The sequence below is a fragment of the Metopolophium dirhodum genome, chromosome 1 (assembly GCF_019925205.1).
Source record: "Metopolophium dirhodum isolate CAU chromosome 1, ASM1992520v1, whole genome shotgun sequence".
Lineage (NCBI taxonomy): Eukaryota > Metazoa > Arthropoda > Insecta > Hemiptera > Aphididae > Metopolophium > Metopolophium dirhodum.
In genome coordinates, this window is record NC_083560.1 from 63,112,723 (window position 1) to 63,184,811 (window position 72,089).

At 30.6% G+C, this 72,089-nt stretch overlaps 1 protein-coding gene across 1 annotated transcript; it reads left to right on the forward strand.

Annotated features, from left to right (window-relative positions):
• The first annotated feature begins 12,623 nt into the window (after positions 1-12,623).
• Positions 12,624-54,648, forward strand: LOC132935548 (neither inactivation nor afterpotential protein C). The gene is made up of 28 exons (XM_061002143.1): positions 12,624-13,172; positions 16,765-16,934; positions 17,789-17,893; positions 18,357-18,466; positions 25,774-25,910; positions 26,133-26,280; positions 29,365-29,446; positions 29,700-29,798; positions 31,077-31,262; positions 31,935-32,123; positions 32,637-32,845; positions 35,514-35,848; positions 37,588-37,798; positions 38,086-38,227; positions 39,139-39,292; positions 39,799-40,115; positions 41,170-41,462; positions 43,079-43,228; positions 43,421-43,524; positions 48,065-48,121; positions 48,984-49,031; positions 49,301-49,431; positions 50,465-50,658; positions 51,331-51,434; positions 52,161-52,234; positions 52,307-52,437; positions 53,006-53,105; positions 53,882-54,648. Exons 1-28 carry the CDS (start codon positions 13,028-13,030, stop codon positions 54,152-54,154), a joined length of 4,398 nt encoding a protein of 1,465 aa, XP_060858126.1. The 5' UTR covers positions 12,624-13,027; the 3' UTR covers positions 54,155-54,648.
• Positions 54,649-72,089: the final 17,441 nt, after the last annotated feature.

Below are 72,089 nucleotides of genomic sequence, written 5' to 3' on the forward strand. Positions count from 1 at the left end.
AATAATAATAACAAATTACATAATAAGGCATTTACGAATATACTTTTTTTTAGTTTCATTAGTTTCCGACTTCCGAACACCCTGTCTACCAAGGAATACTTTCCGTAGCGATAGATAGTACAATATATATGGTAGATGCCTGGCAGGCTGAGCGCTTGCAGTGATTGACAGAAGATCCCTGTCACTTTGCCTCGATTGCCAGCCTAGCTGTCTCTTTTCCCTCCTTCGCTGTCATAAATTTTTCCATTATCAGGTAGAAAATCTGAAACGTTTGCTCGGCGCCTTACAGTACGTTAGTCTTCTCTGCTGGGAGACCTTCGAAAACCGATCTGCAGAGGATGTTCAGCATGTCTACTGGAGCCAGTGGACGTCCCAGTACTGAGGCCCACCCTTAGACCATCCTATTTTGGGAAATAAAACAGAGTACGCTCTGCAGTGGAGAATGCGATGCAAGTACCTACTGTTGAAAGCACTCATGTCTAGTTAGTGCCTGAGTCATGTGGAATGTGTGCCCCTTCCACCTGATGACATTTGGGATGAGCCCATCTCCTGTCCTATTCCTTATGGCGATCTTCCGTTCGATGGCCTTGATCTTCGAGTAGGGGAGAGGACGACCCTCCGACGGTGGGTCAGTGATCGTGGTCTTGACTCTTGAGCCTAGTCTTTTCCGAGGCCAGGAGGTCCGCAGTCGGTATGTCGGCTTGGAGAAGTGCAGCTTCGTCTGATACAGTCCTATGGGCACGGATAACGCGCAGAGCGGCAGCCCTCTGCAGTCTTATAAGGTTCATCCTTGTCCAGGCTACAGCTGAAACGACGTTGTGGCATACAACAGCTTTGTGAAGTAGAATAAGTTCCAGTCGTTTCCAAACTAGAGGGAACGTCAGGGCCCTCAAGCAATGGTTATACACAAGAAATTCACAAGTTTCCTGTGGCATTATCACCCTCTTGAGCACCTCGTTCGGCATCCTAGAGGGGCAGAAGGCCTTGCCCGACAGCAATCTCTTACCCGCCTTGACGAGCTCTTCATTTGTTAAGTCTGGAATGACCCGGGCGAAGACGAGTTCATTCGATTCAGTAATGAAGGATTAAAGCAAGGATAAATGCACGTCCTGTGATGGAGCATCGTCCCAGTCGGTTGGCAAGTACCAGTCTGACAAGGCCTCATCCCTTGGGTTGTTGGAACAGGACCCCCAACCCACATTCCAAGTTTTGAAGTCACCCGCCATCACCAGCTTGGTGTTGTCTCACGCCCTCATGAGGCCCGTAAGGGATGCCAGATACTCCTGGAGAGTCGATTCTGGTCTCCAATAGCAACTGAAAATAGCGAGGTCACGGAATTTAAGATTACAACAAATTTATAAAAGTGGTTTATTTCTCATGGAAATTATTGATGTTCGTGAAGTCGGCCCACCTAAGTACTGAATTTTAGTTATTTGCAAGTATTTGCAAGTCTGTTTTTAGTATTTTAAAGTCCAACCTTCACCGTAAAACCAAAAATGTAAAAGTTGAACCAACTTCACGTAACCCACCTATTTAGATCAAAAACTCCGAAATTGGTATCAAACGAAAGCTAATGATTAGCAAGTATTTGCATGCAACTACTACGATAATCAATAATTTATCGAACAATGATAGTCGAGGTATATTACTCCCAGTTTTGGCAATGAACAGTTTAGTTATGCGACTGTATAGGCTAGCTGTAGCGGTAGCACTTTATTAATACCGGTTTGGCGATTATGGTACTTGCCATTGATAAAACATTGTAATACTGTCACAATTACGTAATCGCATAATTGTATTAATATACTGATAGTGAAATTTATGGAATTATTTGTCACAATTCAATGCGTTCTACTGCGGGTATAGAGGCCAGCCACGATCAGCGTGTCATGTCCATAATATAAAACTATATAGCATACATATTGGAAGTTATATCTGTGCATGATATAATACATTAAACATACGATATGCATATCACATATGACGGGTTTATATTATAATATGTTATCCATAGTTTAAAATCATCTAAAAAACAAACATTTTTTTTGTTGTTTTAAAACTCGTTTTGGAGATGTCTAAAACACATTTGTTGGCTCGAAGACGCGTAATGATAATTTAACTACTATATAAAAGAATCCAAAAATAGTCATAACTGCAATGATTCGGAAGCTGCCAAGGTCAAAATAAAAATTTGCCCTCTCCGATATTACATATAGAAAGCATGCATTGTTTTCGGACTACAATATTATAGGTAGATACTTGAAGAATAGCTAATTTTAATCGTCCGGTAATTTATTTTATAACGACGATTGTACCACTGTTTATCCATACATTAGAGATATATTATATAATTAACTACTTAAGTAATATACATTTCAAATAATCTGGGAAACTCGACGTTTCTTGTATTTCTAAACATCGCTATTTGAAAAATATTAATAGGTAGGTAACCATTAAAATTGTTTTTATGCTTACAGGTTATTTTAATAAAAATCCCCTTGCGATATAGGTACGGTGAAATTTCCAATTTTCTGAGGCCAACGTGACCTTTAACTTATCAAATAAAATATCCGTCTACTTTTTCATAGGAAAATATAAACTTATTACTTAGTTAATATAGCATGATGATCTGTAATATTATTACTAAGCGCACCTACCCATATATTATCTATTTTCATTGAATCGGCAGTTCCTAGGTATTTACAATCAAAAGTTCCCGTATAGGTATTTAAAATAATAAGTGAATTACATCTATTGCAATATTCATGGTTCATAACTCATAAGTCATAAGCATAATCAAACTAATCGTAAATCATGAAAAATACAATTTTATTTTGTTATGTATTGTAATACCGTAATAATATAATAAGATAACACGGATGGCAAAAACAAAATATAATATTATGTCGTAGATTGGTAGCTGGTGTAAATGGGTTCCTTACTTCCTTAATCTATCTACCGACGTCTCCTGCAGCCGCCAATGTTATGAAATTTTTTTTACCAATATTGTGTTTAGAACCCGAATAGTTTACCAACAACACCGTATATTATTCGTTTAATACAATGTAATATTCAACATTATTAATAGGACATCCACGACAATCATGAAGCGACGGCCATACACGCGTAAGTGTGTATGTGTGTGCGTGTGTGTAGGTATGTGTGTCTGTATAATATAAGGTACCTACTATAAAATATATTATATATACGGTGACGGCCGCGCATAATATATTATAATAACGTACATTTGTTGGCAAATCGCACGAGGACTTACGATTATAATATACAATCAAGTGTTAATACATTTGCTCGTGTGTGTGTGTGTGTGTGTGTGTTTTTGTTTTGTTTTATTTATTTGTTTTTTTTTTTTGACCATGCACACATTATGTTGTATTGACATACCGTATATATATACCTACATAATATACGCATACACATTTAATTTAATTGATCCGACGTACGGGCACGTCAATTATTTAGTCCTCGGTCCGGTTTCGAACAATCACTGCTGCTGCTGCACACGATAGACGCGGATACGGCCGAGCGTCAACATAAGAGAATACGGACGTCACAGAAAACACATATTATACATTCATATATAATAAACATTGAACCGTACAGAGGTATTGCAGGCAGGTATATACTATAGGTATGTTAGGTATATACCTGTGCAGCAGTGGGCACACACGCGGTTACATATTATTATATATATTATATTATTATATCGGACGCAGCTCCTGTTCTAGAACACGCTTTTATATTATATTATTTTCTTTGTCACCGCGTGTGCTTCCGAGTCATTCGCCGTCCGCAGTTGTTTATCGAGTCGTAGCTTTGTTTTTTTTTTATATTTTGCTCGCAGGTTTGTCCGTTTGTTTGTTTGGTTATTTTTTTCGAAAAAGAAACGTTTCGTTTATTATGTGTATAATAATAATAATAATAATACTATGTTCGTATCTGATGATGATAATAATATGATGTCGCGCGATACCTATTACACCGCCCACGCGAGTGCAGCTGGTGCCTATAGCTATCTTTTTATCATATTTCTTATCAATAAATCCAATTGGTTTTCGAAGCGTTCGGTATATAAGCATGTTGAAGAGCATGACGATATGGTCATGAGAAATACAACAACAACGATGACGACAAACTATTAGTACACATCCACGTGTACGCCGTACGGTGTGTAATTTGTAAGTTATACCTATATTATGTCCGTGTACGCGTACAGCGGCGCAGTAACCACCTCGGCTAGCCATGATGAGCGGGATGATCATCCACTTGACAATAACTTTTGATCGGGCACATAGGATAATGAGAGTTAAGACGGAATTTGAGAGCGTCACCAACCATAGGTGTTCAATACAGGCGCGTATTCATCAGAATTATTTTAAGGTGGTAAGAGTGTGTTTTAATTTTTGCTGGTTCAGATATACCCATACAGAATAATATGTACCTAAAGTATGTTGTATGTATATATTGGTTACACGGAAAGTGCGAAGTAATGATCTACGTAATTGGTATTGGAAGTGATCGAAAGCATTCCTTGCGAGAACGTCGAATCATCTAGGCACGCGTATTAAGTAATGGTGGTCGACGGCGGCACGAATTAATATCATAATATTATTTTCGACCGCGGTATCTATAAAACAATGTTTTCTACAAAAATAATGCTGTGATCAACGATATACAAAATTCATAGTTTGTAATATTTATGGCCCAAATACGATTGGCATTTATATGTATAAAATATGAGAGTGTGTGAGCCCACCATTACACTCTGGGGAAGTAAAACTTTTTTCATAAGTATCGGAGCCTGTGAAATTATAAGTGAATTAGGGAGAAAATCAATACAATAAAAATAAACGTGCACGCCGTCACCGCCATGCATGACTTGCAAAATAAATAAATAAACAAACATGTCGTTTCATTTTTCGTTACGATCTTTTTTTCCGCCCACGCCTCAAGAAAGAAGTTTTTCTTCAATAAATATGCTGTAACCATCACACATATTTTGGCAGGCTTATTGTGTAACCATACAGAAGTTTAGATACATATTTTAAGATCAATCTTCATTACAATATAACAATTACTTATTATGACGTTGAAACTATCTATAGTTATACCTACAAGTTCCCTAACATAACACAATTCAACTAAACTTTTAGAAAGATAACTTCTTTACTTATTTCTACCATATACGTGTATCAAATGGAAAAATATTAATATTAAATTAATGCATAATATTTTAATATGGACGTTCAAAAAAAAAAAAAATCAACAACTTTACACCCGCAGACAGATGAAGCTTATATTTTAATTGGACAAAGCTGATTCTCTTTTGACCAACTGAACTTCAACTAGTCACAGTAAAGTAGGTCTCCCAGCCTTGAGGTATACCTCACACCGCGCCCGTGAGAGAAGAGAAGATAAATAAAATATAATAATATGCACTTTTATCTGCAGTGATCTGATCTTACAGCATTCTTATACGCGTCTTTGTCCGGCATCAAGAACAAGACCAACGACTATATATCATATGCATATATACATCCAACGACATACTTGTACATAATACGACGTTACTCTCTATACGAATATTCACAATAAAGCTAAATAAAACCATTCAATCTCTTGTCTGTCACTGTTGGGCGCGCGTGTAATTTTGTAAACAGCACGTCCGATAGGCCAATCAAATCGTTTGGATAACATGTCGATCCATCTGAATAGCTCAATCGATCTTTCCGTGAAATGAAAAATATGCAGCTCATAAAAACGACCAGAACGTTAGGCCTACTAGGTTTTCGAGTGCATAAAATTGATGCATTTTTTATTCTATATATTGTACCTGTGATACAGATATAATATGCATTTTTTTTACAGATCTACACAGCAAAAATACACTTAAAATATATGTAAATATAATGTGCGTGGACAACGCACGCGCGAAGTGTGTATAAAATAAACATAATATTGTGTAACAAGTGTAGTACATAATATAACTATATATATTTAAAATTAGAACATTGGCGTTGTCGATAATATAACGTTTAAACAATTAATAAAACATAATAATTTAAATAATAATAAATCGATAACTAACTAATAAATAATTATTATTATAACTATTCATTTATAATTGAATGCACCTACTCATGGACGCCTCAACCAAATCCTTGCAGGTTGATAACTTCTGAATAGGTAACTTACAAAATAAATATATTAAGTACTATTTTAAGGAATCAATATCAATAATAAATTAATTCAACAGAAAAAACTTAAAACCTTAAACGATTTTTTCAGAGAATACCTATCTAAAGGTACATTGTATATAAGTAAAAGTATAATTGATTTAGTTATATTTAAATTCAAAAACTGCATGCTATAATTTATTATTCTTTAACAAAATTACAAATTATTAATATATTAAAATACACGACGTTATATAAAGTGTCAATAGTAGTATATTCTAACGAGAAATTTCCTTAATTGCTTAAATTAAGTTTAAAAAAAAAAAACAACAACCGCATAACAAATATTGTATTATTATTATTTTTTTTAATTGAACTCAAACCCGGTGACTATGGCCATTAGCTGTTTATATCATTATTATTGTATTCATTATAATATTTATAATAGAATTTGGTTTTTTTTCTATTATACGTACGCCGCACCGTCGCCGTAGAGTTATTACTGGCAGTCAAATAACCTGACAATAGGTAATTCAAAATGTACAGTATAATTCATTTATTCCCGTATTTCTGTTTAATATTTGTGGTTTTACCCATACTGTAAGATGAAAATAATATTTGATTTTTATGTTTAACATCTGAGAACACCACCCCTACTACAACTGCGGGTCGCATCTTTGGGCAACAACCCTTCTTAGCTGGACAACCAGCGGCGATCGTTCACGATGTAAATTAAGTTAACTATGAATATGTAGATAACTTACTATACGACGGCAAATAATCACAGGACCATAATCGGAACTTGGAAACATACGATAGGGGTGCAGAAATTCAATATTTATAAAATATGAACGCAAATTGAAAGAACTGTCATGGATAAAACTAAATTTCGTTACAATATATATATGTATACACTCAAGAAGCATTTTCCAACAGTTTTTCATTCGCCTCGAAGCTAATGATCACCGCCAGCTAATCCTATTTTCTGTTAATAGAAAACAGGTAGCATCGTTTTGCACCCCAAATGATACCGACTACCAGGCGGGCAATTTCACCCACCGCTCTCCTTTCAATATTAAAACAAAATTATGAACACCGATGACCGACTTTTCGTTTAAACTGCAGAAACGATCGCTAAAACGAAACCCGGTGGGTCCTGATGGGAGAATAATATAATATGTTTCGGCGGTGTAGAGATTCGCTGCAGACGTCACGGGGAGGCCGCGCGTGATTGCGTATAGGTCGGAGCTGATTTACGATGTGGTCAAACGCGGTACAAAGTTATTGTACGAGAACAGTGGACGGTCGTAAACGGCGCCGGCGGGCCAGAGACGTGAAAATATTTGAAAATCAAGGGATGGACATTGGTTAGGTATATTATAAGACGAGCTACGCGTGGGTATACACATCCGAATTCTTCGAACGGCGTTCTATGCCAATAAACATTTTCGAAAAATAGAGCCGAGCCGTCGCTAGTATTTAAATACCTATACCACTTATTATTATCCGTACAATCGCTGTAATGACAACGCGCGCGTATTACCGTTTAACGAAACGTATCGGCGATTGTCCGTCCATCGAATAAAACTATTTCATTCAAATATGTTTCGATTGTAAGGAAAATCGTTCTTTGTGCGCGCCTACTATATAATGCATTATATATATATATATATATATATATATATCCCTATACATAATGTGTGTGTGTGTGTGTGTGTGTGTGTGTGTGTGTGTGTGTGTGTGTGTGTGTGTGTGTGTGTGTGTGTGGTGTGTGTGTGTATATTGTATATATATTACCTATATACATGTGCTCGGGTTTGCGAGGTATGTCAGGTATGTGCATTTATACACAAGTGTCTGAACACAGAAAATTCACAGACCTATCGTCATTATTGTGCACGTAATATTGATGATAGAATATTTTACTGTATAATACATTATTATAATATCATTATAAATGTATATAAAATATATTACATCCGGTATAATAGCCGTTTGGATTGCAATAATAGCCTATAATACGGTAGGTATTAGGTCTTATGACAAACGAAATAAACGTATTTTGTCCAGTGCCATACTAATAATAGGCACAATAATGTTGGTGTCAGATAATGGCCCAAAATCTATCGTGAAAATATTGTTAAGCCAACCAAAAATTTTCGTCGTTTTTAATACCAATAACATAATTATATTATAATATATTCTAACACACTTCCTTAAAATTAAATTTCTCCAAGATAATCATAGCTCATTCAATATTATCGTGTTACAATAATATAATTGACTGTTCCATTGGTACATTAGTTTCAAAAATGATAAACTAATGTTTAAATTTTAATCAATACGTTTTTAATTTGTTCATAAATGTCATTTTAATATAATAGGGTAATTCAGAAAATATACACACCCTTATTTTATACTTTAATAAAAGGGTTTATTCATATTCTGATTTATATAACTTTCAAAATACATAATATCATACTTATGGGTCATCATTTCAAAAACGTACTTTTTTTTACCGTTCAAGGAGTGTCACATAGCAAGACAAACTTTTTTGTTCTCCCTAATTATCAAGCAGACAACTCTTTGGAACATTTTTGATGTATCGAAGTCGAAATATGTACGAGTAGTTTTTGAGTTATTTAACTTCGTGTACTATAACTACTAAGGATTATAGTGCGTTTGGAAGATAAGGGGTCTATAATGGATTGAAAATTATCCTAATTAATATTAATTTATCTATATTTTATACCTACCTACTAGATTTAATATTTAATTTTTCTTATATTTTTGTAAAACTATTTTTAAGAACTATTTTCTATATAGTATATACCTAGGTACATAATATACTAATATCTCAGAAACTACTCGTTTTAATTTTGATTTAGGTCAACATTTTCAGAAAAAAAAATCATCCATTTAAAAATTAAAAAAAAAAACGTTAGTTCTCATTTGGAAAAAATAAGCTTATATCGTTAGAGAGGATACATAGGTAACAAATCTAAGTAATTGTAAATATGGTCCTTACGTAGGTATACACTATATATACTTGAAAATTACAAAAATCAAAATTTTAATAAATTCGGTATTAAAGATAAAAATAAGGGTGAGCTTGCTCGGTGAATAAACCTGCCATAACATAATATATTATATAATATTGGATAATACTATTTTATGCTTTGTGTGTCACGTACCTATTTTTTGACCGTACCCAATACCTCTTATTTTAACGTTAAAATATATAGCTTTACAGGCAATATATGTAATAATACGCCTGTTTTGAAAAAAGGGATTATTCAGAAATTGTCTTGTCCTTCAAAAATATCATGTATATATATATATGTTTGTGTGTGTGACATAATATAGTTTATACAGTGAATACGAAATACGTATAATATTATTATGTATACCGCATTATATTTCACAGAACGATTTATTATGTTCAGGTAACGGGAAAATGGTCAAGTATCATAAACCCATTGATCATAATAAAAAGATTCATAATGTCATCGTGTCATAAAATATGATCACACTGCTGTGAGCTGTTATATATTATTAGTTATAAAATGAGTCCATATACGTATACATATCTAACAGGATTAAAGTACGACACTCTCCCATGAAATAAATTATTGAAAATGCGTAGTGCCTAATATATTGTATATAGTGTCATAGTCCAGATACAATATACTATTGTATGTATGTTTTCGGGAAGAAATCTAAAGTAAACAAACAAAATATACATGAACAATAAATAGCTATTGTAGATATTATTCGTAAATAACGTGGGATCAAAAAAAAAAGCTTTTAGGGGGCTTCTGAAGAGGTATGCGTATAGAAATATTATATTTATAAACGGTTGATATTTAAAACTAAAACTGTAGTAACAGTATTTGCATTGTAAAAAGTGGACTTTTTTTTGTTATACGTAACATTCATTCATCCAATAAAGTCACAAATTGAATGTCGTAATATGATATTATACTCATATTGAATTGTCTCATTATCCATTAGGCATTTAATGATCCAATCCTTACACGAAGACTTTCAATTTTATTAGTTTATTATTAAATCAGTATTAGCTTTAATCCAAATTAAGGTTTCAGAAGTGATTTGTGGACTGTGGTATATTTCGGTTTATAATACCTAACCTACTAGTTACAAACGTTCTAAATCGAACCAGAAGCTCAGATACCAAAAATTAACTGTATTATAACTGCGTTGTTATTAAATATAGGTGCCGACGCAGAATAGGAATAATTTAATATTTAATTAATGTCGTTTCATTTATATTCAAAAATCATCACCAAACTCATGCAAAACAATGAACAAAAAATTATGAAAATTATCCATCAATTTATATTTGAATAAAAAACACTTATTGCAAAAATAGAGAGACATTTATTGACACAATCATTGTAGGTACCTGTGTAGGTACTATGTTATTAAATACAGCAACGCGACATAACTCAATACGTCTTGTCCGTGTGTTTGAGTAAAAGTCGTCGGTATACCTACTATGTTTCTTAGTGCGAGTGGAATGGATTTTGTTTTATTTCTTTTGTTGACACATAACTCGGTCGAGAGGAGAAGGAAAAAAATCGAAAATCTGGTTGTGGTAGGCGCGGACGAGTGTGGTAGGTATAAGTGGACAGGAAGGTTAGCCGTTGTCTCGTAGACATGTGAAATAGCATGCCAAACAAAATGAAAGCCAAAGACCGCCTAAGTCAACTACTAGTCATTCTGTGTTTGCTTAAAAGATCAGACTGAATTCAACGACAACAATAATATGGAGAAAAAGAACACAACCGTAGTCGGATAATGTTACCCGTGTTGGACCTATTGTTGACAAATACCTTTCCAATATAATATAGGTAATGACAATGAGCTCACCGAATTATTTCTGTTTCATCCGCGCGTGAAATGTGTATAAGATAATAATTATTATTCCCATTGACGAATACTTGAAAGATAATTAGAAACGCTAGGTATCCATATTGTTTTTATGTAAAATATATTTCAAATATTTTTGAAAGCTATGATGTTTTTACTAAATATAACATTTGGAATAAGATCACAACAATTAGCACTATATTAAATATGAATACGTTGCGTGCCAATCAGAAAAATTCTACCTATTATTTTTTTAGTATTAAATATCACATATTATTTATCTTTGAAATGTATTTGTGTAATTTATTATAATAAAGATTTTCAGCTAGGTACTGAGTCTTAAAATTATATCCTTCTCACAATATATAATGAGTATGATAATACATTTAAAATGCTATCAAAATAAATATACCATATGTAACAGTTAAATAATTTTAAGTAAAAGTAAAAAAATTATTAAGATTTCCAATAATTCGAAAAATAGCTACAGCCATTTATACATTGCCAGTGTTTTATTTATTTAAAATCAATTTTGAATTAAAATTTAATTTGTTTTGTATTGTAAAAGTACAAAACTAAAATGCTATTGCATCGTAGAAGGCAAACATATATAGGCAAAAATGGTTAAAATATTTAACTTTTTCCATCAAAAGCTATACAATATATGTAATGATATTAATGATAATAATTCTTCATTGAATGAAAATTATAATATTATCAAGAGTTTTAAAGTCGAAACACGGTTTACGTATACAATACGGTTATGATGAAGAGATGCCACCGTGATTTCGTAATTTACTTAGTACAACTTTGCAGTTTGGCTACATAACTATGGCCGGTAAGTACTAATAGGTATTATGGATTTGTGTATAGCTACAAAAGAAACAATATAGAGGGAGAGTTGAGTTTGTTCGGTGTGCAGTTGTATTCTAATAAATACATTTTAAAAAATGAGAAAAGTGGGTGGATTGGGTTAGTAGCGTTATCTGCTGTAGTGCTGTATAGTCGTAGTTGAGGTTACCACGTCATCGAGTGTTGACTGTATAATGAATGAGTTAAATTTGAATTAAATGATAAATCGTTGTATACGAATTGTGGTCAGTATATTATACAATAATTATAATATTATCACAATACAATAATATTAGTCTTAGGCGCGCAGCTTCAAACGACGAGAGCATGTCGTAATAAAATATATTATATACACCGGAACGGGGGACATTAGAATATTATATCTGGTGATCGACAAAGGTAACGGATATACCCTCTACCTATAATACAGAAATCGCGTACTTGGTCTTTAGCTGTTACGCAAAGGGAAAACAAAAAAAATCGGAGAAAAAAATATACCATATACGCTGCGTGCGGTGTTGTTATTCGGAACGTATACTCAGTACAATATATATATATATATATATATGTATATAATAGGTTACCTACCTACCTATAATCGAATTATGCCAATGTCGGCGAGAACGTTCGTAAGGTTTCCGTGTATAATCCCTGGTTTTAAACCGTATAGTCGTGACCGGTGGACGTGGGGACGCTTCAGTCCGGCATCAGACGACGGCACATCCAACGTACTAATATTCTATCGTGAAATATAATAATACAATATTATACGATACATCCTAACAGTAGTCCGTCTGCCGTACACGGAACACACCGGGTCAGCTCCGAACGCGGTCCGTTCGTCGTCTCGTGGCGTGCATTAAACAATAAAATAATATTATAAATTTTTATTCGATATTGCAATAATAAACTCGTCGGAATTCCGGCCGTGTCGCAGGCGGTTGCGCCGACGTCGTTTTCCCTCGCCGGTTTTTCTCCGAACGACACGCACGCAACACCGCACCAGATTTTCCGTCGATTGACCCGCACAGGAAACTAGACGACGTGCGCAGGATCTACGCAGGATCCACGCAGGACGCCCTCGCGCCATGGGAGACGGCCGCACAGGGAAACTCGGCGCCGACCGACTGGACGTGAACGACTTGCCGGACGCCGGAGACCGTTTTGAGCTGGGAAAAATTCTCGGCTCGGGGATATTCAGCAACGTTTACGCGGCCATCGACAATGAATCGGGTTAGACGATTCGATAATATTTGGTTTTTTTTTTTTTTAAATTCTTCATAAACGCTAAAAAAATTGTTAGAGGTGGACGGACGAGTGCCCGGGGACGGCGACCCATTTTTTTTTATTGTGGTGTAATAAATTCATCTTGTACAGCGGCGGTAGAAAATCGTTCATATTCTATCATTTTATTCTTCTGCTCGAGCCCTATACTCGAGCCCTATATTCTATGTAATACGTAGTTCACTCAATGAAATCGATAATTTCGTTTTTTGCGGACATAGCGATGTTAATACCATAATAGTACAGGTACTAATTTTAACTACTCTTCGTCTCGATTTCACTCTTTTCCGTAAACGTGTACCGAGACGATTTAGTTGATTAAATATAGCAGTTTATTCAAATAGGTATTATAATTGAATCCATCGATGTTTTTCTTTTCGATAATAATAATTCGCAGCATAAAAGTCAACCAACTATTCGATATGTGGTGCGGGTATACAGGTTCGCCATCCCCCGGGCACTTATCGTGGAGTAGCTTTTACGCATCGAGAGGGTTTTTTTGGTATTAAGTGTGTATTACACGACTAACATATAGGGTGAAACGGCGGCTCAGAGTGTTGAATTCAACGTAGCGGCCCATTTTGAGCCCCGCGAACCATTGACTAGTGTAAATCCCCCCCTCCCCCCAAAAAAAAACATACACGATTCCGTGGCGAAAGATTTCTCCATCCTACACCCGTTTACGAGAAAAAGTGCTTTAAAAATTAAATGTCGTTAACACTATTATAGCCGCCAAATGTCAAAATATCTCGCTATTTCGCTCGAAGCTTTATAAAAAAAACATTTACCTATAATAATTGATATAATTTAATATTATTATGTTAATTTATATTTGTAGTGTATAATGTGCGCTTTCTCTCGGCTTGAAATTTTTATATTTAGCGTAGGCCTTGAAAGTCCAATTGTAATTAGAGGGCTCTCAAACGTAGTTGTCACGTTCGACTTTTCCAATTATTAAAAAATATAGCAGAAATCAATAATACAATTAGGTACAGCTGATATACATAAAACACTAAACAAACCATAACCATAAAGGGCATTAGGCATACCTGATAATAGTTATAATATGTAAAATCATGTAACGATAGGAACATTGCGTGTGTAATGTTTACACATTCTAATTTTATTGTCAACGAGTTTTGGAATTTATGTTGTCCAGCAATACAATTCTCAATCGAACCATAATTATTCGTTACTTATTTCACGTGGCTTCTAATGTCCTTGAATTATTGTCTAAGTTATATATCATTATTAGTACCGATGACACGATGACTAATACAAAGTTATAGGTAGTTTTTTAAAATTATAAAACAATGAGCGCTCACACAACGACAAACAAATTGGCAATTGCACTGTTGTTGTTGAGTGCATATTATAACAATATATTACATACATTTCTAATTTAATATTTTTCCCCCCCGTATTTTCGTATTAATTTAAATCTGTTATTGTTGTAATATTTCTATAAAGTACAATAAAAAATCTATGCTTTTCGGATATAAAAGATTTGTTCGTAAATTATGAGTTGTGACGCTTTTCGTCTATGATAATTATTATTGGTATAATATTATCGAATTGTCTTACAATAATATAATTAAATTATTAAAAAAATGTTTCATATTATATTGCATTAGGGTAAACATTGGGGTTACATTACAGGTACGTATTGAAAAAAAATATCGAATACAGTTAGGTATTAAACAGACTTGTCAAAATGTAAAAAGTAGATAATATACTTAGGAATAAGTAATAAACAACATTTTATACTAGATTAATTTTAGGCATAAAATCTTGATACATTTTTTTTTGTGTTTATATGGCTTAAGATTCATACATTATCATATTTAATACATTAAACATATTATAACAAAATAGATTATTTCTTTTGGTTGTTATATTATGGTTTATATAGATAATAAAGACGATTTTTTTCCTGAACCATAAAATAGAAAATTTCAAAAAGACAAAACTATAATTGAAAATGTGAATTTGCAAAAAGTTATCCTCGTTTATATCCTTGGTAATTAACAATATAGAACTCGGTAATTGTACCTTTCATCAACGTATCTTAATTTGTCTTATTATTCTTAAATTTTTTCCCGTTGATGTTTTGTTCTGATCGGTAAAATAATGTATAATATGCATAAGTTATAACTGTTAATGTAAAAACTAAATTATTATTATTCGAGAATAAAACGTCATCCATGGCCAACATAAGAAATTTATTTTTCATAACAAAGGTCTTTTGAATTTCGAAAATTCCATTTCGATCTGAATTGTTCGAATTATTACGATGATGTTAACATTATAATCATTACGAGAATCGTCTGAAAATTATTGTATTTGTATTGCGGTTTGCCGGATTCATCACACCTGAAAAGAGGAATAAATCGATTTGATTGAGGAGTGATTTCCAGGTAGAGTTGTATCAAAACTCTGTCCTTGCTGTTTATTTTTTATGGTCACCACAAATTAAATGGATACTAAAAGATCTATTAATGCGTATAAAAATATAAATGAAAACACATATATCTCGATTGAGTTGATTGTGCTTTATATTTATACAATACATTTTTTTTATAAAACCATTATATTATATACCTACTTATTCATTCCATCGTATTTGCAATAATATAAAATATTGCTTGGCTTAGCAAAATATATATTGCTATAACACTTATGTTACAAACTTAATCGGTAAAATATCACGCGTGACGACCGTATATACGCATGACGTCAAAGCTGAGGATTGATGAGAATATAAACCGAAGATGATTTTTTCTTTTTATAGTTTCTATAATACTGCTAAGAATTCTTGCGAGATTACGAAATCGCTTTATTTTCTGTTAAATTGATCTGAATATCATAATAAGTTCCAAAATCGTGAGCTGGAAATTTAGACATATTATTACGTATAGTTGTTTGGCAATAGTGTTTGAACTTTTAAAATTGAACGAAAACCAAAAGTATAAATGGTTAACACATTTACATTAAAACATGCAACTAATTGAAAAAAAATTAACAAGTAGTTGTCTTACGCATTAGTAAAATAAAGATTTTTTTATTACGTATTTTTTTTCTCGGCCATTAATATTTTTAAGTACCTGCCTACATTGCAATTTCAGAACATATGTTTTTTTCAATTTTACTAATGATTTATGTGATGGGAGAGGTAAAACACCAAACATAGTACCTATAGTTTAACAGTTTGATGTTCACTACTTAAAGTTATATAATATGACTATATTGCGTTTACAATTTTCTTGTTAAAAAAATAAATGTTGTTCTGAAGGTACGCCAATTAGCTAAAATAAAAACAACTTTACTACAACTTTTCTACTGTATTTGCTCGCCAATTATATATTTTTACAGAATTCTGTTCCAAAATACATTGGATGATGTTATTATATACTTGTAGGTACGATTAAACAAAACACGTATCTTGATTCCTAATTAATTTTTTTTTTTTTTGATGTCTTACAATATTGTACGACGTTTTTTGGAACAATAATTGCATAAATTCTTAACCCTTAAAATTCAGGTAAAAATGTTGCGATCAAAATTCAAAACCTCAACGGATGTTCGGCCAGCGAAAAAGACGCCAGCGAAGAGTATCGGATATTGAGAGATCTGTCATCGCATCCAAACATGCCCGACTTTTACGGCGCTTACACCAACAATAATGCTGTCGAATTGTGGTTTGCCATGGAGGTACATTAGTTGAATGAATAATAATAACATACTTAAAAACTATAGTTTTTCTGATTATTAGATGATTCAGTAGGTGTTATTATTTCCAAAATTTGTTTTTATTTCTACTCATTACGGAAAGATTCATATTGCCATTAAAACTATTACACGGTTTTCGATTTTTCATAACTTAAAATGGTAAATGGTAAAACCTTATAATATTTGAATATAGGTATTTTATAGTTTTGTTTTATTTCACTTCAATGAATTTAATATAAGTAATAATTATTATTTAATAATTTAATGTATTAATATATTAATATATTATATTGTAATTAATTGTAGGTACTATAATATATACCAATCGCTTACTTATCAGTGATAATGTAATTAAAAAAAAATATTTAAATATTTCCAACAAATAACAAAAATTTAGATATCTTATAATTTACTCCTATATCGTTCATCATTGTATTAAGTAATACATTTTTTGGTTACAACATATTTTGACATACCTAACATTTAAATGATTTTATCGTACATGGATTCAAAAACTGTAAGTAGGCACCTAACAAAAGTAAATTTCAGGAATAATTCGCATTGATTTATGTGTACCTACATTGTAGTTTACCTACATAAATTAGCCCATTAAGAATCGTGTTATTTTGTTTCTTTACTTAACTTTTTACTCATAAGTTATAAGTTTTATATCTAAACGTATATTGTGTTCCCTTTTCAATGTGCATTAATAAAATACTGAGAACTTTGAATAAAATAATGTGCAAGTAGATAATAATATTAAGTAGATAATATATTATAATGCACATACGACTATAAGCCTATAAATCTCGTTCCACCGCTGATGTTATTTACAGATGTGTGAAGGAGGAACTGTCGTGGACTTGGTCAATGGTCTTTTGTTGCAAAACAAAAAAATGAAAGAAGAACACATCGGATATCTACTCAGAGAACTGGTCAAGGTATGCGTTCAACAATAATACCTACCTACGTAAAACTAAATACTGAATAATAATAAAACAAAATTCACAAATCGTTTATTTTTCAAAGCATTGATACGGTTAACTATTAATTTTTGACTGACTCGTCTCGTATTTAATTTAAAAATAAATAAATAAAAATGAATCAAGAGAGTATTTCACTGTTTAAAAAAAACAAATTCAACTAAAAAATGTACTGCCACCCGCGCGTGAGCTTTGATTTGCCTAAATTCAAATGTTCGGCGTTTAATAAATTTCATATACAACGATAGTAAATAATATTTACTTAAACAAAAAATTATTTCACCACTGAATGTTCAGTTTCGTAATTTTTTATATATCCGTGACGTCGTCGTGGCGCTAACAGTATTACGTATACCTACGCATAGTTTCTTATATTTTATTTTCGAAAAACGATAGATTTTCACAATTTCTAAATTTTCAGGCCTCATGTTTTCTGCACGATAATCACGTGGTTCACAGAGATATCCGCGGCTCAAACGTACTGTTGACGAAGAACGGGGAAGTGAAGTTGGTAGATTACGGTCAATCCAGGTAATATTGTTATAAAAATAATATACTTATGCACACACACACTAATAAATACCTATAAATGATGTTTCCAAACGTCTATCATATTGATATACTATCATAAAGTGTTTGACAGACGAAGGCGATCGAACGCTAAACATATTTACGGCTTGGGCGCGAAAGGGAACGTCAACTACACTGCTAGAACAAACCTCACAGCTAGGGAAAATACTGAAAACATTAACGCTGATTATGTTTTTCCCTAAGTGTTGACATTGGAGTCGACTCCAGTAATAAACACGAACATCTATCTCAATTTGAATTTTGATTGAATATTATATCACATGTTTTGAGCAGTGTAGGAAATCTGGGAAATGTGGAAATAATCATTTTACAAACGCATTATTTTCTACATTTCCCTGGAAATTTCCTTCTATGAACACTAAAATCCGGCATTGCGTACATTTTTTGGCAACGCCAGATTTCCTATTTTGCCCGTTGCACATTAATATATCATTATAATATAAACAAAATAAAATTGTTTCTATACTACACGACACCACAACTGGTGTATTTGAGTGACGTTTCTTCAAAATATTTGTTGTGTGTTATAACTTATAATACATTCTTATAAGTTATAATATAATCATGCTGGGCTGCCCCCGAGTGAGTCTGCTTTAAGACCCCGTACTATCTGCACGATCGAAACCCTAAAGGCCGAAAACGTAAAGGGTTTAATAGCCAGTGTTTTCATTTCAGTTTATGAGAGAGGGGCAACGGTTTTGACGGGTTTATAATAAAACTGTAAAAAACCAAGGTCCGTGAAGTTAGCCGCACAATTTTGGCTCCAAATTTTGTCAATTGTTTGTAAGTCATTTGTAAGTATTTTTAAGGACAATTTGGTAATTTGTAAGTACAGCCGTTTTCAATTATCCTCAAAAGTTTAAATCACGGCTAACTTCCGCAAAACTTGGCCGTTTTGGCATTTCAAAGTTATTGACTACTTCAAATCGTCATGTGCAATTTGTAAGCACGAATTTAGAATTTGTAGGTCATCCTTTCCTTAATTATCCCTAAAAGGAAGTTGGTCGAGCTTTGTCGAGATTTTTGAACTGTGACTGTTCCAAATCGTCCTGCGCAATTCGTAAGTATTTGTCAGCATAAATTTAAAATTTAAAGTCATTCCTCTCTAATTTATCCCCAAAAAGAAGTTGGTCAAAAATTAATAAAAAAGCCTAGTTAAATTTAAAAAATGTCCTAATAGGATAAAAAATTTTAATAGAATAAACAATCAGCTAAATAAAAATTGATATTAAATAAAATGTAATTTCAATAAAAAAGGTTAGTTGAATTAAAAAAACCAAAGTAGAAAAAAAACTTATATATAAAAAACCTAAGTAGAATAAAAAATCAGTTGAATAAAAAAATGATATAATAAAAAATCAAATATTAATGAAAGTAGCAAAGTTAAGTTTAAAAAAAAATATAAGATCAATATATAAAATAATAATCTAATATTAATATAATATTTTTATCCTATTAAGATATTTTTTTAATTTAACTAGGATTGTTTTATTAATTTTCGACCTACTTCTTTTTGGGAAAAAATAAGGGAGGGATGACTAATAAATTTTAAATTCGTACTTACAAATACATACAAATTGCGCAGGACGATTTGGAACAGTCAAAGTTCAATAAGCTAGACAAAGCAACTTTCTTTTAGGGATAATTAAAAAATGATTGACTTACAAATTCTAAATCAGGGCTTGAAACCGTTTTCAAAACCGATTTCAAAAACTGAAACCAAAACCGTAATCAAAAACGAAACGGAAAAAAAATGGATACCGGTATTATAAGGTCAAAACCGAAACAGGAAAAAATTGAATACTGGTATTATAATTTAAAACTAAAACCGAAAAAAATTGGATACCGATATTAAATTCAAAATCGAAATCGTAAAAAATTGGAAACCGATATTAAATTCAAAACCGAAATCTGGAAAAATTGGAAATTGTTATTTTTTTTTTTTAATTGACGTGTTTTTAAATACGTAAATTCCATTAATACGCATAATTAATACCGATAGTAAAATTGAGATCATGATTAAAATGTTGATAACCATTTCATTATTCACAAAAGAAAATTGGAAACCGGTATACAAAACCGAAACCGAAATTTCTTAATACCAGTATTGGTAAGTTGAAACCAAAATCATAAAATTTCAAAACTGGTATACAAAATAAAAACCGAAACCGAAATTTCCTAAGTAGTCAAAAACTTTGAAATGCCAAAACGGCCAAGTTCCGCGGAAGTTAGCCGTGATTTAAACTTTCGAGGATAATTGAAAACGGTTGTACTTACAAATTACCAAATTGTGCTTACAAATACTTACAAATACTTACAAATGACTTACAAATTATTGACGAAATGTTGAGCCAATATTTTGACATTGTGCAGCCAACTTCACGGACCTAAAAAACCGCTCCCTAACAATTATATTACATTACATTACAAATGCATTTTGATCTTCATACAAATAGCCTTCTTACGTAGTTAAAACATAGTTATCTAAGACGACCGTGGTTATTAGTCATTGGTTACTATCAAAGGCATAAATAACCCATTTTTTTAAAGAGATACCAATGACTAAATATATAATACAAATGCAAAGGGATATCTAAATATATTACCTGCAGTTAGCTACTATATGAAGGCCCAAAACTAGCCCATGCCCGGTAGCGGCCTGTTAGCTGTTAATGACAAAGGTGGAGGGGACAAATGACCACCCTGCCCACCCCCCCCCCCCCCCAAATGACGCCACTGTTTAAGTGTTGGATGTTTTTTTTGCTACCCACATACACACAATTTACGCAATCGCGGGTCAGTCAACGTGCTCAAAATTACAATTTTTAAACCAATTAGTATATCCGTTTATTATCGCCTCGTTATATTGTGACATTGAGCGCGTGCATTGTAGTAGGTACTTATATTGTTATGATATGATAAAATGTTTTCATCACGCGAATACATCAACATTAAAACAATAATAATTGTTTGAAGTAAATCCATAATTTCATCGATGTGAATAAAATATTATCACCGGCATTTTATATTTTTATCTCTACTTTTTGCGAATGTTTATTATGCAAGTAAAAGGAATACTAATTGTGGTTCACATACTACCGTACTCCGTGTTCTACCCTACTCCCAAATAATAGTAAACCTTTACTAATAAATCAAAATAGGTAACTTGTTTCTTTGGTCCTGCTTATCATAGTACACACATTAGTTATGGTATAAAATCCAAACTAGGTATCGACATTGATATTGTAAAAAAGTCGATTTTGTAGCTATAATTCACATAATATTATAATAATATGCGTTTTAATGAATAGTTAAGGCTATATATAAAAATATACATTTAAAAAAAATATGTCTAGGATAATAGATAGAAATTTAAAAAGAAATATATTTTATTTTGCCCTTAATATCGTATTAAAAATTGAAATAACTATAAAAAATGAATATTAATATTATTAATTTATTAATTTTATGATCTGTGATTATACAGTAAGACCTTCAATTGTAATTATAACTATTATTATCTATACCCATCGAATAATAAATATTTTAATAATATTAATATTATTAAATAATATCTAGGAAATTGTTATTTCAATTAGTACAAGTTTAATATTATGGTAAAACACAATGTATTTCTTACTCGACCATATATACTAGAAATACAAGACGTGTGGTTAAATAGTATTGTAATATTAAAGTCAACTAGGTACCCTAACTATTATTAGGAACGCTGCAACTGGATTGGCAGAGAATATGCACCAGTGGGTGCAAAACAAATATCCACCCAAACGAAACTATATTACCGATACGCTAATAAATTACGATAGTAGCTAGTGGCTAGTAAAGTGTGAATCACCATAGACAGGATTGGATTGGCTTGGCCGTATTGGCTACATTAACAAAATAGAGGAAAGCGGGCCGTGAGAAAGACTGTTTTTTTCATTGCCTCTTGGTCTCATTCTGGCAGAGATATTTTCATAAATTAAATATAAATCTATCTGTGGTGAGACCTCTATAACTTCAAAATATTTTCATTTTCGTTTGTTATGACAAGAACAAAATATGGCCCATCCATTCTATAATAGGTATCGACGGTGTGCGCCGATGAACTTGTTGAAAACGTCTTCTAATATTATACTTCACCAACAACTCGTATTACGACGCTTTTCATTCGCCGTCGATATCCGTGCCTAGGTAATAGCCAATAGGTAGTTCTCTATAAATATGAAAGAAGCTACAGAAGAACGTAAAGATTGTTGTCTCCTCCGGAAAAATCGACACATTACCTCACATCATATTACTACGGAAGCGTAGTAATAGTACCATAAACAAAATAATATTCTTTCGGGATTTATACTTAAAAAATACAAATATCTTCTTAAAAACTTGAAATTTTGACTTGACAACTCAAAATTTTGACTTAACTATTTGAAATCTGTGGCCCTACTGCGCTTCCGTATATTACGTACACGTGTATAATAATAATAATATTTACGTTTCTGCCGACCGACTGCAGCCATTAACGGGTACGTAGGCTTAATATTCGACACGACTCCACGGCGGCCTAAATGTATACATCGTTATTTGGCTATTATTATTATTATAATACATTATACGCATATGAGTGTGAGAATTTTAGGTAGGTATTGTAGGTATATGTGCGTTGTGGTTGTGCCCAAACGATGGCTACACACTACATTATAATGGTATTATAATATTATTAGGTACCTATGTTATAATGTTATATTGTAACTTCATCACGCGAGGCACGTACATATCAAATCGTTTCTATATTATCATCGTATAACGCGGTCGCCATTTATTTATCACACTCCGAAATATCGTGTGTGCATTTTATACACAGCAGCTCCGACCCGGTGTACCACTAACGTCAGATACGTTAATACGTACAATAATATTATAATGATGATAAAAATAATAAATAATATAATATACGAGGGCTTGAATTTGAAAAAAAAAATTCCGATTTTTGTTATTTACAATTAAAACGTTACACAATTTTTGTGTTTATCGTTATTTACAATTAAAACGTTATCCAAGTTTTGCGTTTATCATTATACTGAATTAAAACGTTGTACAAGTTTTGCATTTATCGTTATTTAGAATAGTGTTAATACCTATTAGATTTATTAATAATAACTAATGTGGCCCGGATACGGAATATAATATTATAATCAATTCTAATGTCCGTATGTACGAAATAAATATTTCTACGAAACCAATATAACATGTAAATAAATGGATTATAAATTTATTTCGTTTTGCGGTATTTTTCATTCAATGAAAATTCATAAATTACGTTTAGCAGTATGTTTTGTTTAACTATAATATTATTTAATATACTTTGTCATCGTTATGTTTTGTTTTGCGGAGTTAAATTATTTTTGATTATCGCTTTCCGTTATAATTACGTTTACAAATTTCAATCATTCCCGAAAATATTCACAAATCGTACGGATTTCCCATATTATTATAGTGTAACTACCTTTTCGTCTATATAGCAGGGCTTGCATTTGAAAAAAAAATATTGTTTTACGTTATTTACAATCAAAACGTTATACAAATTTTGAGTTTATCGTTATTCAAAATTTAAACGTTATTCAACTTTTGTGTTTATCGTTATTCAGAATTAAAACGTTATACAATTTTGGCGTTTAACGTTATTCATAATTAAAACGTTATACAATTTTTGCGTCTATCGTTATTTAATATTTAAAAGCATTTAGATACCCGTTTTAAAAGTACACAGGCCGCAATTAAAAAGTATATGACTATGACCTTTTTTGGGGACATAATTTCCCTATTCTGAGTTTTAAGTAGGTATTGTGTAATTTTATTTATTTAATTAAATGGGTTAGATAACCCAATTACATATTATTTACAAAATATAGAGTACAGTGATACAGATTAAATTACAATATACATAGTTCGTAAAGAAATGGAAACAAAATAAATGATAAAACAGTATGATGATAATTAATCTTAAGTTATAAGTGATAATGTATTATTGAATTTAATAAATTGCCTAGGCTCTAAGGACTTTATTATAAAATAATAAATATAAAATATACAATTACTCAAACACTGACGACTGAACAAATCTGAGCAAACTGATCACCGAACACAATAGTTGAATAACTTGAATGGTATAAATTCCGACCGTAGTACAGATAGTACAGTACAATATTATCAGAGTATCACTATTATTAGCTATTGGTAATTAAATTATTCTATTAATACCTTCTTATTAAATTTTAAAATAAATCTAATACGGGATCTCCCGGATAGGCCGGATACGGGATAAAATTAATTCTTGGATCGAATAAATAATTGAATAATACTAAGTATTATTAAATAATTGGAAATTAATTATTTTGTTTAATGGAATACAATATATACCGTTTTGCGTTATGTTTTGTTTAATGATATATCATATATTTTGTTAAACGTTACGTTTTGTTTTGTGTTATTTATTTATTTATGTTTATCGTTTTTCGTTATGATTACGTTTACAAATTTCAATCGTTTTTTATCAAATATAACGTTATAATCATAACGTTATTATAACGTTTGCAAGCCCTGCTATATAGGTTAGGCGTAATATATTATTGACAGTAGTACTGCAGTGATGTTGGGATAGGTATTTACAGGAGCCAAAGAAAGAAAATATCGAAATTGGAGAGGGGAGGGGAAACACAGAGGCCCAAAAGTTTTGTACTGTGGACCCAACTGGTTGATTAATTATATAGCAAGGATGCATATTTTTCTATCGTTGCGGTCCAAAATTTAACAGATTTTTTTTCCTGCGAGCGTTAAAATTATAAAAATTACTAGGTATAGGTACTAAACATATTATAAGTGAATAGTTGTCGTGTTGTTCAAATGTTAAACCTACAATTTAATTTTCTGAAAGTCGTCAACGATAATTAAAACGTACTTACCTATTATCTTATTATTTTTAATGACATTTTTATATTATATTTTGACTGAAAATGTAATAAAAGTTTTATTTTTCTAAAATGTTCTAAAGTATAAAACTGTAAGCTTAATCCAAAATATGACATTATATTAAAATAATAAAGTTTTTGAAGTCATCAAATCATTATAAATATTTTTTTATTTTTGAACAGACAATTATAACTTAACAGTTGTAATATTATTATAATAATAATTTATAAAAAATGTGATCACAATTGTATTGACGTTTCACATCGTCTGTTGTGAAGGGAACTACAGAGTCCGGAATATAAGGCTAATACTGGAGTCGGATCTCCTGCATGGATGGCACCAGAAGTAGTTTTGGCTGAATACAAAGACAGCGAACAACCATATTACGATCAGAAAATCGATGTTTGGGCGGTTGGTAAGTTCGTTAGCAGGCTGTTAATAATTAGTCGATTCGAATATAATAACTTACCTAGTAAAAATTTGGGAAATATAAATATTTCAATAAATATATTTTATTAATATTGTAGTTTTGTCCTTGAAGTATTGAAAAAGATTAAGATAAATTAATATTTAATTTTACCAAATAAACAATAGTTAATGTCCGGATGCTAAATTAATTTTTTAATTTTTTTTTTAGGTGTTACTGCTATTGAGTTAGGTGACGGTAAACCACCGTACCTCGACATCCACCCGACGAGGGCGTTGTTCCAAATTGTTCGAAATCCGCCCCCAGGACTATCCAAACCGTCAAACTGGTCGCAATTGTTTAATGACTTCATTGCCGAGTAAGCAATTACAGTTAATGCGTGGGAGGAGTAAGGGGAGGTTGTGCATTGTGATTTGTGGTTAATATCACGGCTGTGTTACCATAATATTAACCACAAACATGAAAACGATCGATTAGTAGTGTGTAATATAATATATAATGGTTATGGTATATTATTAAAGTTGATAATTTATATATATATATATATTATATATCATATACTTTGGTGGGCAGGTGGCCACCTGGAAATTAATTTTAACAATTTAATCGAATATCGTGTCCGATATCGATGATACGCATTGTATTATTGAAACACTACAAATATTGTTCATAATATAGTTAAAGGCTTCATAGGCGGTAACCCAGTAGAATATAATATTCCGTAACAGTATATAATATTATACTATACTTACCTACATCGCACTACACAATACCTGTATTTAATAATAAGTTATCCTATTACATACCTATCTAATATACGCTACTTAACTTACGTGACCATTGAATTTGTAAAGACAAAATACTGATGTTCATTGTATTAATACTAGTGTCGATTTTTTTTTTTTTGAATTTTACATCAAAATTATTATTTTTTAAATATTAATCCGTTGTATTGACGAATATTAATTAATTACGTCGAATCGCAGATAATTCCTACTAATATAGATGCGTTCTTATTGAATTGTAACTTATGATGTGTAAATACTATATATACAGATTAAAGTTTTAAGTGGCCTGGTGCCTGGTTTTCTAATTTTCCACAAAGACTTCCTACAGACCACATTGATATCTGATAACAAGAGTAGAATATTACCTTCCATAAGTTAAAAAAAAAATCAAATTTGGTTGATTTTACAGAATAGGATTATTATTCCCGTAGAGCGTATTTTTGTAGACAAAAAAACTTTGGCACCGGGTGCTCTATTAATTTAAATTTATTATATATTTATATCAATTTAAAATTATGTACTTATTTGTGCATTTTTATTTTACTATTTATTTATTTTCTATGAATTCATTTTTTTTTAAGATACAAATACTTCAAAATATATACGAAAAAATAGTTTAACGTAGTTTTTTTACACTGAAAATTATACACTGATGATACATTTAACTTAAGTTTATTTAAAAATTCTTCAATTTTTCAGAATATTTCGAAAAACTATGGGTTTATGTTATTTATTTGAATAGGAATTTAAGTCTCTAAAATTGTTAGTTAAAACCTTTTTTATGATTGTATTGGTACTAATGTATTATTAAAAAAAAAAATACAATAAATATCCATAAGAGACCTTCTTAAAGTACAAACTACTTGTACCTTATTTGCACAATAAAGACGTAGAGAGATTATTTTTTTCGAGCAAAGCGAACAACTTTTTAAAAATATTATAAGGTATTTAGGTATTATCGTAACCTTAGATTGGTGAAAAGGGCGGATGCCCACGAACTTTTTTCTTAGTTTATAGTCACTGACTATTCACTTTCTAAGAAATTTTTATTTTCATAATTACATTTAGCACTTTGTTATATACCTAATAAATAGCTGTTTAAAATCATAATCGTTGTGAGCGTTTCAATTTTACGAATATATTGTTTAAGATTTAATTTTATAATACTATATTTTATGATTCTTGAGTTGATTGTTTATTTTTTGATACCATTATACATTTTTTAAATGATTATGATTGTTATCCCATCTAAAATAAACTCAAGGTTAGCTAATATTCATTACAGATACTATATAAATACTATGAATCCCAACAAAGTTGCATAGGTTTATCAAAAACCATGTATTGAAGTATTCATTTATGAGTACTAGTACCTAAGGAAAACTCAAAAACATCTTCAGATCCATCCAATTTCGTTTTTCATACTCGATGATTTGTAATGATTTGTCGTGCTTAAAAAATAACAATACAACAGACATTGATCATTTGAACAGATCATTTCGACGGTGCGTTAGCGAAGCGTGTGACCGACGTGTGTCCACCTCCCATGCCATTGTCTGCATCAAATAGTCTGTACATAAACTTAACCTGTTAATTCGCTACTTAAAACCGTACTCTATTATTAGTTCATTTTTTTCATCATACATTTAAAATATTAAAAACCAAACGTGTTTTGAAAAAAAAAAGTAAATACCATATAGCGTTCTGAAACAATGGAAATGGCGTAACTAACCAGTCGTTTCACGCAGTTTTTTTTATAGGTCATGTAATGCGGTATACTGTAAACAAAATGTCGAACAACAAGTAGGTGCCTAATATTCTCGACATATTGACTGGCGATACAAAAGAAAAACTGGGACGGGGATATCCCCGGTAACAAGTGGTTATGCACTTTGGGGCCAAAGAAAGGATATTCAGATATTATCAGATCAAGGGAACGCCGTTGTAATTAGCCTAAACGGCTTATGAGTACTTTCGTTTAACACGAACAAAAGAATATTCGACGTTTTAAAACATATAATGTGTTCACAAGTGCATTTTTCGCCGAGTACCGTAATAATGTCAATATAAGAGCTATATTTTATACAAATTGTCACTTTCATCGTGTCTTTTGTCATATTTTTTTTTTATTTAACATCAAATATTCAGATTGTGATTAATTCAATATGAAAATCAAACACTATATTGCAGAATAAATCATAGGACTTAATTATAGCTTATCTCCTGCACTCTCCGTAGTGATCTCGCAGCTTATTATACTCTAAATAGTATCAACTATAATTGCATTCAAAATTTCAAAATACTTTTTCTTGTTTTTCCAATGATTTTTATTACACTATTATAATTTATAACTGTAATATATGAATTAATGATAAAGTTTGATTTTCAATAACATACAGTATCTGTAAGCGTATGTATAAAGTATTTAAAGATAGGTATCCTATACTTTAAATTAATACCTGCACCAATGCTTGAAATAAAAATACAAATTAGAGCTGCAAAATAATACTATTTTTAAGTCATAATAATATGTCTCACAGTATAATCAGATATTATATTATGCTATGGTGCCACATTGAAAAACAATTAAATATGAAGTCTTCAACTTTTACTTTTTGCCATACTACCTAACAGTATTTTTCAAATTATATCAGGTGTTTAGAAAAAAATCCTGATCACCGTCCATGCATGGAAGAGCTTTTAGAACATCCGTTTATAACGCAAGTTCCAGAAAATGTAAGTGTATACTAAACATATTATTGATGAAAAAAAATATATAATATGCATTAAAATAAATAAAGTTAATTATGTTTAAAATAAAATATATATTATATCAGATATAAGTTATACAACTTAATTCTTACGAAAACAAAACCAATTTTATAGAACACATTTTATATGGTTAATTATCTTGAAAATTAAAATTGTTTTATATATCATACAGATAATGTTGCCATGCTTGAATACAAAAAATGACTTATGATTTCAGGTACAACAAGAAGTCAAGTCAGTGATGTCATCAATTGTTGACGACGTGACGTCTATCCGAAAATCAGAAGTCAGGATTATAAAAACTGGACTCTTAAAAGCAAGTATAAATGTATAATATTTAAAATTAGTCATAGATCAAAGATATAGTATGACCAAATATTTACAACAATGTAGTTTGTTGTTTTTCTATTTTTTTATAATTTTTAGTTTTTTTATATTTAATTTACTAGTTATAACGTATAAAGGTCCCCACACACTGGAGCGGTGGCGTTAAATTCTATTGTCTTGGCTTTGCCGCCGCAGTGAGCGGTGAAATGTGTCCTGCAGCAAAAATTGCAATAAATGAATTATTCACCACCATCGCCACCGCTGCAGTGTGTGGGGGCCTTAACAGTATCCTTTTGAGACTTCAGATTAAAAAAAAGGAATTTGGCGAGAAATGGATTAAATTATTGGCAGAAGAGAAATAGGAAACAATTATGTAATTCTTACTAGTTGCTAGGTATCTACTTTAATTTTTGATTTCGAATATTGTCAAATATTTTATTTATACCTTGTAATAATTGAAATTGATTCCGAAAATATTTAATAATGTTTAATATTATATACTCGACACTCGTATGTATCCACTGACCATTATATGCTATTTAAAACGAATATTATACTAGTCAGTAGATATCGCATAAAATAAATACCGTCATAGATCACAAATTAATATGCAAATAATTGCATAATATGCGTATTTTGTACGTTTTACTTACTATAAAATTTCCAATACGACATTCGTCGTTAGCCTGCCAATTTTTAACAATTTTAATCGACGCAAAGAGTGAAAATAAAATGTATTTCAACGTACCTATTGGTTTGAAAACTTAACGAGTATTAAACAATCAGCTGTCATTTCAATGACGTTTGTATTGATGAACGTCTCTACGACTTGATTCGTCTCGAGAAAATACAAACTACGACGATGTTTACCAAATAACATTTTTAATTTTACGAACAATATAAAAATCCCGCTTGAACGTAGGTACGTGTTTTTTAATTTATTGCATTTCGGCACATTTAAATACCAATTATCAGAATATACATTGTAATATGTATAAAATGAAAAAAAAACATGACTACTATAAAGAATTGAAAATATGTGTGGTTCTATCACCCGACAAGACATAAGGGAAGCGAATCTAGCGAGGAGAGCTAAACAAACCGCACGTCCTCCGCGAACCCCGTCGCGTCCATTGTCTTGCAAAGTTATTATAATTGTTATTGAGCGTGTGCGGTACAAAATGCGAATAATTGCGTTCCACGCAACGGCTAGAAATTCGACGTGTATACGACACATCTCAGATGACGGGAATGATTTATGTTACAGGTGAACCAAAAGGAAGCTGCCAAACCCATGCATCTAGAAGATTTAGCCGCGTTGAAAGAGGTGTCCGAAGAGACCGTTCTCGACGAATTGCAAAATCGCCATTTGGACGGTCTGAGCTATACGTTTGTCGGTGACGTGCTGTTGTACATGAACCCGAATCGAGATGAGCCTCTCTACGAGAAAAAGGTAATAAAAATGATAAATAAATACCTAAGTTACTCGACGCGTTTTAAAATTTTTTTTTTTTATTATTATCATATAATTATAGATAGTATAACACCTCTTACGTACCTATATAATATTTTGCTAGTACTATATATTAAAATTAAATAGGTACGTGCAAAAATATAACGTAGTAGGTCATTTTATTATTATGGTGGTACATTATAATATGTTATACAGTTATATTATTATCTAAGCTGAATTTTGAAAACTTTCTAGTTCTATTTATTTCACATTACATTTATTTTGATTGCTATTTGATTTAATTGTTGTTATTTCTAAAAAAAAATACGATAACATTTAAAACAATATTATACGTAGGCACCTATATTTATATATTAAGTTACCGAACATATATAAGGAAAAAACCTTATACTGATAATATTATACAACAGAGTATCGAGAAATAATTTTAACATAATATAAACTAAAAAGTTATCAATAATTGTAATTTGTGTAACTAATTTACCTATAGCTACCTAATTTGATTGTTATATTGTCTCCCAAACAAGTCCATATTGAATATTCCATATAATAGTTTTGAAAATATCAAGTACGATAGTATAACGATTTACTTCGTTTACTTATACCAGTTATACATACGCTCTTATCTGTTAATATTGTCGTACGTTTCAGCACCATTATCGTTATCAATTCAAATGCCGATCCGATAACGCGCCTCACATATTTAGCGTAGCTGATGCAGCTTATCAGGACATGCTACACCATGAACAGCCACAACACATATTGATGGCGGGCGAAACTAAGTCGGGAAAATCGTTGAATTACGGGAAATTAATCGAACACTTGGTGTTCTTGGGAGAGGTTTGTATTTTGGTTTTCGTCTGTTACAATACAATTAGACATTGGTAGATAAACGCGTGCGGTATGTATCTATATCGGAGGTAGAAAAACGTTTCAATAATAATAATAATAATAACTCTTAATTAATGGAAAAAAATTGTCCAATTTTATTATTACATAAAATAAAATATAAAGACAGTAGTATTATATTTATAGAAATAAGAGACAAAAAAAAATAATATATAAATATTAAATAACTATGTAGACTTAAAAAAATAAGTTGATATATTATGTCCTCCAGGCTCGCGATTATATCGTGTAGTGTAATAAAATGTATTATTCTCTCGAAACCAATGATATAGGTAAATATTATAATAATATATTAATATATGTGCACCTATAAATATTCAAAAACAGTATTAAATTCTACCAAGTTACCTACTGCAAATATACGGATTATAAACTTATAACAAATAATAAGCTTATAATATTATAATATGGCTGAAATAATATTATTATGTTTAATGTTTTAAGCAAAATCACATCAAAGTGAACGACATCGGTTTGAAAATAAAGTGTGCTATAGACGTGATTCAAGCATTCGGAAACGCGGCCAACAAATATCACATAAACTCCACTCGGCACGTGAATCAGACCCAAATTACATATTCGTCCACTGGCAAGATCAGTGGTGCAATATTTTTCATCTACCAGTTAGAGAAATGGAGAGTAACAAACACCAAGTGAGTGGTTGCAATTTCGTTTAACACTAGTACATTTATATGAAATATAGAATTATAATAGGTTACCGCATACCGCGTTAATGTTTTTGACGCTTATGGTCTACGCGCATATTGCTTATAGCCACCAGACATGGGTACCTACTATTATATTATTTCCATGAATATTGTTCGATAAGGTCCTAACCGTTCTATCGTATAGTTTTAAAAATAATTATGCATCAGGACAAATTGAAGTTAAAGTTAAGATTATAGGCAAGGTCAATCTTTACTTAAATTGACTACAAAACGAGACATCTGAAGTACACATGTACATGTGAATACTTTTGAAGTTTTGATACATCAAGAACAACAAATAATAATACATTAATATCCTCTTAAAAATATATTATACTTATCTACTTTTAATTCAATCGTTGTGGTTATACAAAATTACATTAATGTATAAATATCAAATAAATATTTTTATTCTAGATATATTAGAGTGCTTAAACCGAGTATTGAGTAATAATGAAATTTTAAAATTGAAAAATTACAAATATACTTAATAACTGTGATGACTGATGAATAATCCATGAAATTAAACGCAGATTTAAAGTTTTAAAAAGCTAAATACTATTTTTCATTGTGTAACCTAATAGACAGTATGAATTTTTTTCAGGGATTGCATTTGAAAAAAAAAATCTGTTTTATGTTATTTGCAATTAAAACGTTACACAATTTATGCGTTTGTCATTATTTAGAATTAAAACGTTTTACAAGTTTTGCGTTTATCGTTAATCAGAATTAAAACGTTATACAAGTTTTGCGTTTATCGTTATTTAGAATAGTGTAAATACCTATTAAATGTATTAATAATAACTAATGCGGGCAGGTAATGGCCCGGATACGGAGTATTATAATAAATCAATTTTAATGTCCGTATGGATGAAAATAATATTTCTAGGAAACTAATAAAACTTTTAAATAAATAGATTTTAAATTATTTCGTTTTACATTATTTTTCGTTCAGTGAAATTCTATAAAAGGTGGATAAGTGGATGTCGCTCTGCTGTACAGTAGGTTACAAGTGGGTCACTGTAATGGATGGTGTTAAATTTGAATTCAATGATATAATATCATTGTATAAGAAAAACGATTCTGAGCGAAAACGGTCAGTCAGCCTATGATATTACCAAGTATATTTGATGATATTATTGTGAATAAAGTAATTTATAAATAACCTATTTACGTGGAGCCTTGTTTTCAATTTTCAATCCTTAGCTATAAAAGTTGAACATTTTATAAATTTTTAACTACAAAATAATTATTAAATTATAAATTTGATAAATTCTGTCCAAATTTGATCTTTAAATGCTTATAAAAAAAAACTGTGCCTATGTATTTTCAATATTTTTCAACTGCTATTGTAAAAATATATCAGGAGTCTTGTATTAAATTTTTACACTTTTTGGCCCAACAGATAAAACTTTATTGATATTTATAGAAAAAAAAACTAAAAAAATTGAAAACTGAAAATGCCCGTAAACAGCTCAAAAAGTGTCAAAATATTTTCAAAATTGTATGGTGTATAGGAAATGCTAATATAAACATTCAGTGAAATTTTCATGTATCTACAGTTATTCGTTTTTGAATTACAAGAAAATAAGGAAATCGGTACATGAGAAATCGAGTGAATATCTAATGTTGTAAAAATATGAATTTAAAACGCTCATAAAAATTTAATTTGACTTTCTTGTAGAAATTTTTTTTTTGATAAAGTTAGACAAACTTATGAGGAATCTTGTATTAGATTTTAAAATCTTAGATTTAAAAAGAAAATTTTTTATGAATTTCTAACTCAAAATAATTTGCAAATTTTCGTGATTTTTCCGTATTTTTTCAAGATTTGAACTTTAAACGTGTATAAAAAAAACTGTGACTAAGGATTTTTAATTTTTTTCATCTGCCTTTGAAACAATAACCTAGGAGCCTTCTATTAAATTTTCAAGCTTTTTTACCCAACAAATAAAATTTTATTGATATTTATAGAAAAAAAATTTAAAAAAACTGAAAACTGACAATGTCCGTAAACAGTTCAAAAAAAGTCAAATTATTTTCAAAATTGTATTGTGTATAGAAAATGCAAATATAAACAACCAGTGAAAATTTCATGCATCTACGGTCATTTGTTTTAGAGTTACACCAATAACCAAAATCGATTTTGTTAAAAATCGATTTTGCGTAAAAATTCCCGTTTTTCCTTAATTTTTCTTTTGTTTTTCACATCGCTTTTGAAAACTACTGGAAAATTAAAATTTTGACCTCCCCAATGCACCAACGATATTCACTTTCCCATCGAACAAGATACTGAAGTCGAAAATCGAAGCATTATTTCGACTACTTATCGTGTACACAGACACAAAAATAAAAAAAAAAATAAAAAAAAAAACACACATCATTGTAAAATCAATACATTCATCGTTTCACTCAGAATCTAAAATACGTTTCGTATTGTAACCATATAAGTAATTATAATTATTTATAGATTGCTAAAAAATAATAGCATATTATTGGCCATTGGTATTAAAATGTATTATTTATCTACTTAATATTTTATTTTACATTTTTACGGAAATAATATTTTGATAGGTACCACGGTATATATAATGTATTGAATTTTTTTTTTCAGGTGTAGTGGACAAAAGAATTTTCACGTGTTCTACGATTTCTTGGAGGCGGCTAAAGCCGATCATGTTTTCAAGCAATACCACTTGGAGGAGGACCATCGCTATCGGTACTTGGTGGGTGACGGTTCAGACGAGCGCTTTCGGTACCAACCAAAGTCAAACGTGAAAAATTTCAACAAACTATTGACTTGCATGAAGGACACGTTGGAGTTTACGGACGAACAGTTGAACACGACTTGGCACATTTTGGCGGCTATACTCAACCTTGGTGAGCTGAGCGTTTCCGACGATGATGATGGCGAGACCAAGATTGAAAGTGCCGAACTACTTACGAAGAGTAAGTAATGCAATCTTATAAAAACATATGCTCACCATCTCCTCCTTGCTTCTAATGAGAAACAAGCACCCCAGAAAACGAAATGATTTATTTCGAGTATTAAGTAATGGAAAAAAAATCGATGAATTTTATTCAATTTTGTTTATAATGCAATTTCTGCTTTCTCAGTATAAACACACTGGTATTAGAATATAATTTATTTTATTTGTAAGTTATTATGATATATTAGATTGTAGACTTATCAAATCATTCAAATCCAAAAGTACCTACAATATTTCGTAACCGGTCTCACTGCAGACCGAACACACCGATTTTTATTAAATAATAGTAATAAAAATATTAATTACCTTAACGCCCACGTTCCTACCGCTTAAACACGACACCGTCGCGCACACTAAACGTGTTTATTATGAATATGTTATAAACAATAATTATTATACAAATGCACGGAGATAGTGATCAAATCACAAACAATTTGTCCGCACGAATTATTTCTAAAACGTACGTAAATCGCTCCGGGCGAATGACGCCTACGTGTCCTCGTGACGAAAATATTTGAGTTTAATTTTGAATATCACAACGATATAATATAATAATATTACACGCATTGTAATTTGTATGTGGGTAGGTATAGGCAGGTATAAGTAAGTAGTATACATTTGTATGTTCTGAGCACCCTTTTTACAGGGAGATTTCATCAGTTTAAGTGGGCATTTCCACATGCTCCACCGTGCAAGGTGTAACACAACATTTTAAAAAGTATGATTTTTAAACCGTTTATATTGCGTTTGTGTAACACATCACAGAATTTGTGTAAATAATTTTTTAGAATTAATATTATATAATTGTATTAGTAAATAAAATAATATATAATAAATAATATATATTTATCAAATATTGTTCTTTTAAACTTAAAAAAGTAATACGTATATACTACTATATTATTATACTACTAAACTAAAAATAAAAAATCATATAAATATTTTGTTTGTGTAAAAATCATACTTTTTAAAATGTTGTGTTACACGGTGGAGCATGTAGAAATGCCCGCTTAAACTGAAGGAATCTCCATGTAAAAAAGGTGCTCAGAACATACAAATGTATACTACTCAAGTACTACTCTATACGGTTGAATGGCGCGTGTTATACGAAATCGTATAAAATTATAATATATCGAAACAATGTAGATTTACCGACCATTTCCCCAAAGTTCCGATTATTATTATTATTATTATTGTTATAACATTATGTACCTATATAATATAGGTACTGAACACGTATTCCGTTACCTATCGGAAAATAAGTTTTAAAATAAAAATGTTTCGACTTCATCAATAATAATATGATGCGTATGCTTGTACGGACAATAGTAATATCATACTTCACCGAGTTGCATATAATAAAATAATATTAAATATTAAGAGCGTCCGCGTTTCACATGTATAGGTTCATTCACTTTATTATTTTTTTTCAACTATTAAAAAAATAGGTAGGTACTATATAGCTGTTTTAAAATGTTCATCCGTATATTTTGTGAAATGTAAAAATCTTTGTATTTTCACAATGTACAATTGTTGCCCTGTTCTCGATGAAATAATCCCTCTGACACTCTGTACGCACATTATTATTAGGTAGTTACCATCTTAGGTATCATCTCCAGCCAACATATTATAGTACATTACAGCTGGTAGCCACTTCGACCAGACGTTATTCGACGAATTCGTGTTTTTGGTTTTCAGTCGCTGAATTGTTGGAAGTGGACTCGAAGAAACTGAGCTGGTCGTTGTTAAATTACTGTGTGGTGGTCAACGGCACTGCGGTTCGTCGCAAGCAGACGGTTTCGGGGGTGTACGAGTGTTTGCGAGTGTTCGCCCAGACATTGTACGCCAGACTGTTCGATTGGATAGTGAACGTCATCAATCTGAAACTATCGTTCACCAGGGCCATATTGTGAGTAAACCAATTGGATTTTGAATCGATTGCGAAAAATAACTACCCGCTTACCTATAGTTTTACAACTAAATACAAAACGATGACACTCATACTGTTATACTATTATTATAATATTATTTTAATATTATTGTGATATTATTATGATATTATTTTAATATTATTATGATATTATTTTAATATTATTATGATATTATTATAATATTATTATGATATTATTATGATATTATTATAATATTATAATGTATTGTGCTGTGACATCATCGAGAAAATCCAACTGTTCGCAGCGGGGACACGCATGTGGTATATTTGATGGACTCATTCGGTTTCGAATGTTTCCACCATAACAATTTGGATCAACTGTACGTCAACTGTCTAAACGAACAACTCCAGTACCATTACAATCAACGGATGTTCGCGTGGGAAATGGTGAGTGAGGAAGGGTTGCCAAAAAAGTCTATAGAAATATAAGTATAATATTATTGTATATGAGTGGAAATATAATATTATTGTCTATCGTTGTTTAGCATAATGAAAACAGTACAGCACTGGACTGCTATAACATTAATTATTATTTTTATTCGATTTGGATGACGTTAACGTATATAATGAGTAACACGTTATAAAGTTATTGAAGTATACAGGGCTAAGCATTATCATCCCCATTTTTTAATTAAAATTTTGATTTTTATATTTATTGAATATATACTGAGAGATCATATTTTCAAACAATTGGGATTTTTTCTACTGCATACTTAAAGAGTGTCCTATGGTGATACACACTTCTGTTTTTCAAATAAGAACCACCCTTGTTTTCTGAAAATTGTTAAGTGAATAATTTTTCTGAAAATGTTGACATAGCAAATTCGTTACAATAGACACTCTTTAAGTAGTACAAAATAATCCAATGGTTTAAAAATATGGTCATCGAGTAGCTATATTAAAAAATTTCAAAAATTAGAATTTGATTAAGTTATCATTATTAAATGAAAAAATAGGGGTGAATATTCTTTCTGAATCACCCTGTAAACTTTCACACTTTTACTATGTGATATGACAGCTAGAACCTAGCAGCGGGTCGAGTAGCACTTGAGAAATTTAAAGCATTCGCGACAATAATGCAGATTATGATGTGTACCTATATAAAGTATGTTATTACCATTACGCGCCCGTCCATAAAATATACAAAAGAATCTTCGCATTGTTTTATGTTCTTTTGTAAACGATCGTTCTTATGGTTCGATATGCCAGTTGCGTAAATCATGGCATCTTTATATCTTATTTTTCTATGGTTTGTCGGCTCTGCGTCGACAAACAGACTAATCAAAGTGTCTGTGCAGCAAGACTTGGAGGAAGAGGGCATGGACCAGTACAGCATGCAATACCGAAACAATAAACCGATAATAGATGCACTTATGAATAACCCAGATGGACTTTTTTACATGTTTGACGATGCTACTAAAAACTGTGAAGAAAACTGTGAATATATAACAAGTAAGAAACATATACCATTAATAGTCGTATTATTGACTACCTATAGTAGTAATAACTAATACATTAATATAATATATTTTCATAACAAATTAATAGCGGTAGTATATATTTTAAACTTTCTTTTATTGGGGAATTAAAAACGATAATTATTAATGTTGTTATTCAATTAAAATTAATTTTTGTATTAAACTTAATGCACTAAAAGTTATATTAGTATAATTCTAGAACATATTAGGTATTCTTAGATTGTATTAAACAATCATTATTACCTAAATCCATACTATTTTTTAATTATCTATTTGTAATTTCAATTTTATAAAAATTATAAAGGTACTAAATTCATTTATCACATTATTATATAATGCAATAAAACAATTATTTAAAAATATTTATTTTAGCCAGTTACTTGACAATTTACTTTACTCATTTATAATATAACTCAAACCATAATACCTATATAATCTATACGTACGTACATGTGAATAATGTTTTCATTCGTATAATAGATGCACTAGAGATCAACCCCAAAGAACCATACATCCATGTTGCCAGTTCAAAGAGCTTTAGTGTGGCGCATTATAGTGGCACTGTCTCGTATCAGCTGAAAGACATACTTGAAAAAAATCGTGACTTCTTGGCACCTGAAGTTGTCGAGACAATGCGTATGTCCAAAGACAACGTGATAAAGGACTTATTCTCCAACCGGTTGACAAAATCTGGAAATCTAACTGTGTGCAGAGAGAAAACTTTAATGGTTAAAAATAAAAACAGCAAAATTAGTCGATGGGGCGCGGCGTTGATGTCAGAAAAAACACCAATTCGAGTACGTAAGAAAAAAAATTAATATTATATAAATTAAACGTGGTTTTTATTTTTTTTTTTTTATTGGGTAACCCGCGGCAACATAGGCTATTGGGTGTGGGGGAGGGCACTGTAGGTTTTTAAATTGGGTAGATTGGTACACGTGTGTGTTTTTGGCAGAATTTCTAATGGGGCACCCGTAGGTTTCTGCCGTGCCCCGGGTGGGGGGATGGCGGCACTTGTTCTCGGGACACCGTGACTTGCCCGAAGAAAAATGTCGCCCGCGGCCAAGGTATCGAACTCGGGTCGGCTGCGTCACAGCCGACGCCTTAGTCCGCTCGGCCACTCCGTCCCCCCGGTTTTTATTTTTATATACATTAAATAATTAATATGACAATCCATTTAAATGTTTACAATAATTATTTCAAAAAGTATAAACATTTTAAAAATGTGTTTTTAATTTATAGCTATGTTTTTCTAAAACTATATAATATTAAATATTTTAATTAAAAAAGCATTTATCAAAAATCAAAAAAAAATTTTTTAGAAGTTAATAATTTTCGAAATAGTTAGTGTAAACACTTGTATTTTTTTCCAAAAAAACGTTGTTGAGAAATGTTTAGGGTATCAAAATCCTTAACCTTTAGAATAAGCTATATGAGTAAATCCAAAAATAAGTCAATTGATGTATTTAAACTTGGAATAATTATTCAAAAATTCTAATATAAAAACAAAATGCAAATTTGTACCATTCCTTTGTATGTTTTCCTAATGTACCAAAAATTAAATGTGATAAAATTGAATTTAAAATATATATATTATACATAAAAGAATGAAAGTTTATAATACCTTGAGTAGGTATCTATGATAGATATTAAAACAAACACCATATACAATTATTTCCGAATATTTTCCTACAACTGGAGAGATCGAAACCTGCAGATATACCAGGGAATAATACCACTAACGTATAAAAGTTGTACCGATAACAACGACAACAATTATTATTCTCGATACCGTAATGTCATATCGTTATAAATTTTTTATAGTAAATATTATTGTTGTGCACCCCACAGAAGTACAACACGGAATCCCGCGGCGAGTATTCGCAAACGCGGCGCATGCGCACTGCGTCTGCGGTTTATCGTTCGAGCAGCATGGAAATCCTGCGGTCGCTGGCCGACACGGCCGAGCAAAAGAACGGCGTGCACTTTGTCCGATGCTTGCGAGCGACGCTTACCGATGAGCCACTTGGCTTCCAACCGGAAGTGGTCAGGCAGCAGATCAAGGCGTTGTCCATAGTCGAGACAGTGTCCGCCCGGCAGGACGGTTACTCGTGCCGGATATCATTCCACGAGTTCATACAGAGGTAATATTATTCATGGTGATTGATCACTATGATGCACCATCATATTATGATTTTACTGACGACACAGACAGGGTGCTCTGATTTAAAAATTCAAATACTCTAAGCTTCAGTTTTGAGTACAAGTTTAATGGAATTACGGTTCAAACTCTATTGTTTAACCACTTTGCTTTAGCACTTATAATATTATGTTTTCTCAGGCTGCTCAATGAAATATGATACGGATATAAGAGATTATAATAATAAGATTATAATTTTTTTTTACCAAATATTGATATTATATTATAGTGTTAACCAATCGTAGTGTTAAAACGTCTATAGAATGAATTATTTTAAGTCCGTAATCCACTGGATAGGTAAATTAAGACAGTTAGGAGCTTTACAAGACGTTATACTGAATACGTGACTGAATACAGGCTTCTATTGTAATATTGTTGACAACAGGAGACTCTATTGGGAAAAATGTTACAGGACGGTTGAGCTCCCTAGTAGGACTTTGTGTATTTGTCATATTATATTCAGATAATAATGGCATCATTCTCATATTAGTTAACTGATCACGAAAATGCCCATACAGGTCACATTTTCTTGTCTATTACAATTTACATACATGATACAATTTCTTTCTGTTTTGATTGCTTTTGAGACGATCGTATAGTAGTAGAACATTTCTTAGAGTAGGCACCTACCATTAAAAACAAATATAGTAAAAATACAATCGTAAGGCATAAAAAAAAGTCCTGTATTGTACCTATATTTAATGTATAAAATATAATATACTCAATACATTATCCTTTTATTTTCTCTATTTGCTATCGGTGACATAACTACAGATTGATACCGCGATGAAAGACTATAATTATAGTATAATATATAAGGCCCATTGCTGCAAACATTTTAATAAAAATATTTTGTTGCGATTTTCAATTTCTAAAACACAATAAAATTTATTTATGAACGTTGCCACACATTATACGGTTATTTATTAATGTTTTATGCGGCCCACATGGCCACATCAAAGTTTTGGCACCTTTACTCAATGTTTTACGGGCTCTTTACAAAATGTCAAACAAAATTTAACCCATTACAAGCGATGTGGTGTCCCAAACTCGATTTTTACTTAATATATTATAATAAACATTTACCTAGAGCATGATAAATTATTTAATACAAAATATAAGTTTTCACATCAAAATTTAAAAAATCACAAATTCATTTCAATGGGCGCCTAAAAGAGCCGGTCCTCTGTACTCTAGGTCCCTACCACCTCTAGGGGCCCTGATAATACGCACTTCTATTCACACGTGTGTTATGTGCAACATGGTAGGGTACTATAGGCTTTCCTCTGCACATGTAAATGCGATAAATTTGGTATTCAAGAAAAATGTAGCTGTTATTTTCAATGTAACATTCGCATTTTCATATTTTTGTTTGCCTTAGACGCAGTTTACTTGGGACTATTGTTATTTCATGTTAATAAATTATACTGATCTGCGATTTTCCATAATACTCCATAAAATCTAGACAAAACTGTAATAGTTACTATTCCGTCGAATCGTGTGTTTAATACATGTAGGTACATATTATACAGTCGTAATAATGGAATGATTGTCATATAGGTATAAGTTTTTGGCATTCGATTTTTATGAAAACGTTGAAGTCACCAAGGAAAACTGTCGATTATTGCTGATTCGTTTGAAAATGGAAGGATGGCTAATTGGAAAGAGCAAAGTTTTTCTCCGGTACTACAACGAGGAATATTTGTCCAGGTACGTACAACATTTAGACATTTGAAACAGTATATCAACCATCGACATTATTATTGATTACACATTTAATTATACGCATCGTATTTTCGGTATTATACCCTTTTATTAACATTAACCTGCAGCGTTTGAAAAGTAGACGATTTTTCGTAACAAATAGGCTATAATGTATTTAATCTAACTGAAAACTTTCAGGCTCTACGAGACCCAAGTGAAGAAAGTTGTAAAAGTACAGTCGATGCTCCGAGCATTCATTACGAAAAGGAAAATTCAACCACAGTTGATAAAACAACAATCTGGTAATGACGATGCGTTAATACAGTCTTAATATTTTTAAACTAGTTTGTTGAAGTAACATACAATTTTATTACTTTTTTTTTCGTATTGTTATATTATTATTATATTATACTATTATAATCCATAGTTATTAAATTATTGTAGTGTTGTTTAGTTGGAAAATAATACAAATAATAAAATTTAAATATATTCTAAAAAATTAACTTATTTTTTTTTATATATATAATAGAGTAGTTATTTTAAGCGTTGGGAAGATTTTTATATTATAATAATTTTGTGTTTTTCATATTCAACTATCGTACCATAACAATATAATAGGTATATAACGTACGATCCAAGTATTGTTTAAGTAAATTACCATACCAATAAATTCACACAATATTATACACCATAACTGAGTACATTTTTTTTCAAGCTAATTTGATTTTTTCTCTAATCCCCTAAAATGCATACAGCCGGTTATGTATTAAATAAAAATAAAAAGTGTTAGCGTATACGTATTTAAACCTAGGTGGTCTAAAAATGCGAGTGGCAAAAAAAAAGAATACAACCCTCGCCAATGATTTAAAAGCAACTCGGGACTCGCACGTTGGTTTAATGCATATAATATAGGAAAATAATGAATGTTTTTACACGATCTATAATATCCAAAGAGGGTCGTAGACAATAGCTCATTAAAAAAATACTGTAATATTGTTATACCGTATTAAATTTAACAACTAATCTTATTATGCACGAAATCTATTCCAAAATAAAAATATTTGCTCAATTTGTTAAACATGGTGACTATTCCAATTTGGATTGATTGTAAACAGGCAGGTATAGTTTAAGTTCAAAGTATATGAATATATTAATGACCGTGACGACAAAAACGTCGTATCGTTTAATTTGATCAAGTGATAAAATACGCTTTTGGATAGGTTCCTCAACTCTCATATGATTGGGACATTAGGGGGTAGGAGTTCCAACCCCGCCTGAAAATAAAAGTTTGTGTGGGCGTGTGTGTCTATAGAATTATTATTATTATTAATTATAGTGTCGGGAATCCTGAATCTGGATTTATATACACCCCGCAAGATGAAATCCTATATACGCCACCGTACTATGTACTCAGAGCTTCAAATGGTTAGAAATATAAAATTATCTTTTGGTTTATTCATGTACTTCAAATGCAGTGATCAAACTAAATGTAGGTATACGTTTAATAGTAAGAGAGTAGATAGACGCCGCATATTTAAAACATAACACAATAGTATTGAATAGTTCACTAAAATAACGCACTGGTTACTGGTATAATAGATGCATACCGGGCACCGGTGACTGAACAAAATTTATTTTGAGAAAAACTCGTAGGAGTATACTGCAGTCTATTTTTAATATGCAATAAATTATTTAATATATTTTTTATACTCCACACAATAATAATTATTAGTATATTATTCAATACATAGAGAAAAGAAATTTGTTACAATTATTTATTATAATAAACATTTAGCTCGGATATTGTATTGTTACTCCGCCAAGATTCAGTAAATCTGACCTATGGTCATACCGACATGTAATAAAGCTCCCTACCCCCCTCCCCCCAAATAAAATCGCTCTTACGTCCATGGACACGTAAATCAATCGTAGTCATAAGTCACAATATTTTAGGGTATTCGTACGCGAACGAATTGCGCTCTGCACGCAATATTATAATCATAATAATAAAATAATAAAAATAATAATCCCCCGCACATTATACACGGCGTACGTGTACACATATACACAAATATAATATATAATATCATGTGTCGTACACCAATGCCGCTACTTGTGCACGACCAAAGGGTAGGTGATGACGTTGATGACGATGACAAGCGCTAGCGTTCGGAGGATTTGGTGCGGGACCCTCGTGTTCGGGAGATTCCTGTCGTCGTTGGCGGTGGCGGGGAGGTTGTAGGGGGGTAGTTCCCTGCTACTCCGAACGAGTGGGCAGAGATTATTTCGCGCGCCCGCGGGGCACAGGGGGTGGCTTTTTAATTGCGCTTACCCTTTGAAGTCGGCCAAACGGATCAAAGGTCTGGTCGGCACCGCCGAGGGGTCGCGAGCGTACAAAGAGACTTTACCCTCCCCCGCGGTGGCCACGCAGCCATGCCCCAAAGCCCCGCGACGTTTGCTAACACACACACACAACATTATAATATATACGATATCGCGGAGACGGAGATTTAAACGTGCGATCGCGTGAATGGCATGGTGGAGCGCAAAAAACTAACGAAACGCGACAAAAAAATCTCTTCTCCGCCGCTTTCGAGTGTACACCGTCGTTTTTGAGACCCACGGATAACACTCACTCACCCACACAAACACTTACACACATACACACTTACACACACACGCACACTTACACACACGCACGCGCGTAAAACAATAAACACACGCAAATAAGTGGTTTTTCGTTTGGTGCTCGTACATTATATTATAATATTGTACAATAGCTGCGTAACCCGACTTGGCCATTTCCCCGGGAAAAAATGAACAAACATAAAATATGGCGCTACATCAGTGTAGCTCAGTTTTAGCGTGTGTACTTACCTTTGTGATCTAATTCGACCGGGATTGGCAATCTAATCAAAGAAAAAATCTTTGAGAAATAATCAAGATATACCTACTTACATATTATTATATAATAAATATTAATCTAGTTGTAATTTTAATAAGTAGCTGTCTACTTTTTAGTATCAAATCATAATTATTTAAACATATAAACTTTGTCTCGATGTAATAATAGATGATATTAATTCAACATGTTTATACATATTATATATTATTTTTTGATTATAAACTAATATGATTGGTCGTGCTTCAGCCTTTGCACGATCACTATTATCGTCCATAAGCACTGTTGGTCATTTTAACTTTTTATTTCAATAATCGAAATCTGAGAACCACCGACACGGTTTAGTCTGCAGCCAAAACCTACTAAAATATATTGTACCATACACTTACACGAAATCCGATTTCACAACTTCTGGAGTTCGAACGGCACCACGATCTATCTGCTGTCGTCTGTGGTCGACGTCAGCTCCCGCATGGGTCAGTATAAATATTCTTTTAATTGATTAATAATTCGGCACTTGAATAGTAATTGTTTGCATCCAAGTCTTAGTCGCAGTTTTGTTCCTATGATTTTTGTTTTATTTTTAGTTTGCTTTCTCGATCTTCATAATATTGTCTTATTCGTAGATAATAATATTTCACGACGTAAAATTTGAATGGCTATGCAGATTATACAACATTTTTTTTTTACTAATAATTAACCTGAAATCTAGAATACTATATTGGTGTTATACATAATTTCTAAATTTCCGCTTGGAGTGTTTTTTTTTTCATATTTAAATATAATTAGTTTGAACGTTTTACCAATTGATGTTGAACGCACTCGATATTAAACAACAATTGTTTATTAGATTTGTTTTTATAATTTTTGAGAACCCAATACAATAACTACTCATAATAGACATTCAAATATTTACGTGTTCGGCTTCTCAGATTTTGATGTAACACACGTGAATTCTGTATTGTTTTTAGCATAAAACAATACACATTTAAAATAAACAATGAGCTGATTTCAATGCGTTTTTATTCACTTATTGTAAATGTATTATTATTATCATTATTAATACTTTTTTTTTATTATTATTATTGATCGAGAAAGCGTAGTTTTCAAAAACCTTCTAATTTATCAAAGTAACAAATGTGTAAATTTGTTAAAAATAGTGTTATGTATAGTACAGAAACTAAATTATAAATATAAAGAAAATATAAATCATTCAACATAATATACACTGTACAGTGAAACTTCGATGTAACGAACTTCCACTTAACAAAATTTTATATTTAACAAAATATTTGTGAAAACCAAACCAAAATAGAACCAAGTTTATATAATTGTATTTAACAAATTTCTCTGTAAAAAATTTTGTTTTATTTACCATAAGACTTCGTAATATTATGAAAGTTTCACTATATTATATCATATTTTATTTTATTTTTTATAATTGACGATTTTAGATTTTTAATTTTTGATAAAAATATGTGATCGATATTGACTCCGCTCATTCATAACATGTATTGTACATAATATTGTATAATATTATTGTTTTAAAGCCGTGTTACACACTTTCACGTTTAAATGAAACAATATTATAACAACGTAATATTAATATTTCATTATCGTATCCCATCAATAATTTCTTTAATAAAAAATGTATATTACACAGTTACATATTAATATGTATATATTTATAGAGTTATAGAATAGGTATGCGCATGTATATAACAATCAAGTTCTATGATATTTTGTAGTTCTTAATGAGTATATAATGAGTAACTATTATAGGCATACTCGTTACACAGTAATTGGTACATCGTATCTTTTGTATTCTTGAATTTTTTTAATATAATCTATTCACGTGTTATCAAAATATTTGAATATATATATATATTGAAATTGTACTTTAACGCTAAAATAATATTCTCATTAACTCTGGTTTTCAGCGAATAAACAAAAATATTCAACTTCTCATGAGGAAGCGGCACTAGTCATACAAAAACGTGAGTATATAATACGAATTTCATATTATGATATCAATGTTTCTTTAACTAGTTAGGTATTGTGCAGGAACCTCGGTATCTCCAAGTCTAAATAAGGGACAAAAAAAAAAAAAAATTGACGTAACAAAACTCCGGGTTGCCAAGGTAATTTAAAATATGTAAATTAATAATAGGGACGGAAAAAAAATTACGATAAACAGAAACTTCGAGATACCGAGGTTTCACTAATTATTACTGCATAAACTATGAGGTTCCATATTGTTAAAGTTTCACGAGAAAAGTGTTTCTGCATACATCTACGGAATAGAATAATTTCTGGGGAAGTGGTGTAATCTATATTTGTTTGATGTGTTTGATGACTTAATTTTCTTGGATTACTCATATGATTTATGCAACAATTTGTATGGTTCATATTTTAGTTTTACACGCTATAATATTGTCCAGTTAGAGCCAATCGCTAGGCTGACGATTTAATTATGCATTCGGTTCGGTTACAATATATTATTTATATTTCGTGTTTAGTAAAAAATTAGACGATTATTAGCTGTACTTATTTTGTTTGAGAACATTATTTAGATTAAGGTACCTATACATTTTTTAGATTTACCTCAAAATAAGTACAGGCCGAAAAATAATAGTTCGTAATTATACGGTGATGACTGATGAGGCTATAACTGTCTACTTGACACACGGCTATATGCGTATGTTAATTTTTTGAGATCTTCATATTATTATATACTGAGCACTTATCGAGAATGATTTTTATTTGTCGATAAATCATAATCAATAACAAAGATCAGCCACATGTTTGAACATATAAAATAATATAATTGATTGACTATAATTTTTTTTTTCCATTTAGATTATAAGGGATATCAAGTACGAAATAAAAGCAGTTCGATAAAACTCGGTACGTACTAAGTTAATATTTATAGTAATACAACTGACGTAATGTTATGATTATTTATAATGTTGTAACAAATAATATCATCTTCTGATATTATAGAACATTAAAGATTTACATATATATAATTATCTATGAGAATAATACCTTGTGCATAGCCAATAAATCTGATGTCTAAATGATAATATCTTATTTCAAGATATTTTTAATTGTATTTTCATTTTTCAAACGGAATATAATGCCAAATTAATTTGACTAACGTAATTTTTTGTTAGGCAAACTTGATGCTGTAGGTCGTAAAAAACTAAAGATGATTATTAATAAATGGAAAGGAAAGTCAATTTATCAAGTCGTGTTGTTGGATCGAGCCAACAAACTTCAAGACGTTGTATACTTTTCGTTGCAGGTGAGTTTAGACACGTAGTATTATTTAAGTCAATATAACATATATTGGCCATCACATAAACATCGCACAAACATAATACTTAAAATCAAACAAATGATTTAACAGAGTTGAAACATTATATAAATATAAATATTGTAATTGGTAAAAAGTTTTTTTTTTTAAGACTCTTGCCCGACTTTTGTACAGTTTCAAAATAATAAGCTTAACAAATATTTATTAAGTCGGGTGCAGTTATAAATAATAATAAAAAAAACCTGTGGTGTATACTAAATTTATATTATTCTACAAAAAAACTATAAAACCATAGCCCTTAGTGTACTCCAAAATTCGTTGCATTCTAATATTCGAGGTAATACCGTGTACTGTGGTAACACACCAGAATATCCGTCATCTTTTATTAAGTGACATATGAATATGTTATATACCTAGTAATATTCCGCTGAAACAAGTTATCGTTTTTTTTTTCAGTATGGGTACCCTAATATTATTTTATTTGAACTCAAGTCCATGAGTTTTTTTCAATAATATTCTCAAAAGTTGTTATAACTTTACATCTCTACAAGGCACGTTGAATTAGAAAAAAACAGTAAGGGGATGAAAAGTGTAAAAAAAATTTGCGTACCCACCTGATAATTTAAACGTTGTATTGATAAGGTAGTAACTGGAAGGGGAAGATACGCAATACGCATAATTAACATTTATTAAAAAAAACCTCTTGAATTCAAGTACTTGACATAGGTACGCAGTTGAAACCGGGTATGTAGGTATATATATAAACGTACGTCTTCGTATGGCGAACTCGGAAGTACCGAGTAAATATACTGTCTAACAGATGTGATCTCCTAATCGAATTTTTATTCGACATCATTCAGTCTTTATAGTACCTATCTATACGCATCGATAGTATAATATAATATGTCTTCTTATCGGAAGCTCCGCACTATCGGATTCCGATTGCCCTCGGTCACTTTGACTGATCGATGCCTATTATAATATTATGTACATAATACGCGTTGTAATGATTCGTCCGCAGGTGCATTTGTACAACCAGCACGCGATTAGTAACTTGAACAACATGAACCACCGACCGGTTATGCTGAAAGATGTGATGAGCACGACCAGCGTAAACGAATTCTTGGGCAGCAAGAGGTGTTATTTGTACAAGATACCGTTCCAATTGAATCAAATGGACACGGAAACCAATCATAATAACTTGATGGACGAAAAGTGATAAAAACTAATAGCGCATACACATTATAATAGTATTCGATTGCCGTATCGATGTGATGTACACATCACGTAAAACCCTCGATATTTCCGACGCAAATGAAACGTTTAGAACCACTTTTAACTATCTAGATCACTATAATATAATATTAGCTGATATATTATTATACAGCTGATAAATACGACAGTTTTCGCATATAATTTTAAGTAGTCCCTAGTTGAAGATAAACATTTTTTTTTAAATTTTAATACAGGTCTTATTTTTCATAATGAAATTCAAAACAAGTAAACTTAAATCGAGAAATAATTGTCCAAGCTAGCTGCAGAGCTGGTTAAGTTTTTAATTTACGACGTTATTTTGCAAAGGAATAATTTTTAAAAGGACGTCTTGTAACATTAAATTATTTAATTTTAATTTTAATTTAAATCCAAAAAATGTGTTTATTTTATTTAAACACAATATTATACTACTGATCATTATTGGTTCATATCTTCTTCCAATTCAAATGTTAAATTTCAATAAATCTAATTATTATCCGTTCATATATTTATTTTCAATTCAAAATTCGTCATTGTTAGCGATAATATTTAAGGCATTATAGGGATATGGCAGTGTATACATTATTTTCAATATTATATTACTTTACCATTTGTACTGTAAATTTGTTTCAGTATGGTGAGTAATGTGGATGACTGCAATTGGGACTCTCCTCTGAATCGTTTTCCAGAAGCTCGTACTGCGTTTAAAATTTTGAAACATTCGTTCGCTGTCCGAGGTAACATTTTTTAGTTTACACTTTTGTATATAGCATATTGTGTTGTGTGTAATATGTCGATGGAAAACAACCAGCCCACCGGCCAGAATAGATTATATTATTAGATTTGGGTCATACAAAAAAACGAAAAAATACATCTATTTAATTATATTATGTTGTTAATTGTTTTAAATAATATTTTGTGTTGACTGAAATTTATCATATCAAGTGGGTACTTAAGTATTAGGTATATTGGCTTATAGATAGTTTTACCACAATTGAGAATCGAGATATTAAATTTATATTAGGTTACATTAAAAATTACAGTATTATAATGTTTTAGTTTTCGTACAACGCACATGTGACCTAAACCATAACTATCAGAGTCAGATAATCTGACATCTGTTATCTAATAAAATTAGATGTGTTGATGTAGGTATATTATAAGTATTTTAATTGGATTTAAACCAAGACGCAACCGTATATATACTATTGGATATTTTGTGATCAACATTAGTTACCTATTTCTATTGGTATTTATTTGATAGAGCCATTAAAATAAAATAGATAAATATAAAACAAGCTTTCTGTGGCACTTATTACAATGATAATATTTTATTATAATTATCATTTGTAGAAAAATAATAGAATTTTTTAAATATACGAAATGTAAAACATCTGTATTCTTTAATATATATATATACATGTATCAAATAGTTTTTTAATGATTATGTTATTTTTGAACAGATCAAGGCATACAAGTGGATATCACTCAAGGAGTACGATTTTCCGATCCCGAATACAGTAAACCACAATATTTTGTAAGCACAAATTTAGTACTTCGTGTACAATGCAAGTGTAGACATGCATTCAAAATGTTGTTTTTGTATTAGGAGAACAATCGTATGCAACAAAAACAGGATGAAAAACCAATGAAACAACCCGTGAGTGACAACAGATATAGCGTGAAAGAGAAAAATGATTCGAAAGTGATTCCTAAAGTGAATAAATCAAACATAAAAAAGTTCGTTGTTCGATATTTTTATTTATAATCTACATTTAATACAGACAGAGTATAGTCATAACAAAATTAATTTATGAAGGTATCTACCTAATAAAAAAAATTGTATGGTATTGATTTAAGATTTTACAATTATGTATGTTTTAGTTAAACATATCTAAGTTCATATCTATCTAACATATCCAACGACTACTTTTTTGGATACAAACAGTGCCCCAAAAGTGTAGAGAAATATAATTTTTTTCCTTGAAAAGTAAATTCAACGTTTTATTGAACATTTTTTACGATTTCCCTAAAAACTATACATGCTGATAAAATTAATAAAATATGGTATACCAGGTATGACTAAGTACATAGTAAATAGTTATTTAAAAACACCATAATACTATATACCATTATGTATTTATGTATAATTTGAAATTCATAGAAGGGGTTAGGCTTAAGGTACATTTAATGTTTCTCTATACCCTAGAAGACATTCATCAGACTTAAATTTGAAAACAGTTAATCTATTATTAATTTATACAATTGTTTAAGATAAAACTAAAATTAATTTAATTTTAATTTTCAGACCATCAGATAAATCAAATCCTGTTCTTGAACTCCAATTAAAAGGTAAACAATACCAGTCGGGTTACGCTGACGAAGACGATCCTCCTTACAATTTTCAGGTTAGCTGCTGTCAAATAATTATAACATCATAGATAATATAAGAATGGATAGGACATAAGAACTTATCACATGAAACTTTAGTGATACTATTTTTAAGGTTATATGGGGTAAATATTGATATGATAATTGATAAATAATAATAAATATTTTAAATATCTTAAATATTTAACAAAGTTTAGAGTAATTTTCCAGGCACAAGTGGCACAACAATCAAAATAAAAACTGACAAATATCTAAATATAACTGACTATCATGTTATCATTATTATTTAATAAAATAGTTTTGCACATAACCTTAAAAAGCCCCATATCGTCTTTCTCTCTTTACGTTCTCCCTTCCCCAAAAAAGCACACGGCCCCATATGGAACTGGTATAGTCATGTCCTATTCATTCTTATATTATCTATGTATAAGATATAAATAATATTGCTATGGCGTAGCCAGGGGGTGTTGAGGCTGTTCCCCTCCCCGAAATATTAAGAGACCCGAAAATGGTCTATGGAAGTTACTGCAAATACAAAATTGTATAGCCGTACAGGAACACAAACTTAAAATAAAACCTTGACATCGGTATGCTAAACTTATAGGAGATCCTAGTTAAACCAACTCTATGTAAATACATTATCAGCACCACCCCCCCTCCCCCATAATAAAAATTATTACTATTATACGTATAGAATAATTAGCACTGTCCTGCTAGTATATACTATTATTAGCTATTTAATTCCCCGTGTAACAATAGCATCACTATAATAATAATATCATGTGGTTCACAGGCGATTTTGAAAAAGACCAACTACAAACGTCCGTCAATGGATGGTCGGACTATAGAGTTCTCGTCCAGCGGTGACCGAATGACGGACAGGTACGCTGGCGGACGACCAGACGCGGTGACACGGATAGAAGAAGATTACGGTCGTAGGTCGGACTCAGACAACGTAAGACGGTCAAAGGACTACAAGAACGAGCTGAACCATCAACTGTCCAGATCAACTAGGACTGAGATCATACCGGGGGTGATGCTCGAGGGCTCTTCTTGCGACCTTTAGATGACCATCTGATGGCCGTCGACGTCGCAAAAACTATAGTTATTATAATATCATGATATTATTAATTATGCGAGATACGGATACATTTTAACGTTCGCTCTCTAGTCGCTTATTAATATAGTTAAGTATAATAGTGTTAGTCATGAAATCATTTTAACGTCATATTTGTGACGATCCGAATATAGATTAAATTTGTCCTGGTTCACAAGTCACAACGAATTGTGTAACTCTCCTTACAGTTTACGTTTTAACTACGGAAACATACGAACATTATTAAATATAAAAGCTTAAGACTATATAATATTTTTATAACACCTGTACCTTGCACACTTATATTTGCCACTTTAGTTAAGAATATACCAACACGTTTTTATGTGAAACTTTTACACTATAGTGTAATAAACTATAACCAATGTAATAACAGTATTATAATATAGTTTATTTTTTTTGTTGAACTATTGTAATGAATAATAATATAAAACTTTATAGAACAATTTTTTTTGCACAGTTTCTATAATAATATAATATGCATAAGATAATTTTTCCGAACGTAATTTTTTTTTTTTGCAACGTTGATAATAAAATTTTGGAGTTCATTATTCGCCTGATACGAAGTTAAATTCTACGCGTTGGTACAATAGAAACTAAGATTTCGTTAAGAAATTACTTAGGCAGTAATCTTTAACTCGACCACATTCTTTTCGAATTGTAATTCAGGGAATGGAACAGAACCTATAAGAATTAAGAACCAGTTCTGGTACCGGAACCTTTAAAATATTAAGAACCAGGACCGGAACCAAAACCTTTATTTTAATAAATAAAGTTCCGGAACCGAACTGGAATTTTTAAATTAAATAGGCTCTTTTAGGTTCAAAAATAAAATAATTTTATGGTATTACTGTTTTGTATATAAACTATGATCGTATGAGTTTTCTAATATTTCTCATGCTATTAATTAAACCTGCATTCCGGATAGATATTTAAAATTATTATGCTTTTCAGTACCTAAATTATCTGGAACTGGTACCGAAATTATTTGGAACCGATACCTTTATTTTTTTTATCAAAAAACTAGAAACGAACTGGAACAGTTATTTTTTTTTTTGGAGAACCTGTACCGGAACTGATACCGATAAATTCAAAAGGTTCCAGTCTCTGAATCGTATAGAATGAACTATGAATAAAAACTATTACGATTTTTCTTAATAATTTTTAAGTACTTTTATAGGTAAAATCTATGAATATAAAACAACCAAAAAACTGCTATTTAAATATGTAACTAAAGAAATAACGAGATTTTTGTCTAAAAACGTTGTATGAATTTGGATTATGCAAAGGTACTAGGTACAACTATAGTTGAATGTTATGAAATGTATTAATATTAAATTGTAAATTTGAATCGTTCTTTCGAATTTACATCTACAACCAAGTGGTGTAAGAAATCTGAACTGTATTGATGAAATTAGTTTATGCTAAATACCTAAGCGATATTTGACCGTTATATTGTAACAATTTTCTATACTAATAAATAGTTGTATCAAAATTTGAAAGTTGAGATGAGCAAAGTGTCTATATCTACATCATATTTTGTGAATCGTTTGTGCACGATGTTCCGTCTTTTTTGTTCAATTAGATCTGCATATATATAGCATACCTCTAGTAAAAAATGTTGATGGAAACTTTACATAAATTAGAGAAACCCTATGTATAAAAGGGCATATACATTTTTATACCGTGTTGTTGACTCAAAAATACATAATAATAGATACAGATAAGAACATAATATTATCAGACAAAACTATTTGTGTTAATCATTTAGGTACACATTCATTAAAATTCAATACAAAATTAGTAAAAAAATTTGAAATTTTGATTGAATGGACTTGGCATCTTTTTGGCGCCTTTTAAAATTTACCGTGATAGGCGATTGCCTATACCTACTGTCGTCTGCAGTCTATACACGTCGTTAGTCTGACAATGCGTGTATAGCGTCCTCGTCCACGCAATCGTTGGATTAGTGATATAATAATATTATATTTTTAAACGAAGTTGTACAAATAGAATAATATAATAATAATATTGTTACGAACGAAGATATCGCGGTGTGCGGCTCTTATCGGTCACTACCATGTTGTTTCGGTGGTGTCGACGTGTGACATAATAATAATAATAATGCACTTACGTCTTACACTGCAGTTACCTATATAATAATACATACAACGTGCAGTACCTCCTATACATACATATCGTGTGGTTTTGTAATCCCTTTTCTCTGCGGCCGTCATCGTGTGATGTCCTTATTACGCGGTGCCGATGCACAATATAATAATATCATAATGCGTACCTCCACCTCCTATAGGTATACCTGATGTATTATCGGTCTCATATATATATATAGTCGGACATAGGATACCACACCACGTCCTATATACCCGCCGATTCCGACAAAGCGACGTTTGTTCGGGCCCGAAATGTACAATCCCATTTGTTCGAGTCCGTAACATATACAATTCATTTGGTACCACAGGATTATACCATAATATATGTCTCTACATCCGTTACACCGGCAAAATTAAAAAGGCCGAAACCCGTTGTTCGGGAGAAATTCACATATTGTTGTACACGCACTACACGTACATATCATATTGCGGACACTGTCATATATTATACAATTTTATTGCGTTATAATAATAATATATTATATACGTATGGGCTGCGGTGAAGTTATGTACCGCACACGAATAATATAATAATATTATATACCTAAGATAGAAATGCGTATAATGCGTTTGCCCACAAAATATCGCTCGGGGAACGCTCACCACCCGCGGTCATTGTGAAAATCACTGCATTTTTTTTTAACCAAAACAACCCCAAGTCCGATCCGCGGTAATCCCACAAAGGTCAAAACATTACAGTATAATAATAACATTATCTACTCGGTGTAGTACACCCCATTATGCCTATTATTATTATTATTATTATTATTGTTGACTAAATCGGACCGCGTATGTCTATAGGTACGACGACACATAATATAAGACTGAGGAAACGGATAATCTTTCACAGAATTTCTTTTATTTCTCTTTTCACCTCTATTTTTACACAATACAAAAATATATCTTTTTCTCCACACGTCTCTTTTTCGGGGTTTTTTTTGTTTTTTTTTTTCTGGCGGCACCGGCGTTTTTCCTTTAGGTACACGCAAGACCTGTGTGTAACACACACACAAATATAATAATACGCGGTATACAATAAATATTTTATTTTTCACTCGTATGCAGTCAAACATTGTGACGGGACTTACGATCCCCGCAGCAGGTACCGTACATGATAATATATTATATACCTACCTATATTTATATGCGGCTATGACTCAAAATCGGAACGCGGTTTTTCTTTGGTCGTCGTCGTCGTTGCCCGCCTGTACACACATCGCGTTATAAATATTATTATTATTATTATTACTACCAGTTGGCTGTTACACAATAATGTTATATCATATATGCGGCGCAGCACAATATTATAGGTAATTATTGCAGTCCGAACATTATTATAATATGCCCATAATAGGTGTATTATAATATCGTGGAACGCGAGGAGGTATTACAATAGTAATATATTATCATGGTGTGTGCCTGAATAACAGGAGAGCGGCGAGTGACCGACGCTCAAATTGAAATATCGCCGGGTAAATATTTTCGACATTCGGCTACGTCACATCGGATACATCATAATACGATATTACCATAATATTACAATATATACGTATGCTGGAGACTATGACGTATTATATGGTGGCACACGTGATATATGGTCGGTCATATATTATCAGTGTATGGTCCGTGTAGGTCCGATGGTACTAATCACCCGTGTGTTTATAATATTCGAACAACGGGTGTAGATCCATGTATTTATTTTTTTACTATATTATATTTCAACTCCCGAAATCCAACGAATTTCTAACAGTGATTTAATAATAATATTCTATTTTCAATCGTAAACATCTATATTCATATTATAATATTATGTTTGTCTTGACGTATTGTACACAATTTTTTATAATACACGCATCATTTTATCGTTGAATTCGTGTAGGTACATCCTATATGTATAACCTATATGTATAGTTTCTCCGGGATACAATGTTTTTTTTTCTAAGTAGGTAATTATTATTATTGCCCATATTTCCCACGTTGGACAAATCTCGAAATCCATAAGTTTGTATTTTGCAAACTGAAAAAGTATAATAATATTACATTTTAATATTGGTCCCTCCCACTATATTTAGATAGACGATGAACCGTGAGAACTTAAAATATGTAAAGTCAGAAATGTCATCGGAAATCAGAATTTAAAGAGAAAAAATTAAAATTGAAAACAATATATTATATTTTGTGGGTAAAAACGTTTCCACAAAAGTTAATATTTAAATCACCTACAAGAAACCTTTTAAGGTAGATACATTTATTTACAGTTTAAGCTTTCTAAACATAAGTTTAGAACACCTTATATCGTCGTTGTATCCGTCCGGTAGTTACCTATACAGCATATTATAATGACGATTGTTGATATTGAAGGGGGCATTAGATGAACAAAAAGTGTCTTTTAGGCCAAGAAGCCAGACAAAACTGAAGGAAATTGGTTTGATAGATTTAAATTTTTAAAAAACAGATTGTGATTGATTAACAAGTTCACTAGGTTTGAATAGAGGCGGATTTAAATATTTCGAATATTGTTAGCGTCATGATAAGTGATAACTAATTAAAAACGATTATATTTTTATTCATAAATATCACAACTGAAAAAATAGATATTATTCAAAATCACCTCTATAATAACCTAATAAACTTGTTAATAAATGAAAATCAGTTTTAAAATTTTAAATCCGTCGTCAAACCAAATCCCTTCAGTTTTGTCTGGATTTTTGGTCAAATGGCCACTTTAAATCGAAAATTGTATCTAATTTTAAATCATTGTCAATGTCTGTGCATAAGTTAGTTAACGGCGAATATAAAATATGACGACTTATTTACGAGACGGTATTATGTGGGTAAATTTTTATGGGTATTAAAAAATAATTCAGGAAATTTTCAGAAAATATTGACCGAAACCGATTACCGATTACACTGATACACTCTTGTGCGTTTACTTTGCATACACTTAAGTCACTCACGGCATCATGTTAAATTGCCTATATTAATTTCCTTAAAACACGACCGACTGCAGCCACTTAGATAATTATTTATTCACTATTATTCGTTGTTGCCTACTTCACATGATTAAGATTGCTTGTATTAAAATATTGAATTACCATTTTAGCTAGTCGGATAATAATAAATACTACCAAAGTACTAAAATATTAAGGTTACCAAATTCTTTTTAAATTGTATAATTGTGTAAATTGATAATAAATTAGTATAGTTTATTGCTTTGTATTAAAATACGTTTGGTGAACGGGATTTTAGAACGCTCGCTAAGTGAGCTTTCTTAACTTGGTTACTTTTTAATATTATATATTTGTATTAAGTAAATAAATTTAGTTTATTAAATTAAAAAAAATTGAACAACGAACAAAAGCAAAATTGGATTTCGACAAAATCGATTTTCAAGTGTAACTCTAAAAAAAAAAATGACCATAGATACATGACATTTTCACTGAATGTTTATATCAACATTTTCTATACACCTTACAATGTTTTGAGCTATTCACGGACATATTCAGTTTCCAATTTTTTTAGTTTTTTTCAAAATGTAATTTTTGGCAAGAATGAATTCAAGATACTGTGGTATATAATTATTAATGCCTAATACTAAAATTAATTACTTTAATCACAATAATATCAAAAAATATACCTATACTTAGTAATATTATAGGCTGACAAACCGTCTTCGATCAGAATCGTTTTTCGTATACAATGATTTTAAATCATTGAAATCAAATTTAACACCATCCGTTATAGTGACCCACTTGTAAGCTACTGTACAACTGAGCGACATCCACTTTCCAGCTTTTTTTGTTTAACTAGAGTGCCTTGGGTATAGATATATTTTTCTATTATTAAAGTATAAAGTATAGTTTTTAATTGCAGTGACATGACCACCACGATTTTTTTAAGGGCCCTTAGTGTAGGTCCGATTTTTTGTATTATACACATTAATTTAGTGCATCACTCAAACACGTATGGTGCTTCGACCTTTTTATTTGAATAAAAATGACCATACAAATATTTTCTAACTTATTCACATAATATTATTAAAGTCTAAAATAATTTAAATATAAAACAATATATGTGTTTTAAAAATTATTGTTTAATGGACACTGACATACTGCAGAGTGTGAACCATATAACTGTTAAAATATTTTCACTGCCACAAAATAAAACATTTAAACATCACTGTACGTATCAACTACCACTGCTACTTATGTTTTCGGGTTAAAAAAAAATAATTCTTAAATTGTAATTTATTATTAATTAGAATAATGTTAATACCTACTGTTATTAATCAGTCACCACACACTGAATAATAATTTCCTACAACACATTATAATGAATTTCGTATATTACACACAGTGTGGCGTTTTACACTCAGAAATAGGACCTGCGGCCTGATGGCAGAACACACTACCAAAAAAAAAAAAAAATAACTTAAAAACCTCACGATGTTCTCGTCTACGCATAATGTACCGTGTTATTATAATATGACCTCTTAAGTGTGCATTTTATATTATTAAGCCCCCTAAACATTATTGTAGGTATAAAAATAACACAAATAAATTAACAGTTACGATCGCTCCCTCCCGGTTAAGCACAGCCTGCTTAATGTATATTTTACATTAGTTTAACAAAAAACGTTAAAACACTTAATATATATAATATTATAGCCAAACGAGGTATCTACACTAGGAAAACATAATCATTAGGGCTTGGGAGTTGATGACTTTTAATTTTTATTTTTAAACGTACCTATTAGATGTTGCATTCTGGCTGAGAATGTGGTTCAAAAACATATGAATGTAATTTCAGGCCAACTTCCAACCAATTTCAACTACATATTTAAAATTATTAATTTGTTTTTTTTTGTTCCTAATTTATATTGAATTTTAATTACATTTGAAAACTTTTACGGTGTCTAAAAATTTGTATTTTTACATAACCTCTATAAATATTTAGGGTGCTTGAAAATTTCAAAGCACTGGATATAATATATAATATATAATATATTATAATATAATATATAATATATTATAATATAATATAATATAATATAATATAATATAATATAATATAATATAATATAATATAATGGATTATCTAGACTTCAAATTTATTGGCTGATAAACATAAATACATTTAGCCAGTCTATCATTCATACTGGTATCAAAATAGTCTCTAAAATGTAAATTTTAAATTGTGAGCTGAACGATATCAATGCGTATTGATTGTTTGTTTTTAGCCTGTCGCCACCATTTGGTACAGTTTTACTGTTGTCTGTTTCAATGTTCAACTTAAATATATTTTCTGGTGGGACATAGAATCTAGTTGAGTAGCTTACTGTAATGTATATCCATGTGTTGAATACGAATTCAATTATATATCATACGAAAAACGATTCTGAATTTGAAATGTTCACCAAAATGTTTGTATTACGGTATTTTTTTCAAATTAAATTGACTCTATTGCTATAGACGTTTTAAATTAAAAATTTTTTTTTTCTTTAAATGTCGATCAAAATATTTATGCTCAGCCAAAAAGTTTTCAAATTTAGTAAAAGATTCCTCATAAGTTGTTTATACTAGAATTAGTGTTAGTTAATATTAGTATTAGCTATTAATATTAGTAGGTACTAAGTTTAGCGTAAGTCTATAGATTTGTGTATTATATCAATACAATATTTTTTTTAGTGCATATGTGTAGTATAAAGTTTAAATTTCGAAGGACTTGGATATTCACGAGTCAAATAATAAATTTTGTTTTTTATTTAATTAATATGTGAATATGTTTTGTAGAAACTTGAACTTTCAACCAGGGCTTGCCATTGACGTTATTTAGAATTAAAACGTTACCCATACAAGTTTTGAGTTCATCGTAATTTCGAATTGAAACGTTGTACAAGTTTTGTGTTTATCATTATTTAGAATAGTGTTAATACCTATTAAATGTATTAATAATAACTAATACAGGCAAGCATGGCCCGCGTACGGTATAATATAATCAATTCTAATGTCCGTATGCATATAATAAATATTTCTACGAAACCGATATAACTTTTAGATAAATGGATTTTAAATTATTTCGTTTTGCGTTGTGTTACGTTCAATGAAATTCTATAAATTACGTTTTGCGATATTTTTCGTTTAATGATATTCTACAAATTACGTTTTGCGTTATGGTTTGTTTAATGATGTATAATATATTTTGTTAATCGTTATGTTTCGTTTTGCGGTATTTAATTATTTTTGATTATCACTTTCCGTTATAATTACGCTCACAAATTTCAATCGTTTAAAAACGTTTATTCTTATGTAATTTTCAGTCAACACTCGTGATTTTGATTTTTACATCGTACGGATCAGTTCGATAAATTATAATTATAAATCACGCTGAGTCGAGCGTTATTTTTATTGTGTTGCGTACAAATATATTATTATGATGTATGCCGCCTACGCACACACTCAAATCATACATGTACTACATATTATTTACAATATATTTAGACACACAATAGTATATTATATAGTTGGTCCCTGCGAGCAGATCTCAAGTCGTTGTTTGAGGCACGTACCTCTCTACAGTATAATGGCTGACTTAGGTCTTATAATATTACTATACTCGGATCAAATTATTGTATATACCGATGACGCCGACGCCGCCGTCAAAACAACGTCTGCAGACCGCCACGAGCCTTTACATAGCTATATAATATACCTATATATGATATAATATATTATGACAGCATGAAAGATCGCCGCGAAACAAAACTACATATATATTTATATCGTATGGAAGGTATAATAATATTATTTAGAGTAAAGCCCGAACCGAGTGAAACGGATTTTACATTATTATTATATTTACGTGTGAGCACCAGTTTTGGCAGCAGGTAAAGTCGGTCAAACACTGTCGGATTAGTGTGCTCCAGTCGCTTCTATATCATTATTATTGGGTACCTAGGGTATTACGTATTTCGTGGTGTTGACGTGGTCGCGCATATTTGGCGCTCCGGAGGCGGCCCCGCACGAGTAAACTTTGATCCCATTGTGTCGCCGCGACCCGTAACCGATATGAACATTTCACAGACATCGACATCGTCATATATCATCATATTATGCGCCATAAGTATTATCGCAGTCGTGGTCTTGTCGACTAAAAGTATAATAATATAGTATACCTACCTATTTATTTATATTATATTATTATGATGTAACAAGCGCATTGCACGCACATGCCGCGCCGCACCGATCGAATAATAATAACATTATGTGGGTATTATAAGGGTTCGATGCGTATATCATAATATTATCTCATCGTACCTATAGTATTATTTTCGTGTGGAGATTACGGTGCGCAAATAAAAGTGTAGGTCGGGTTTTTATTATCAAGTCGGCACAACAATATCGTACAATATGTCCCGTTGTGCAGCGTCCGATCGGCTCAATACGTTGCATTAAGGGTGCTGACGGCATTGCGTATATAGGAATTAAGTACTGTATAATATATAGCAGAAATGGAGAACAAATACGTACGCATACCAATGAGTAATAAATTATATTATTATATACTTCGAGAAACGCCGGCATTTCCACGTTTTTGACACAGTCGGCAGATTATATTATACCATATAATATTACATTGTACTTAACTCGCCCGATCCCAATACTCACCGCCGCATGACGTTGGATGGGTATGTAGGTATTATTATTTTATAAAGTTGTATTTGTGATACGAAAATCAGTGGCGCCGAAGCCGAGACTTGGGTACCTTCAGGTTTTTTCCAGGTAGGTATTGAAAAACGAGAGCACAGCAGCTATATTGAAACAGCATAAATGTATAATAATATTATAAAATGTATGGTATTTGGACCTTTCCCTCGTGTCTTTCCATCCGTGCCTTACCACCCGAGGATTTTAGCGGTACTGGACGTTTCCCTCCTAGACAGAGACGCCCCCCCCCCCCCAATAAATATATTATATTTTTTTTTCACATAATAATAGGTTGGAAAATATGTTTTTTTGTTTTACCTGAAGTACACATAGGCATCTATCGACGTAATGATCATCATTCACGTTATGGATTTATTAGTTATTAGTATAGTTATTACTCAATTAAAATGGGCAATGATTGATAAACCAAAGTTATGTGAAAGTATTATTGAATTATTTTTATATATTAATTTAACAATTACTTAATATAAAAACTCGAACAAAACTTCAAAACCGACTTCAGAAACCGGTATAAACCGTTATATAACCGAAACCGAAAACATTTGGAAACCAGTATTAATTTTAAAATATCTAAACCGGAAAAAATTGGATACTGGTATTAACTTTAAAACGGAAACCGGGAAACTTTACATTTTTAATTAGTTAAGTAAGTTATTACCTTTAAAAATATGTGTGTATTGAACAGGGACCGGAACCTTTATGATTTTATCGGTTTGCGTTTAGATTTCAGTTCTCAAAAATCTAAAATTTCAGTTCCGGTTCTGATTTTCAAAAATATAAAGTTTCGGTTAATTCCGGTTTTAACCCTTTATATTTGACTTTTTATTTTATTGTTGTCAATTAAGTACTGTATAAAAAAAAATAACATATTAAGAACCTCTATTTAATGGCAGGTATTAATTGTAATTAAGTGTACCTATTTCAGAGTTTAGGTAATATCGTTAACACAAAAACTATAAAAGATATACTATTATATTCAATAATTTACTGACTGTTTAAGGAAGTTTCACTATATTATTGAATTATAAACATTGTAATATTTAAAAAAAAACATAACTGGCATATAAATATATAATACGTATATTGTATATGACTAGCAAAATCTAAGATATAATAAATTTAAAATAGAACTAGGTATCCAATAAACCTACCTATTTTATTAGTTAATAATATTTATATTTTAAACTAATAGACGACCGACACCGACATTAGGTATTTAATATTATAACTGCAGGCATATTAGTAAGGGAACAATTATAAGACAACTATGAAACACTTATAAACGTACAAATTGTTATTATTTTTAGAAATTCTACATTAGTTATTGCGAATTACGATTTGTGGTTCAATAATAATTGAACGCAGGTAGGCTTGTTATAGATTACATGGAAATTAGAATTTGGATTTTTGAAATTTGTTTTATGACAATATTCTGTTGTACACACAATAATATTCTTATTTCTTAGTATTGATAAACTTTTATAGATCTACGATTTTATAATTACTACTTATCTTTATAATTATATTATACCTACTACTATAAATAAAATATCTATTTAATTTGGAACCAAAAAACCAAAATAACCTCTACATAAAAATATAGGTTTCGGTTCCTAAAAAATGTGGGTTCCAGTCCAGTTTCGGTCCCAATATTTTAAAAAGGTTTCGGTCCAAAACAGGTTAATTTCGGAACAGTTCCGGTCCCAGTATTGAATCTTTATTTCCACATGTTGTTGAATAAATATAAATATACAAAAATTAATGTTATAATGTTATATTGTAACACCTACTAGGGAAAAATGTAACGTACATATTTTTTACTTTTTTATTGTTATAAAACTTATAATATATAATAGTTATCTTTAAATAAGATACAACATAACTTTGGTAAACAGGCTATCTTAAATAATATCATAATTTTTTACTTTTAAATTGTTAAAACACTTATGTCATAATAACCTTTAATTAAAATAAAATATAACTTTGGTAAACAAATTATCTCAAATAATAAATAGCAACACAACTTTTGACCATTAAATTATTAAAAAAACTTTTTTTTTTATAAAACAAGAATATATACAATCCGTAATAATCTATACAATGGGTAATATGGGGGATACAAGTATACAAGACGGGACGGCGTGATAGAAGGGGAGGTCCAATGACCCTACTTCAAATAAAAAAAAAAAACTAAATAATATAAGTTAAATAACATAAAATAAGATATTCGCAATAGTGTATCACAGTAGGTGACTATGTTGCATTTATGCCCATTCAATATATTTTAAAATACATAAGTATTAGAAAAAGTACTGACTACTCTAAGTATTCAGACCAGAACCAACAAAAACTACACAACTATTGGTGTATATCAAAATAACTACAGATAACTATGATTTTTATTAACTATCTGTTATTATACGTTTTTTAACTTTTTTTAGTTTTAACGAGCCATTTAGGCTCTTAGCCGCCAAAACTTCTTCCTTCCCGCTCTCTATCATATGCCTACTGCCAATCCACTCTAATTCCTTCAAATAATTCCTTGACGCCTGCTTTCATCTTTTCCGCGGTCTTCCCCTTGTTCTCTTATTCCTCTCACAATATAGGTATTATGCCAATGCTCTTTTCAACATACTTCCATCGGCCCACCATACATGGTCTCCCCATTCTATTCTTCTCCAACTGGTAAATATTGGACCACATCTTCTCTTTTGTAGAGCTGGTACAGTTGGACGTTCGTTCTTATTTTCCATTTCTGTTCTGTATTGTTGAATACGGGTCCATACATTTTTCTAAGAACTTTTCTCTCAAATAAGCGTAGTTTTTCATCATCACCTCTCGTTAATGCTCATGTGGGACATGCATATGTCAATATAGGGAAGATGTAACTTATATGTATAGATATTCTTTTGTCTTCCTTGACAACAGATTTAAAAAGGGTTTTTGGCGAATAAATGCATAGGTTAGCAGCATAAACACGTTACATTTTTTTTTTCAAACGGTTATTATGTTATCATAATTTTAATAAGGAAACATCGTTTGTTATACAGGTAGCCAACTGTTATATCGTAGAACAATGGTTATATTTATTTGAGATTTTTATATTGGTTGTTAAACAACTACTGCCTGTGTTACAATTGTCCCATGTTACAATTTATTGTACCCGGTATCTCCTACACTATATTAAATTATTAACAGTTGTATAAGTAAACAGTTGAAGTAACTTGAAATATTTCTCTGTTACATAAATATTATTGTTTTCTATATTATATTTAATGACATTTTAAAAATATCTAGAGGCATGTCAAGGTATTTATACTTTATTGGCTTTAAATTATTCATTTTTTTTTTGTAATGTTGTTTAAAATGTTTAGACTTGAGCAAAAAGCTTTAAAATGTAATACAAAGTACCTTTATAATTTTAATGTTGCTAAAAGCTACTAAAATTAGAAATAATAAACTTAGCGAGAATTTGACAAATTTCATGAATTATCACTTATTATTTCGTAGTAAAGGTTAGAAAATGTTTCGACTTTTATATCTAAGACTTGAACATTGTTACAAGGTTCCTTTTATAAGTTGTTCCTATTGTTCTTATACAGTTATGCTGAATTCAATAATTGATTAATAAAATAAACATACCAATAATTGCAGGATGTACGAAGAGTCGAAGAATAACGATTTGTATTGTAATTTAAAAACATTATTTGAGGATTTTGAAGCTTTTCGTAAATTATTTTATATTTCTATAGATATCTTCAAAATAACACTTTGAAATTTTTAGATTAATATTAAGTTACCTATTGCCTATTTATACCACAAACTTATTCACACCGTTCTTTTGGTAAGTGGTAAGTCAGTATTGGCTCAAACATTAATAACAAATAATATATATTATATGATATAATTAATATATATTATAGGTATTATAGCTAGGTTGGGGGAATCTGGGAGAGTTGAATGATTTTTTAGAAAACTAAATATAATTGTAATTCTTTCGTAATCAATATAGAAAAATGAAATTGGTGTCAAAAGAAAGCATGGCTACATAATATAGTAACCTATAATAAATTCCATAGTAGGTATTCTATATTTATAACCATGAGTGTTACGTCGAGGACGTTAAAGAGGACAAATATTTGTCTTCTACGTCTTACATAAGTGCGTAATGTATGGCAAAGTTACGCTCAGCATAGTATCACGTTTAACTCTGTTAGTTTGAAAATTCGAATGAATCGACCTGTGATGAAACTTGATGGTAAGAATATTTGCTGTGTTTTTAACGAGGAAACAACTAGGTATAACAATTTTATTTTAACTCTGATAACATCAAAACATGATTTCATTGATAAAATATCAAACGGAATTTTGAAATGTTGTGTTGAAAATTTAAAATTTAAAAAAGATATGAGCGGTGGTTCATGTCCCCTTCCTGTTCAAGTGTCCTGGACTTCCCCTACCTATGGAAAATTAATAATTTAATAAAAGCTAGGTATGGTTTTTGCAAAGTGTAACTTAGTCAATCTACATGAGTAGGTATACAGTATTATAGGTACTAATAGTTAACTAATAACTATTAATTAAATACATTTTATTATTAGTAAATAGTAATATTACTAATTACGTAGGTAGGTATTTAATAAAATTTAGGTACTTAGTAGATATAATCTACCTACCTACCTAATATACTGCAGGGGTGGCTAACCGGTCGATCTTGAACGATTTCTAAGTCTATCCTCCTTGTTAGAATTTATTAATTAGTAGATACAGTTATGAAATATACATATTTCGGATTAACCGGTTAGTGTGAAATGGTATTTTCTCACATGAAAGTTATAAATAAAGCTGAATAGTTACCGAGCTGTACTTTCTGATGATCATTTAGAGCAGCGTCTTCGTTTAGTAGTTATAGTGACTATTACCGAAATTATAAATAACTTTAGACATGTGGTATTCAACGACACGCTTCTACATCAACGGCATAATGTTAATACATTTTAAAATCATTTAGACATTTAATGGGAAACACTCATTTTACTGCAAGGCTTGGCATTAACGAGTAATAAATTAAAAGTCAAGTTATTTTTAACTTATTAACTTAACTTACTAGTTGGCTGTCTTAATTAACTTAACTTTAACTTAACTCATTTGTATCTACGTTAACTTAAAATCAACTTATATTATTATTAATGTTCACAATTAAGTTAATTTTGAATTTTCATATTATTATCCAAATATTATTCGTACATATTTGTATAAATAAAAACTAATTTGTCGTATTAATTAACATAATATTTATTTAGTCTCCCGTATAAAGAAATCAATAGATACGAGCCCACGAATCCCTTAGGTATTCATAATACCTAGGTGCTTTTGAATTATTTATTACTTATTATTTATTAATATTTAATACCTACAATTATAATTGTACGATAATCGTGAATTGTGACCATTTAGATTTATATATTATATTATAATTTTATTACAAAAATACCTACCTGTCCTACCTACCTAATACTGGTGTATATATATAAAAAAAAATAGTGTATAATTGGTACATAAATTATACCATAATTCACACATTTTACGCTGTTCTTAAAATGTAATAGAATTTATTTAGAATAACCTAGTTAGAAAATAGAAATGTTACATATTATCATTATATATTTATACATATAATATTCACCAGTTATAAGTAGAAATATAGTCGTTTTCATTTAAGTTGTAAATTGTTGAGTAATTTATTTTTTGTATTATAAAATGACGTGTTAAACAATGCAGTAAGCACCTTTATACACAATATTTATTTTTATATGAACCCAGCGTGAAATTTGAACATAATTCTAATATGATACAGGCATACAGCCCAACAGGTTTTAAATTATACATACATCATAATAATATATAATATATTCATTGGTTGATACTTTCAACTTTGATAGGTAGGTATAATACTATACAAGTGATTATAACTTATTTTAGTAGATTTTTTTTAAAAATTAAGTTAAGTTAAGTTAACAGAATTATTGTTAACTTAATTTAAACTTAATTGATGTATTAAAAATATCAATTAACTTAACATTTAATTTAATTGACAAAAATGAATACTTAACTTAACTTAACTGAGTTAAAAAATATCATTATAACTTGCCCAGCCTTGCATTTAGATAACCTTACACTTTAATTTTATGATTTATCATTTATATAGGTAAGTAAGTACGGTCCCTTTGTTTGTTATTAATATAAAATAATTTTTTTACATCAGTCGATCCTAAAATAAAAAATATTATAGCCTCGGTAGATCTTAATCAAAAGAAGTTCGGCGACCCTTGTAATATAGTATTTAGTAATATATAGGCTGACGGTCTATCTCCTATCAGAATCGTTTTTCATATCATGCATTAATTTATCATTGAATTTAAATTTAACGCATCTATTATTATAACTAGGGCCCGGATGTTGATGACTTTTGCATATTTTTTTTTGGAACATCATAGACGATGATTTCCTAGCTTCAAATGTATTTCAATAACAAACGCATCTATATAAAGATAGAGATGTTAAAATACGTTTTTTTTTTTGTGTATAATACCGTATTATACCAATATTATACCGTATAAAACCTTGCAGTACATTAAATTTCCGGAAATTTGACGCATGTTATAAAATCGTTGTTAATTATGAAATATGAATCCTTATAAAATGGATTAGGTGAACAAATTGCTAAAAGGTCAGAAAACATTTAAAGAACAAAAATAATAAAAGAATTATTTTGGACAAAATTCACCAAATTAATATTTAGGCATGCTATCAATTATGAAGTATCTACTGGCTACCCATATGCAGGTAGGTACCTAGTGACTAGAAATTTAAAATATTTTAATTATAATTCATATTTCATAGTAAATTATATTATTAATAAATTTCAAAATAAATTAGGATTTGATTTAACTTATTATCTGTCAACTAGCATATAAAATATATATTCAATAACTTTTTGGTTCCACATTTTTTACTTCAGGTAATTACTATAAGTTCTTATATTTAATACCAGAAATTTAGTAAAAAAAAAGTTGTATAAACTAAATTATTTAATCTTTAAAAATTTTAAATAAACATTAGGGAATTATCTGCTTTTTATGTAGAATTTTTAAATAGAAATAAATATAAAACTATACTTAATACTTATATAGGTACTATCTTATTGTACCTATATTTATTTTTGCTTGGATGGCCTACCCGTTTTTAAGTTTAGCCTAATTCAGACTAACAAAACAAGTAGGTAGTAAGTAGCATTTAATTTTAGGTTTTCAAAGAATTGTTCCTCAATTGTATTAGCTATTAGGTCTATGCTTATATTTTGTGTATTGTATGTTTATGTTACATAGGTTATGCTTTTATAATCTTCTGACAATTGACATTCATGCACAGCATTTCCAAAATTGTCCACTTCTTCTAAGACTCCACAAAATAACACAGGACAGGTGCCAGGAAATTTTATCCAGGTCTCAACTAATTCGTTTAACCATAGATGACTGATAACTAGATACCTACTCAAATTTAGCTTACAACTTTTCTACATTAAAAAAAATAAACTAGATATGATTTAGACCGCAAAATGTATTGGTACTAATTCTATAAAATAAGTTACCGAACTCATTAGATGACTTTCGACTAGACTCAATTATAGGTAGGTATATAAGTATATTCCCAACAAAGTTTTGTTCGCTCACAACCACAGATTCCCAACCTTTTTTACTCACGGAACCCTTAGTCATCTTCTAAAAATCTGGAGGCACCCTAGGCCCTATACTCTATAGTAGTATAGTCTATACAACTCTATAGATTACTTCGGTTTTATTTATCAGTGCGTAAGTATAAACAAAAGTAGTAAGGTATATAGTAGGTATATAGTTATACTATATACACATATTAAATTTTATAATAAAAATTATTACATTGAAAATCTTTGGCTTACACCGTGGCCAA

Coding starts and splice junctions, on each gene's coding strand:
- LOC132935548 (XM_061002143.1), top strand. CDS start 13,028: ATGGGAGACGGCCGCACAGGGAAACTCGGCGCCGACCGACTGGACGTG. Junction 18,467..25,773: donor GTAGATTACGGTCAATCCAG/GTAATATTGTTA, acceptor TCTGTTGTGAAG/GGAACTACAGAGTCCGGAAT. Junction 25,911..26,132: donor AATCGATGTTTGGGCGGTTG/GTAAGTTCGTTA, acceptor TTTTTTTTTTAG/GTGTTACTGCTATTGAGTTA.